Source organism: Uranotaenia lowii, chromosome 3, assembly GCF_029784155.1.
Source record: "Uranotaenia lowii strain MFRU-FL chromosome 3, ASM2978415v1, whole genome shotgun sequence".
In the NCBI taxonomy this organism is placed as follows: domain Eukaryota; kingdom Metazoa; phylum Arthropoda; class Insecta; order Diptera; family Culicidae; genus Uranotaenia; species Uranotaenia lowii.
The window spans coordinates 243,977,034-244,042,380 of record NC_073693.1 but is presented as its reverse complement, the minus strand read 5'-3'; the positions used below and the strand labels follow the sequence as shown (position 1 = coordinate 244,042,380).

Below are 65,347 nucleotides of genomic sequence, written 5' to 3'. Positions count from 1 at the left end.
GTATGTGAGCTTCTTAATTTACTGTCAAAATCATAAGTTAGAATAAATAAATCAGTTTGTTTTTTTTAACAACCCATCCTATTTAATTTTTATTTTATGATCGATTTATTTTTCGTCTGCTTTAAATATACCATCAGCCGATCGTAAACACCTGAAAATTTACCCAAACCCGGGATGGGTGAGTTTCCGTAAACATATATTTAACCATCTGCAAATTTTTATATTCTCATCCGCAGCCATCCCTCAAATGAGCTTGTTGTTACCGGATTTGTTTACCTTACCGATATTAATGTTTGCACACTTGTTTTACCGCTGCTTCCAGATTTTAAATCGATGAATTTTTGTATTTTTTTCAGCTTCTGTTTACACTCCAGCTGTTGCCGTTTGGTGCCTCTTCACTTGCGAAAATTTTTTCCATACACTCAGTGGAAATCTTATTATAAATTTCATAAGATACATCTTATGAACCACTTTTTTGCGTCCAAACTAATTTTTCATAAGAGTCTTATGGAATTCTTTCAATTTTCATACGATGTTCTTATGAAAAATAGAAGAAACGGCATTGTGAAAAAATGATGAACACATTCATTCATAGCATCAGTTTTTTTTTCATCATCTAACAGTACGAAGCAATCGCCAGTTCGTAGTTATTATAGTTTTCCTTCAATGTTAAATGTTATTGTTATCTCCGGAATGGTAAGTTCGATTTGATGTTTTTGGTGTGAACGTTGAATATATTAGTAAACTAAAATACATTATTTGTTTACTTTTCAGCAAGCTGATCGGCAAAAAACGAAAGGTCGAAGATTAAGATGCGGCAAAAAAACTTTGATGGAGCCGTCTGTTGATGCGCTGCTGATGGTGACCATGAAGGATTTAATTTGAAACAAATTTGGCAAACAATAAAGTGAATGTTTTCAGCATGAAATATCGAGAATTTTTCTTATTAGAAAGTGATTTACTTTTTCCTAAGAATCTCTTATGAAAAGCAACAACCTCTCATTGAAGTGGCGTTCATCTTCAGAATTCATTCGCGTCATAAGACAATCTTATGAATTTCATTAATTTTTCTTATGGCGCCACTTCATAAGAGAATCTTATGGCATACATAATAGTATTTTTCTGAGTGTATATATTCCCGTATTCGCATTGGTTGGAAATGTTGATATACTTGTAAATACAATGTTAACACATGGTGATATCGAGCTTTACGATATATTCAGAGGGGTAGATAACCTTTAACTTTTCGTTGGATATTTTTGCACAGTTCTTTTAAAGAAGATAATTACTGAAGTAAGGTTGTTTTGCTGCATTGAATAGAGTTAAAGCAGAAACAAATTTAACTTAAATGTCTAGAAATATTACAGATCACGTGTACATCGCCCTCCTTCTTCCTTCTCGAGTACAAAACCCTCTTCAATCGATGGCGGTTTGGAATGCGAAGTTCGCTCCAAAAATTACGACTTATTAAATGCTGGCATGAAAGATAATTAAATTTTATGGCTTTCGCGGCAAAAAGCGAAGATAGAGCAAAGAACGAACGATGCCACAGATCAGCAGTGCCAGGGAAAAAAATCCTCTGCCTTGAAGAAGGAAGCGCAGATACCGAAAAAGCAAAAATCTTGAAGGGAAATATTTGGAAAAACCGACAACGTAATTTCGTGTCGGGAATTTTCTCCTCTAACGGTGGCGATGGCCAAATGTCTCCGTGTTTTGTGGCAGCTTTGTGTATGGGTGTTGAGCACGTAGCACAAGGAAGAAAATGGAAGAAATCGAAACCAAAAGACGAGAGATGAGTTTTTACGAGCTGAGTAAGTTCAGAAAAAGCTCGGGTGGATGGAAAATATGTTAAAAGGCGGGAAATTCGTTTAAGCCATATGTAACGGCATTAAAGATGCAGTGATTTAACATTAGCCTCTTTCGTGTTACCTTCCTTAAGGATTGTTAGCTAAAACTCGATAGCGATGCTTTTTCCCACGGTTTCTAATTAAAGTTTGCTTCTAGAAAAGACAAACTCCCTTGTGATAGAATTTGAAGTGATTATTTGAAAGACTCTTAGAATAACATACCTGATTCTTGAATTAAACAATTTACAATAAATATTATTCTCATCATTTTTGTCATTTTAGCTTCTTTTGCTATTTTTGTAATTTTTGTAATTTTTGTCATTTTTTAAATTTTTGTCATTTTTGTAATTTTTGTAATTTTTGTAATTTTTGTCAGTTTTGTCATTTTTGTCATTTTTGTCATTTTTGTCATTTTTGTCATTTTTGTCATTTTTGTCATTTTTGCCATTTTTTTTTCATTTTTTTTATTTTTTTTCATTTTTGTCATTTTTGTAATTTTCGTCATTTTTGTCATTTTTGTAATTTTCGTCATTTTTGTCATTTTTGTCATTTTTGTCATTTTTGTCATTTTTGTCATTTTTGTCATTTTTGTCATTTTTGTCATTTTTGTCATTTTTGTCATTTTTGTCATTTTTGTCATTTTTGTCATTTTTGTCATTTTTGTCATTTTTGTCATTTTTGTCATTTTGGTCATTTTTGTCACTTTTGTCATTTTTGTCATTTTTATCAATTTTTTCATTTTTGTAATTTTTGTAATTTTTGTCATTTTTGTCATTTTTGTCATCTTTGTCATTTTTGTCATTTTTGTCATTTTTGTCACTATCGTTTGGCCTCTAGCCGTCGAGACTTTCCTGCGCCGGATCTTGTGATTCCGGTGCTGTCTGACTGTTGCGCGGCAGGAAGATTTCCCAGAAAATGAATGGTCTGACTGGTTGTCGGAAAAACTTCTCGCCGACCCGTTCACCAACAGTAGCTAAAAAAGATATGTGTCGACTGTTTGACGAAAAAATACTTTGATTCAAAAGAAAATTCATCTAAATCAATGAATTTTTACATTGATTCAGAGTCAAAACAAAAATTCCTTGAATTTAATTTAAATGTTTTGATTCAAAAACTTGGAACATTGGTTCAATGAAATAAAAATTCGGTACAATATAAAATTTACTTGAATTAAGAAAAATGGATTTTGTTTCAATGTACATGAGGTTTTTGAATCAAAGATGCATTTTTTTTATCTCAATGGTACTACTTTTCGCTGCGTGTAGAAAAAAGTTAAAAACAGTATAAAATACAAAATAAATAACTCACCATCAGAACCAGCAATTACACTTTCTCGTTCAATTCCTGGAAAAACCCGAAAAAATGTAACGAAATTGCGAATATAACTGGTTATTACAAAAAAATCCATCTACAATTTTAATCTGATACAATTTTTTTCTTAAAATAAATATCAACAAACATCTACACGCTGCGACATCGTTTGTTTAATTCTGCTCAAAACGGTAGAATTTTTTCAGTGCATGTTTGCTCTCGCCCCTTTCTAGTGAGCAAATTTGGTGATTTTGTCGGTCCCGACGGCATCGGCCCTATTTTGCTCACCTTCATACTAACCCCCGGTGCGGTATGGAAGTGATTAAACTCGTGAGCATTTTCACTTTGCTCGCGATTGCTGCGGATGCCCTAATGATAAACATGGGTCTTTACATTCATCAAATAACAAAATATTTCCTTGTTTAATAATTATTTATATTAATTAAGCAAATTACAATAAAAATGTCGAGGCGGGGCAAAGCGCGCCATGTCCGCTTATCTTTATGCATGTTTCATATTGGCTTAAATTTATGTATAATTTTTTTTTTTTTTTTAAATGTCCAAACTTGATTCCAATTACCATAAGATGAAATGATGGGAATAGGAATAGACCAAGAAAAATGATTATGATCACATGGGAGAACTATTCCCTTCATTCCGATAGACATCGACACTCAACCAGTATAATATTCATACGCCAGGTTGGTCTCCTGTAGTAGAATGTTAATACATGAGCCCCGGAGAGGCGCAAGATGTGGGTTCAAGTCTCACCGGGAGACAAGGCGAATTTTTTTTTTCGCATGTTTTTCAACATCGATTTTCTCTTATCTAGTCCCTGAAATTTCATCTAAGTTGGATTCATTTCTCTACAAAAAAAATTTATGTATAATTTTAAAAACATCCCTTTGAAAGAAATTTGTAAATTAAATTGGAAAACATAACTTTAATACAAACGGAAATATTTGAAATTCCTGAATTTCACAAAGATAAATTTAACTTTTCACAAGAATGTCAGTATATCTGGCAACAATGCGCGTAGCAATACATTTTTCAATCTGTGAAGTAAAATGCAAATGTTCAAAACTGTCATACACTTTTGGGAGCACTTTAATCAATATACACTTAATAAACGTTTAATGGCGCGATTGGGTACACAGATATGCGCATCATACCCCTACTGAATCTGAAATCCAATTTTCAACCTACTCTTCAAACTTCATTAAATTTGGGGCCTTTTTTGACCTTCCAGTTATTCTAATTATAAGATTTAGATAAGAAATAAACCAAACTTCCAAACACAATCTAAAATTAAAGTTAATCTTTTCAAATTTACTCTAAAACAAGGCTTTCCTCTTAACGTGGGCGTTATGCCCCCTCTTCTCCTATGCCATTGGTGTGAACTGACGATTAATCTAAATCATAATTCAGAATCTCGATTTAACACGTCCTTCACTGACAAGATAAGACCAATAACTGATTTATATTTTAGTTTACACTGCTTCTATTTCAGTGATGCCACATATTTATTTTATTTATTTTTATTCTGTACATTTTTCATCTTACACACCGCATTACTAGAAAACATTCGCTGAAATGTGAAAACTGTTAACCTTATTAGAAGGTCTCCTTATCCTAAATAATAAGGTCTTCTGCCTAATATAACTTTTAAACGATATTATTTATGTAAAGAGACTGCTTTCTAATTTCTGACTAATTTCTGCACAAATAGCAGATAGTATCATACTTTGAAAAAAAAAAAGCAAAGGCCAAGCACCCGGGATGGAATGTGTAGCCTTTTTTAATAAAATCCAAATTGGTTCTCAAGAGACAAAAAAATTAATTCTCAAACCAAGCAAATAAACTTTCATGTCCGATTTATCATTTTAATTTTAAATCTGCATACTGCAACATAATGTATACATTTTTCTTCAAGTTTTCCCTTATATTGACTTTTAAAACCCGGTTGTTACCGCTACTTTGACCGCGCCCCTACAGCAGCATAATAATTCCAATAAGATTGTTACGAACGTTAGGGATAGTGAGAGCAGTTAGGTGACAGCCAACGTCAAGTACATTGACGGAAGTAGAATCAACTTAACGTGATTTGGATAAGCAGAGAGTAAATAAACTGGTGTGATTTATCCCCTTACCAAATATATTATTATATTAGGAATCGTTAGATTACTTTGGACGATTGCGATCGTGAGTAAAAATATTTGAATACTATTTTCTTCAGCTATTATACTCAAGAATTTACACTGTTTGCGCAGATAGCATATCGTTTCACACGATTCCCTCCTAGATTGTTGAGGAAGAAAAGAACAACTTAGAGGTTAGCCAATGTAAGTAAAAGTTAAATGAATTCAACTTGCTATGTATTAATTGAAAAATATAGCTTTTAGCAGTGTTACTAATCCCCGGATTGCTCAAGAGAACCTCCGAAACTTCACCTCAACAAATCTAAAAAATTGGGCTACATTGCGATGTCAACAAATGTTCAAACTGAACCCGGTCACAGCTGCGGAGCCGGCTGCAATCTTCCGGATAACAACCGTATGGTTGCGTGCGACAAATGCGACTCGTGGTGGCACTTCGAGTGCGTGGGCGTAGGAGATAGTATCGCTGAGAAAGACTTTATTTGTCCCCGATGCGCGGCGACACCCCACGAAAAACAAAACACAATAGTGCCTTCACCGAAATCAATTAGCAGCGCAAAAAATTCTGCCAAATCAGGCGGAAAATTGATGAAACTACGGCTTCAAAAACTTGAGGAGATGAAAGCTCTCCAGGAAAAGCAACTTGATCTCGAACAGCGAAAGCTTGACTTAGAGAAGAAATTCATCCAAGAAAAATACCGTGTTCTTGAAGAAGAAGCAGATGACGACGAAGAAAGACAGAGCCGAAAATCAAATCAAAGTAATTCTAGCCAGATCATCCAGTGGAAGGTGAATCGACTTCTGGGCAGCGCTGTGAACTCAACTATGGTCCCGCAAGCCCAGGAAAAAGTTACCCCGGTGACGACCACTAACGAATGTGACGATTTACCAGTTGGTGCTTCAAATAATGCTGAACCTGCCGTCTCGAAGCAGTCGAACACCTTGGTAACTTTTGAGTGTGCTCAACAACTACCAGGTACGAATCTTCCTTACACTACAAACCGCCAGATGTGTCCATCAATGGGTGTACTAAACACTCATGCGAGTAACTCTCTTAGAGTTTCATTGATGTCGACTGGCGCTATTCCTAAAACAAATCCGATTACTACCACGGGTCGAGGGCCGTCGCATTCACTAACTGGGCCGATCGGTTTGCCCCAAATGACACAACCTATCGTGGCCCCCGCGACACTCCCCGTGTACATTCCATCAGTACCCCATCCCGCAACAATGAGTACTGCTAATAATTTGCAAACTCAGCATACGTTCGCTGACAGTTTCCCGGTTTCCGCGATGCTTGCGCCAGGTGCGACTCTGCCCAACCCGTCGTTGAATCCGTATGAGAATTACTCCACTCCTAGCCACAGTCAGATAGCCGCACGTCAGCTTATGGCCAAAGATTTACCGATGTTTTCCGGGGACCCCGAAGATTGGCCGCTGTTTTCGAGGATGTTCTATAACACGACGCAAGCCTGCGGATATTCAGATGCTGACAACTTAACTCGGTTGCAACGTTGTCTACGAGGTCCCGCTCTAGAGGCCGTTAGAAGTAAATTGTTACTCCCGAATTCTGTTCCATTGGTCATGGAGACCTTGGAAATTCTTTATGGCCGACCCGAAATCTTGATCTTCGCGTTGATAAACAAAGTGAAAAATACTCCGGGGCCGAAACCAGGGAGACTTGATACGTTAATTACTTTCGGAATGACCGTGCCAAATTTAGTGGATCATCTTGCGGCTGGGCAGCACTTTGCACATATGAACAACCCGACTTTAATCCACAAGCTTGTGGATAAATTGCCGGACCAAATAAAGCTTGATTGGGCATTGTATAAGGAACAATTTTTGGAAGATGATTTGCGAGTTTTCGCGACGTTTATGTCAGTTTTGGTCAAGGCAGCAACGGCAGTCACAATAAACGTTGGAGAAAAACCGGATAACCGTAATTCAAAATTCGATAAGCAAAAAGATAGAGGTTTTTTACATACGCACACTACTGACGAAGTAAATTATCCCTCTAATGAGTGGCGCCGGAACGAGTCGAGCTCTGACAGTACAAAATGGTGCAAGATTTGCTTCAAGTCCGAACACAGGGTTCAAGACTGTTCAGAATTTTTGAAAAAGAACTTAGAGGAGCGTTGGACCGTCGTACACTGTATTTCGCTTTGCCGAACCTGTTTGTTCCAACACGGTCGGAGACCGTGCAAGCTTAAAAAAGCTTGCGGAGTAGTTGGGTGCGACTATAAACATCATCCACTACTGCACGGATCGAAAGCTAACCAATCATCGGGAAGTTCATCCGGCATGGTGAACAATCATCGCCACGGAAGCCAATCTTCGCTATTCCGCATTCTTCCTGTGACATTATCCAGCAGAGGTCGTTCGGTGAAAGTCTATGCATTCTACGACGATGGGTCCTCTCTGACTCTGTTAGAAGAAAAAGTTGCAAATCAGTTGGGATTAGAAGGTGAAAGCGGAGTGTTATGCTTGACTTGGACGGCGGATGTTACTCGGGACGAGGTTGGTTCCAAGTGGGTAAATTTCGAAATAGCCGGAGAAGGACGATCGCAAAAGTATTCCCTTTCCAATGTTCGGACAGTACAGAATCTCTCACTTCCATCTCAATCTCTACACTACCAACGGTTAGCTGCCAGATACCCTCACCTTTCAGGACTTCCGGTAAGCGATTATGATGATGTAACTCCGCGTATCCTAATAGGAAACGACAACGCGCACTTGGCTGTAGCGCTCCGTAGAAGAGAAGGTAGAACAAATGATCCTATTGCTACAAAAACGCGACTCGGATGGTCAATCCACGGTCCGATTCCTGAGAAAACGATTATGGGCTCCGCGTTCAGCATGCACATCTGCGAATGCTCTTCGAAACTGGAAGAATTGCATGATATAATCAAACAATTGTTTGCTGTAGAAAATTTAGGCGTTTCTATTCGAGATGGGCCAGAATCTACCGAAAATCAACGAGCCCGCGAAATCCTCGAAGCTACAACGAAGCGAGTTGGTCGCAGATTCGAGACGGGTCTACTGTGGCGGTACGACGTATTCGAATTTCCCGATAGTTATGCCATGGCATTCAAACGCTTAATTTGTCTGGAGAAACGCATGTCAGCGGATGCTATGGTTGGAAGCAGCGTTAGACGTCAGATTTCGGAATATTTGGAGAAAGGATATTTGAGAGAAGCTACGGAAATGGAACTACAGAATACCGATCCCCGTCGGATCTGGTACCTGCCCTTGGGAGTCGTCATCAATCCCAAGAAACCTGGCAAAATTCGGATTTTCTGCGATGCGGCGGCCAAAGTTGACGGAGTGTGCTTGAATTCTATGCTGATCAAAGGCCCCGATCAATTGATGTCGTTACCAAAGGTTTTGACCGGATTCCGGGAACGGAAAGTGGCTGTTTCTGCCGATATACGTGAAATGTTTCACCGGGTGTTGATCCGCGAAGCTGATGTACAGGCGCAAAGGATCCTTTGGCGTAATGAACCGTCCGAACAACCAAAAACCTTCTTCATGACTGTAGCCACCTTTGGGTCAACTAGTTCGCCGTGCTCTGTGCAACACGTTAAAAACATCAACGCGAGTGAGTTTGCTACAGAATTTCCCGAGGCAGTCGATTCCATTTTACATCACCACTATATGGACGATTTCCTTCAAAGTTTTGATGACGAAGCCGAAGCAATTAAAAGATCGTTAGAAGTAAAATTCATCCATTCGCAAGCCGGGTTTGAGTTCCACTCTTGGTCGTCGAATTCCGATGTTGTGCTGCAGGCCGTCGGAGAAACGGATCCATCGGCTGTCAAATCTTTTGATGTGGTCGACCAAAACGCTTCTTCTAGCGAAGCTAAACGAGTTCTGGGAATGTTTTGGTTGCGAGAAGAAGATGCATTCACTTACTCTTCAGAATTTAAACGCATTCCGGAAAGGCCGACGAAGCGAGAAGTGTTAAGCATCGTTATGAGCTTGTACGATCCTTTGGGTTTACTTGCTCATTTTATCATCCACGGTAAGATCCTTGTCCAGGATATTTGGCGGAATCAGAAATCTTGGGATGAGCCTATTTCTGAGAATTTACAAATCCGATGGGCTCAATGGATTTCCTTCTTCCCAAAGCTGAAAGATGTTAGAATCCCAAGATCATATTTTGGTAAAAGTGCGATAGATGAACTTGGATCAATTACACGTTTTCGTGGATGCCAGTGAGTTGGCGTACGCTTGTGCATCATATTTAAGAGCTGAAGTTGATGGGGTAATAAAATGTGTTTTAATATCCGCAAAATCTAAAGTCGCTCCACTTAAGACTTTATCAATTCCTCGTCTCGAGCTACAGGCGGCAATAATTGGAAGTCGCCAATCAAAAAACTTACTTGAAACGCATTCCTTCAAAATTTCACGAAGGGTCATATGGACGGACTCGCGTACAGTACTGGCGTGGATCAACTCCGATTCACGAAAATACAACCAATTTGTTTCCTGTCGAATTGGAGAGATACTTGAAACTACCGACGTTTTCGAGTGGAAATGGGTTCCGAGCAAACTTAATGTCGCCGATGAGGCCACCAAGTGGTCTAATGGGCCCGATCTATCATCCGAGGGTCGATGGTTCAAAGGACCTTCTTTCTTGTACGAGCCAGAGGATCGTTGACCAATCCATCAAAATGAATGCTTCGAAACGGGAGAGGAATAAAGACTAGTGAAATGCAATGTTTTGAATATACATCGCGCCATTGACCGAGCTCCATTGCTGATAAAATGGGAGAATTTTTCCCAGTGGAATCGTTTGATTCGTACGATTGGATACGTGTATCGTTATTCGCATAACCGCCTTAACACCTGGAAAAAACTCGCTTGCCGAAATGGAAACCTGGAGCAAGCCGAACTGGAGTCCGCCGAAAAATTAATTTTCCGAACCATGCAACGTGAGGCATATGCTGAGGAAATTAGAAAACTCCAGCAAATTGATTTACCGACCGAGCAACGAAGGCTGAAGCGTACGAGTCCTTTATCGAAACTTTCTCCTTTTATTGATGAAGATGGAATGCTACGCGTGGAATCGAGAATAAGTGCTGCTGCTTTTGTGTCGTACGATACCAGAAATCCGATCATTCTTCCTAGGGAGCACTACACTACCAAATTGATTGTTTTGTGGTACCATAAAAAATACCTGCATTGCAATACAAACACCGTCGTGAACGAGATAAGGCAGAGATTTCACGTATCCCGAATTAAAACCTTGGTTCGAATCGTCGAAAAGCAATGTACGCATTGCCGAGTTTATAAAGCATTCCCAAAGGTGCCTCGCATGAGCCCCCTACCTGCCGCTCGCCTGAGAGCTTTCTATAGGCCATTTTCTTTCGTGGGGCTTGATTATTTTGGGCCAATGCAAGTGAGAGTAGGACGTAGTACGGTGAAGAGGTGGGTGGCGTTATTCACCTATTTAACCATCCGAGCTGTCCACCTGGAGGTAGTCCATTCCCTGACCACCACGTCATGCAAGATGGCTATGCGACGATTCGTGGCACGTCGAGGATCACCGGTTGAGATCTATTCCGATAACGGAACGAATTTCCTTGGCGCCAAGAACGATCTCGTAGAAGAATGCAAAACCATCAACACCGAATTGGCAACGACATTTACGAACACCGTAACCAAGTGGTACTTCAATCCGCCTTCCGCGCCGCACATGGGAGGTGCGTGGGAGCGCCTTGTTAGGTCTGTGAAAACAGCGTTCTTTGCGATGACCACATCTAGAACTCCAAATGAAGAGACCTTCTCCACCGTTCTCGTCGAAGCTGAAGCAGTTGTCAACTCTAGGCCCCTAACTTTCATCTCATTGGAAAATGACTCACAGGAAGCTTTGACGCCGAATCATTTCCTGCTTCTGAGTTCTACAGGCATCGGTCAGCCGCGTATGAAATTCGTTGAATCTGGACTGGCCCTTAGGGACGACTGGAATCACAACAGGCACTTGGTTGATATTTTCTGGCATCGCTGGGTGAAGGAGTATTTGCCCATCATCGCGAGGCGAACTAAATGGTTCGAAGAAACAAAGTCTCTGGAACCAGGAACTCTGGTTGTGATAATCGATGAATCTATCCGAAATGGCTGGACCCGCGGACGTGTTTTGGATGTTATGAAAGGAGCTGATGGACGAGTACGACGAGCAACGGTGCAAACTTCTAAAGGACTCATTACCAGGCCGGTAGCTAAGTTAGCGGTTTTGGATGTCGGTAAGACATCAGAAGATCATCTGTCTTACGAGGGGGGGGGGGGGATGTTACCGCTACTTTGACCGCGCCCCTACAGCAGCATAATAATTCCAATAAGATTGTTACGAACGTTAGGGATAGTGAGAGCAGTTAGGTGACAGCCAACGTCAAGTACATTGACGGAAGTAGAATCAACTTAACGTGATTTGGATAAGCAGAGAGTAAATAAACTGGTGTGATTTATCCCCTTACCAAATATATTATTATATTAGGAATCGTTAGATTACTTTGGACGATTGCGATCGTGAGTAAAAATATTTGAATACTATTTTCTTTAGCTATTATACTCAAGAATTTACACTGTTTGCGCAGATAGCATATCGTTTCACACGATTCCCTCCTAGATTGTTGAGGAAGAAAAGAACAACTTAGAGGTTAGCCAATGTAAGTAAAAGTTAAATGAATTCAACTTGCTATGTATTAATTGAAAAATATAGCTTTTAGCAGTGTTACTAATCCCCGGATTGCTCAAGAGAACCTCCGAAACTTCACCTCAACACCGGTTTTGACTTTAAACAATTGAAAAGGGGCAACATCTGCACCTCTAGGTGGGGCAAGTCGGGCACCCTTTTCCGGTAAGTCTTACTAGCTTATTCATCTCGGAGAGCCTGTCACTCTGTGTGTTGAAAAAAAAATGAAAAATATGCCTCAATAGTTGCTTCGGTGAGTTATATCAGCCACCGAAATAGTTATTTTTAGTATTTTAGTAATTTTTTCAGCACGAGTCGTACATTTATGCAACGAGGAAGCATTTATGCAACTTCTTGAGTGTCGGAGTACTTTCGTGCTTATATCAACTTTTGGGGGTTCGACCTCTAAATTTCCTACATTTGCGTCGAACTTTGGCTTTTTCATAGGTATCTCAACAACCTGCTTTCAATACAATAATTTGTTGAATTTGATTGAAACCGAAGGCCAGCGACACGTAACGACTAGTTAGCACGTTGGTTTATAATCTTTTATCCAAGTCTTTGTTTGTGTCCATCAACCGATTGTTAAATAAAATGCTCCCTGTGGTATCTTCTTCAATGCGAATAAAACTGGTCGATTAAACTTTTTGATCACTAACATCACGTACGACGAAGAAGCAGAACTTCCCAACAGAGGTAGTTTAAGTATCAGGTAGACAACCAGTCATCAGCATGGTTGTTTTTTTTTTGCTATTTACAGTAGCTACCACATACAAAAAACACACAGTTTCCCCACTTGAAAAGTGGAGGTTCTTTCGGAAGAAACCAAACCATGAGTTCGCAAATCGCTGCCGCTGGCCAGCATCAAAACAAACACTGACTGGCCATCGCAACCAGCAGCAGGACTTCTGTTCTGAGAAGCATGTGGCGTAGCACGTGGCTCTCTGTCTGGAATCAACCTACGATATTTCTGGTGCGTTTCAACTGCCAAACAAAGCATCTCTCATCTCATCATAGGATATCGGAATCGGCCCCAAACCCAAACAAACTTCCCCAAAAAGCACGCGCTCACACTCTTCCATAAACCAGGAAATGTTTCCTCTCTCCCGGAGTCGGCTTCTTTGTCTCCGTCCAAAGTTTATTCACGAACTTATTTGCCACAGGAAGAAGATGTGGAGCTTGGAGGGGTAAAATGTCACCTTGTCCTAAAAAAGTTAGTGCCTTGGTATAAGAACCTCCGTTTAGCTTTTTACCCCATCGTACCCCGAAACATGGAGTCGGAAAAAAGCTTCGACTTGCCCAGTTTGCACCAGAAGCACCACACGCACGTCTCGTAGAGTCGTTCGTTGATGCTATTTTTAGCCACAAACCACCGCAGCATCTGTTTCAGCCAAGCTAATGTAGCTGTCTGTTTGCTAGCTACTATATTTCATTAGAATATTTACCTTTTTGGGGGGCAACAAATAAATAGTTTGCAACCATCCCATATAAATACCTACGGGCTAAAAGTGTTTGGGAGAGTGTTGAACTTGAAGATTCACACGATATAACTTTTATTTTCCACTCCCCTAGCTAGTCGAACCGAGTTCGGGTTTTTCGTATTTATCGTGTGGTTTTTTATGAAACCAATTTACACGGATCTGTCAACGTGCGGCGAGCAGCACAACATTCTGCAATTACGTCAGCAAGCAAAGTTGCGAAAAAAACAAGCCCGATTCTAGCCTATAGGAGATCATCACTCGCATTAGCGTCAGTCCCAGATTGGAAGGGAATTTAACCGAAGTTTTTGTTTATTGTATGGAGCGCGCAGTTGTAAATTGTTAAGGATAAAAGCCATTGTCAACACCTGGAGTGAGCGTGACATAAGGCACGTGTTTTTTTTGCTTTGTCATCAATCTTACTTTGAAGCTATCGCTTCTTTCAAATAGAAGGCTTCATATGAATTATTCTCTTTGTTCACAACGATAGGTTAAAATTATTCACTCTCCCCTGCTTTTTTTAAACGTTTTCCAACTTGCCAATCAAAAATATTAAAAGCTAAAATTTCGAGAAAGATGAACTGTAAAATTGACCAATGGTAGTTAATTTGATATCAGGACCAAACCTCATACTTTTTCATAGTTTTCACATTTTACATTCTTTCCAGATATCCACAACCTGTAGAGCTTGATAAGAAATAATAACTTTAAAAATGTTGATAAAAAAGATTTTTTAATCTGAAGTTAAGGCAACAATGTTAAATTTTGGAAAAAAATGAAAATTAACAATTATCTAGAATAAGTGATAAAATAACTGGTAACACTGTCGCAAATTAACAAAGGCAAAGCAATGAAGGTGTATTCTTTATGATCATTTCTGTTGGTGACAGAATGTAGTTTTAAGTTGAGTGAAGAATGTTACAACGCAATTTTTCAACAATATCTGTCAGGCGTACTAGGTTCGATTCCCGGTATCGGGAAGAAAAAACTTTTGGGTTCGAATCCCATAAGTGGCCGACAGGTAAGATGTGTTTCCTCCTATATATGGTCAATTAAATGATAAGAATGTTCAATCAGTTGCAAGCTGGCCAGGTATATACACGGATGCCGGAATACCTGTAAGTAAACTAGCCCACCTGATTGACTCGTTCTTCCAAAATAAGCCTAAATCAACACAATACATTCACTTCATAACGGTTCATACAAAGCCATGGGGCCCGGGTATGGTGCACGCACTGCATTGGAGATTTGTCGAACCTCATAATCTAAGAATGAATGTGAGCACATACTTAGGCAAAAACTGCGGTGAATCCATGCACCCATGGTTGATAACCAACATACATATCTAACGATTCAGCTCCATAGGCAACTTGTATATTCGATAAATAAAGGGTGATACGGTCAAAATTTGGTCAAGGGAAAACGCGTGTAAATCGGTGAAATCGTTTATTTAAAAAATCAAATTAAATTTCTTTTTCAAGTTTAATAAGTATAAAATTCAGGAAAAATATTCAGTTAGGCTTCCGCTTTTCCAAATCCGAAATGCCGGGCCTTACGCTTAACCCCTGCCATCAGATTTTGTACAGCCACCTTGTCCACCTTCTTCGCCGCAGAAAGCCAGTTTGCCTTGAACTGCTGCTCGTCCTTAGCAGTTTTTTTGGTCTTCTTTAGGTTCCGCTTGGCAATAGCCCAGTATTTCTCAATTGGGCGGAGCTCTGGCGTGTTGGGAGGGTTCTTGTCCTTGGGAACCACCTGCACGTTGTTGGCGGCGTACCACTCCATGGCCTTTTTACCGTAATGGCAAGATGCCAAATCCGGCCAAAACAGTACGGAAAGGAAAGGCAGCAGACGTTTATTCAAGCACTCTTTCACGTAAATTTCTTGGTTGACAGTCCCGCTATGACAGCTATGAAAATGCTTGGCTTGCCGAACTAGAACTTTGACAGTTTCATGTGCTTGAAAATATCTGCTACCTTTTCCCTTCCTTTTGCCGTATAAAACTCCTGTCCCGGAAGCTGCTTGTAGTCGGCTTTGACGTAGGTTTCGTCGTCCATCACCACGCAGTCAAACTTCGTCTGCATCGTCGTGTACAGCCTCCGGGATCGCGCTTTGGCCGTCGTATTTAGTTTATCATCGCGATGTGGAGTCACTACTTTCTTGTAAGTCGATAGTCCGGCTCGTTTTTTGGCTCGATGCACGGTTGTAGACGATACACCCAGCTTATTTGCGGCATCTCGGAGAGAGAGGTTAGGGTTTCGCTTGAAACTACCGGCAGCTCTCTTTGTCGTTTCAGCGGCTTCCGATTTTCGATTTCCCCCCCGATCCAGACTTCCTGGCTGTCGACAAACGTTCCCCAAACACTTTAATTACATTTGTAACGGTTTATTTGGCAACTTTTAGCGGTTTTGCCAGCTTTGCGTACGAGTAGCTCCGATTTTCGCGATGCGCGAGCAAAATTTTGATACGCTGCTCTTCTTCCTTGGACGGCATTTTGACAACTGAAGAGTGAATTCCAAAATCAAAATAGGAGCAACATTCTACACACACACACACACACCTTCAAAATGAGAGGTGTTCAGGTTTTTTAAATGCAAAATTGACAAATGTTCGAAAACTGATCATGCAAATAAACCAAATTTGGCATGGGAGAATATTTGAAGTCAAGGAATGTTTTCAAGAATATTTGGAGCCTTTACCAGTGGGGATATAGGAAAGGAGGACGGGGGCTTCCATACCTTATTATTGGCTTAACTTGAGAACTAATCGAGCAAATGGAATCAAATTTGGCTTTGAATGGTATTTGATACGCGAAATGGTTATATGAACATTTGGTACCCTCCTTCCTTCCAGTGAGAAAAAAAAGTGGGGAAGGGGCTCCTTAAAATTTTTCAGCTGGAAAACTACTCAATCAAATGGAACAAAATATAGCGTGGGAAGGTATTTGAATACTAGAAATGTTTTTATGATCTCTTGAAACCCCTCCGTTCTTCCAGAGGAAAACTTTAAAGGGAGAACCGTGCTTCCATACAATTTTTCACATTTCTCGAGAACTGGTCCAGCAAATGGAACTAAATTTGGCATGGGAGGGTATTTGAGTACGACGAATGTTTCGATACCATGATATCTTTCCAGTGGGATAATAGGAACGAGAGAGGGGTGCTCCTTTACAAATTTTCGCATAACTCGAAAACTAATCGAACAAATGGAAACAAATTTGGCATGGGAGGGCATTTGGACACATAAAATGGTTATATGCTTATTTGAGACTTCTTTTTCCTTCAATTGGGGGAAAAGTTAAGGGGATACCCATACCATTGTTTTGCATAAACCAAAAACTTATCTATAAAATGAAGCCAAATATGATATGGGAACAATCATGCAATCGAGCAAATTGAACAGAGTTTTTCTTGAGTACATACATATATCTTATTGATTTGTTTTCACAAATTTCCATTCCTCCTGGACTGTACTACTACAGAACTCGCACTCAGTCACTCGCAGTTTTTTCTGTTAATAAGTTAATTTTCCAACCTACGCACAATGTAGGTCCTAAATGGCGTAGGAAAAAAAATTAAAGTACATTGCATTTGTTAATTTTTCAGATTTCGTATTCTGACAATAAAATTAAGTTTAAGATTGTGAATATTTTTTATTGTTTCGATTATAGACGATTAAACAACTTGCCATTCGCGACTCTACCTCGTTTTCTAAGCGGTATTCATGAGTGATATTGCATATTTTCCGAGAAAATTTTATCACGTCGCCTTCTGGGGAAACGCTTTTCAGCCCGAATCTTTTGCAACACTCTGTGAACCTGTGTAAGAGCAAGTTCACTGGTGTTGGGAAAAAGTGGTAGAAATTTTGACATTTTGAAAATCTTACCATGCAAAAATGTTTTCAAGATCTTGGGGCGTTGTATTTTTTTACAACACTGTTTCTATTTCAGCCGTATGTGATAGAAATATTGCTATTTTTGCATCACAGCATGCGAAAATACAACACGTGTTGTAAAAAAACTAGAAGGCCACAGATCTTGAAAATGTTTTTGCATGGCAAAATTTTCAAAATGTGCCGTAAGTGTCGAAATTTCTACCACTTTTTCCCAACACCATTGAACGTGCTCTAAGGCATTTTGCAGAGTAACTCATCGATGCAGTTGGCGGATAGTAGTCATTGAAAATTTCATACGGTATATCTGTGTTCGGTTTTTACTCTCGGGTTCGAACTCATGGACATCGGCTCAGTAGGGATGTGTTCTGCCTACTTAGCCTCATCACAAGCCTCACTAATAAAGGTTGAAACGATAAAAAATTGCTTGACTTCAATGTAGCAATCGTTGACAAGAATTTTTCTTTAGTCAGAAATGTATGACGAAATATACGTCAAAACAGACTATTCTGCGTTGTGAGCCTACTTGATTGAATAATGCTACTGAATCAAAGCAAACGAAAGATTCCCTTTACTTCAACCACGATATAAGAAAAGTTCAGATACCGGTATTTCGATAGCAACTTACTATCTTCTTCAGTGAGCGTTTTCGATTGAATCAATCGGATTTAAAATCGCCTCTCAAAATCACAAATCAAATTCCGACCTGCGCGAGCTGCGCCAGCAGATCGAATATCATCGATTAGATTTTTGCATCGCCCTCATTGAATTAATCAAATCTGATTTCGCTTTTTTTCCTTCTTTAAACTTTCAGACTCTGCTGTAGGTAGTATACTATCTATCTCCAGTCTCAGTTCCATCCCCATCAGCATCATCCGGAGCAGAGCACAGACAATATCGACGACAAACCAGTTTCGCCCTAGCTTCAATCAATCGAATCGGCTGGGTCCTCACTAGCTCTTTTTAGCTAGGCTGATACTAGATACTAGGACGGATATTTGCTTTCAAAGGGGCGCGTACGGTTGATAGATCTTTCACGATCTGATGAAGCAGCCTGCATCGAGCAAAGAGGGACGACTTCAAAGAGAACAGCTGAAACACTGTCATCAGCCGGCATCAGCAGGGCCCTGAAGTCAACAGAAGCTCGGTTGAATGGTCAGCAGCAGCAGCAGCTCAAAATAGCAATCAACCACCCGGCAGCAGCTCTCTCATTCGATAGTCGGTAATTGAAATTATTATTTTTTTCGCTCTCCGTTTGGCTAAGCTCAGCGCCAAGTTTGCACAGTGAAGTCGCGAAGGGAACGCGGAGGCAAAAAAAAGCTGACGAATGTCGCTTGGGTGTGAAGAAACTTTTTTCTTCTGAATATTCTTCAATGTTGAGCTGAACAATTCCACGCGACAGGTGAGGGGGGATGATTGATTCAGCTCTAGAGTGGGGAAACCGTGGAAGGCAGAGAAAGAGAGAGGGCAGCGACTGGTAATGGGATGAAGTGTCAAGTTTTTAATTGAAGAAGTCATCCTGGGTGACGAAAACAAGAGACGCTGTTTGATGAGAAGAGGAGCCTACGACGAGAATACTGCACAGGAAAATTGAGGCAACAACCAATAAAGGAGGCTAGGCGAAAATTCAAAACAAAGCAGTCCATTTAGGAAATCACTTTGAACATCACATTTGTTGTTGTGCTAAATTTTCATTCCAAAAAGAGTGCCGAAAGTTTTGAGTGTGGGTGGGGCGGAAAATCGCATGTAGATACCTACTGATAGCGCGCAGTGAGATAACAGAAGAGTTCGCGAGTGGGGGTGTTGAAGGTGTTTTTCTATATTTTGGTGTGAGGAAGCCCCCGAAAAGGTTCCACTGGGTGCGGGAGGCAGTTGTCTCCATCGGCCGGCGTCGTTGGTGCTGGGCGTCGCATTGAAGCGCCGCCGCGTGTCCGGGAACGAACCACCAGTAAAGGTGTCGTCCGAGACCGAAACCGAGCCCGAGATTGGTGAAGCGGATCAGCAACCGGCCGACCGATGTAGTGCTCAGATTCAGGAACCGCTGCTTCAGGAGCCGTCGTCGCCGTCCTCATCACCGTTGCCGTCGTCGTCTCCGTCGATGGCCGCTATTGATTCAGGTGAGTGAGTTACACAAATCTAGATCGACTTGGACATGAGCTTATATGCAGGTTGACACATTTCTCTTCCTTTCAGTTTCAGCAGACGTGCTAAGATACCATTCATTCTGCTCATTTATCAGTGGGTCAGCTTTTCCCGTCTGTTCTAATATAATTGTTATGTTCAGCTTCATCAATTTACTTTAGAATCTGAACGGTTGTCTATCAAGTTTACATATTTAAATATTTCTTGAATGCCTATATTCATGCAAAATCTGTGATGGTGGATGCCAAGGATTGTCATGATAAAAAAGCTAGGCCGGAAATTCACAAGCTGAAGCATGGATTACGCTGAATCTGGACGCCTTATAACGGGTCTATCTCGAAGCTATGTTAACGAACTAAAAATGTTTAGTACTTAAAATGTAGGGTTTTTATTGCACTTTAGAGGAAAAATAATAAAAAAATTATACCGATAGTGTTTTGATGAACTTTCGAACTTTTCGTCGAGTACCACTAATCATAGTTTGGACATCCTATTCGCTGAACTCAGCGACCATTTTGTTCCACGATCTCTTCACCTCTGTTGCATCCCGAGTCGTCCTACCATTCTTCTTCATCTTCTGCTCTACAATTGCCCAAAATTTTTCGATAGGGCGGAATTGAGGGCAGTTGGGTGAGTTGATGTCCTTTTCGACAAAATCCACCCGTTGGCTACCACTGTATCGGGTGGACTCTTTGCTGTAGTGGCAGCTTGCCAAATCTGGCGAAAACTTTACTGGTCCTTTGTAAGATCTAATGTACGAAAAAAAAAAACGTTTTTCAGGCACTCCTCCTTGTACATTTCGGAGTCGATGGTCCCGTTTTTCACAAAAACCGGGGGTTTTTCGTCCGCAGCTGCAAATACTTTGCCAGATTAAACACTTTCTTGCAAACTTATCGGCAAAAATGAATTCGAACTTGCCGGGGACATCACCCCGACCAGTTCAGTGCACCGCTACTGCAGTGGCTTTATAAAATTTTTGGCCAGGAAGCTGCCCAAAACCCATCTTCACGTACGTTTCGTCATCCATGAGGATGCATCCGTCGTACTTCGTTGGAATCTTGTTGTATAACTTCCGGGCACGTCCTTTGGCTTCTAAATTCTGCTTCAATGTCCGGTTTGGATGCTTACTGGCCCGATGGGATCGTATTCCTTCGCGCAGACGAATCCTTCTGACGGTGCATCAGTCAGCATTGGATTTCTTGGCGATGTCATAGTCCGACTGCCCTGGGTTCGCCTTGATTGTTCTCAACACCTTCAAATGCAGTTTCCGATCCTTAGTCCCACTATGACGCTTGGTATGAACCTGCCGATCGATAGTTTGCATCTCACGGAAACGTTTGGGAACGCTGCACACGGTTGATTTGACAATTTTTAAAGATTTCGCGATTTATGAACCCGATCACGTCGGGTTTTTGACGTGGGTGTCCCAAATTTATTTTCGTCTCGCGGCTTCCATCACGTGTAACTTTTTTGGAACAAAACGAATCGCAATGAAATTTTCAGCACTGATAGAGGAAACATTTCCAAACAAAGTGCTGTCGAAATATTCCAGATCCAACAACTAGGAGCGCTATGGTATAATAAACAGTGCGTCCAGATACATCGTGATTCATGCTTTAGCTCAGGGGTTTTCAGATCATTTGCTCGGCGGAGCACTTTTTAAAATCAATAATTTTGGCGGAGCACCTGCATTTTTGAACGAATGAAAAACCCTATCTAGTTTTGAAAACTTGATAGTTTCGTTAAAATAAGATGAGTCTTATCATCGTAGTTAATAAATAGTCTTGTTTTTCTTTACAAAATATGTGTCATCAAAATTAATTGATCAAATTTCAATAGAACAAATACGCTATCTTCAATTTTGCAAGCTGCAACATGTTTGGTTCAATTTGTGTCAGTTGTAGCCTAACGTCTGGTTCCGCGTTTAGTTAGGATTGGTATTTTGCCTTCGTTGCGAGATAAGCATGGAAAATTCAGAATTCAGATAAGTTGTGGAAAACGGCAGAAGAATAAGTTTTGCTTTATCGGACCAAATTTGAAATTAATTTTTTAGTTGACACCAAAACTCCTCCAACGACTTCTTGGAAGCGAATCATTCCTGTATCTTTGAATCCGATGCCATATCTATTAAGCGTTTATATTCTTGCGATGTTAATGATTCTGGTTTCTTTGAAAAAGAAAAAAGCCTGTTCCACTCATTTTCAGTCTTCAATCTTTTTATGATATTCTTCGGGAAAATATTGCTAAAAGCTGTTCAACAAATCCTGCGGAAAAACATTGTAATTATATGTATAAATGACTTTATTAGATACGTGGGCCTGTTAGTTCAACTTAACATCAAGGAATACAAAAAAAATGTTTTCATGCTGCAAATGCTCGTTGAATTATTGAAAATTGTCGGATGATAACTTCGAGTTTATTTCTGATTGAATGCTTCTTAAATTTGGAAAGCTGTCCAGGTTGCGCTTTTTGAGCGAAACTGCCCAAAATTTGATTTTTCTCTGAAGGCCATGATTTTGCCGTTTGAATCGAAAATTATCATTCATTTTATGAAAAATGCCAGCCAAATAAGCCAACCTGAAGGGCCACTGATCATCATTTAATTTGACCCCCAATGCAAAATTAATGCCGCTAAACGTTTTTCCTTGAGATAACCAGCGAACTTCGGTATGTAGTAGTAGCGTGGAATGTTGGCTACCCATCACTTCGCACAACGCTTTGAAAAACCTTAAATTTTTCGGTCGAACCTCAATAAAGTTGATTGTTTTTACGCTTTCGTCCAAGACTTCTTTCAAAGATAGTGATAGTTCTTCATAGCGAGTGCATGTCAATGAAAGATGCAACGACTACTACCGCAACGTCTTTGATCTTGGCAACGGCTTCAGCAGTTTTTCCAACCATAGCTTTCAATATTGTTGTCTGAAACATAATCATCAATTGGCTTGAAAGTTTCAGCCCCCGTTGTGAAAGTTGCAACGGTTTGCAAAGGAACAAATCTTCTTCGAAACTTTAATAACCTTGATAGCGGACAAATACCATTAGAATTGCTAGTCCTGTTACATCTGTGGATTCGTCAAGCTGCATGGCGTATTTTGAAGTTCTCAATTGAGAAATTAAAATGCTTTCAGATACTGCCATGTCTCAAATTTGCCGAGAAACCGATGTCAGACATAGGAATCGGATTTACCAATTCCACTGTTTTATCATCAACCATGACACGGACGATTTCTTGAATACAAGGTTTGATTAAGTTTTCAGCAATAGTACCTATGTGCTTCTCTAGCTTTTGCAACTCGGTAACTCACTAAGTAGGACGCAAGAACAGCCTTTTCATAGAGTGTTTTGCAGCAATTATTATTTTCTTGACGTAGATTACCACTACATCTTCCGGCTGAGGTTCTTCGATTTCCTCCAGGTCCAGCTCAACGACCATCGATGAAGGTTCTGCATTTGATGCATCACCAGTTGCAGGTGTGTTGTCATCCTTTCACTGAAGATTGAACGAACCAAAAACAAGTCTCATCAACCGAATTCGTAGTTCAAGTTGCCAAGTGTGAATTCTAGGCTATAGCCGCCAGTAAAGACAAAGTAAACAAAATTTATTCGCTAGTACTATATGCCCTGTAAATATTTTTTTTTCTTATGCTTCGATAAAAACTAATCGATAAAAAAATCAGAGTTCTTCAAGGTTGGTTTAAGATTTTCGTTACGTATGTCACGGAGCACTTTCAAAAGCTTCGGGGAGCACCAAGTGCTCCGCGGAGCACGATCTGAAAACCCCTGCTTTAGCTTGTTGACCGATTCTGTCTTACAATCCAAGCTGAAGGGAACTGACCTCTGTACGAATGTTTCAATCCAATCCACTTTTGTTGTTGGCGACCACTTCACATTGGAACTCTCCGATCCTCTTGATTGGTTTGTTTGACACGACCGACGGCTTGAATGGATGTTCCAACTGGACCTTGGCTACGATACAGTCATATGGAAGCGCCACTGTATCCTTCGTATTGTTTGCATGCAGGCGGCGGCAACGCTATTCAAACCGTATGGAGCACATCTCTCAGATTTCCCCTTTTTTGACCGATTTAAGCTTTTTTCTTCAGATTTGAGCTTTCATCTCCTATGCTCTCAAGGCCAAAAAAGCTTAAATCTGAGGAAAAAAAGCTTAAAATCGAGATTCACCAACACTTAGTTAATAGATGTTGGTCACACGATACATAGACAAATCCTGTATCGTTGCCGGGACCTGTTTGCATGTATGGTTCGCAGCGAAAAAGTTTTTTTGGACAAAGGAATTTTCCTTCGTTTAGTGGCCAAACAACGGAAAATTACTTTGATTCTGGGACAAATAAAAAATCCTTTGTTTCTAATCTGTTTTCCTTAATTTCAAAGAATTTTTCACCTTTGAAATAAAACAAATTCTTTGATTCAAAGTATTTTTTAAATCCAAAGAATAAATCCTTCGTTTCAAATTTTTACTTTAGAATCAAACTCATAATACATTGTGTCAAATAAAAAAGAGTTTGTTTCAATAGAATATTTTTTTGAGTCAAAGTCAATTGTTTTTTGATTCGAACACCAAGATTTCTCTGAAGATACATAGTCTGTTATCTTCTAGCTTGCTATTGCGTATTTAAAGAAAAATACGATTTACGCAACGGTAGTTAGACCCGAAATTTGACAATCGTAATTTGACAGCTCTGCTGATCAAGGCGGGTAAAGCTTCAGGTGTGTTCTTATACCAATGCACGGAATCGTCCATCTTGTGACAGGCAATTGTAATCGTAGGCATGGTAGGCGAACAATTCGCTGTCAAAAAGCGCACCGTCTCCACCCCCCACCAATGAGAAACTTTTGGTACCCCTTGCCTACTTTTCCTCAATATGCACCCACCCTACTGGAGGCACTCTGCTGCTGATAGGTTGCATTTTCGTCAGTGTAGCCGATAAACACTAAAGCAAATCATCTTATGATATGTATATCGTTTTTTTTTAAAAGATGCATTAAATTATTATTTAAATGAATGAATCGACTTTTCGGCGAGTTTTGTAAATTATTAGGTATCGATAAGAGTCGGTTACTTTAAAACATCTATGACTTATTTGAAATACTGTTTCTACTGTATATTATGTGATAATGTTGAATGTTTGTGTTAACTCAATTAATTCAATTTTAGAATTTCAAGTTTAGTTTCTATTTCATATTTCTATCGCGTCAGCGCACTAAATTCACTTCTTCTTCACTTCCGACGAAGAAAAAAATAACGCACTAAATTAACTTCTTCTTCACTTCCGACGAAGAAAAAATATGTTTGTACTAACTAGATTGTCGAAAGTGTGTTGTCAGTTCTCAAACGATGAACAAAATTTGTTTGATTGCGTCGAATGGCGATTTGCAACGAAGCTGTTTAACACGTTGTTAGTTTTTACTTAATATTTAAATAAATCAACCACGGTTTCAGGATTTTTTTGATAAAACAATTTTTGTATTTTCTAAGAAACATGTAAAAAAAACTACGTACTCTTTAAGGTTGCATGCCAGCATCATTTGTCAGTCTTTTTCTTGGGATTTCCATTCGCAAGGATAATTCATCATCGCTCATGATTTTCAGTCGATATTTAAATCGTTATTCAAATAACGATTGAAAAATATTGAGAAATGAATTTCTTTGCGGATGAAAATCACAAAAAAATCAGCAATTTAGAGAAAGCTGGCAAAAGTAATTTGACTACTTTTTGGCACTTTTTAAGTGCTTTTACCGAAACTAAACTCTGGAACCAGTTTTTGACAATTTGTTCCTAACACGAAAATTTGCCAAAAAGAGTCAAAGTTTGAAAGAAAAATACATTAAGGTTATTTTAAAGCGGGTTTTTTACGCGGAATTTTTTACGCGACTTTTTTTAACGTGGATTTTCGAACTAACGCGGTTTTTTTACGCGGATTTTCGAATTTACGCGGGTTTTTGACGCGGATTTTTGGGCGAAAAAAAAATTAAGCGTTTTTTGTGTGTGATTTTTGTTCCTTCCGAAAATAAACGTTACCATAGAGAATACAGTAAAAGAGGGACTGGAGCTTGGTGAAAACTAGCTGATTTTTTTTGTCCCACGATCCATGCATTGAGCGAGCAATCTCATTTCGCAATGATTTGAAATATTGTTAGGGGAAAGTCGGGTAAGACGGACACCCTAAGGTAGAATCGCAATAGAAAATCAGATATTGCTTTTTTCATCGCAGTTTTCGTGCAGATGGGCAGTTAAGGTTGTTTACTATCGCATTAACCACTGGAATTAGTAAATTTCCTTCATCAATACTGTTTTTATAGCCATCTAAAAAATGCTTGCAAATTAGACTTTTCAAAAATGATCGGGTAAAATAAACACTGTTCAGAAAAGGTACATTTTGTCGCAAAAATTGCTGTAAATGTAGATATTTTTGTGCGTTAAGTATAAGAAAACGTTTATAAACCAAAATGGAACCAACTCCTGAACTGGTCCGAGTCCAGAAGCGAAACAGTGTGGTTTCGGAATTCCGTATTTTATAGGCGCTTTCTTCACCGGAGATCCTGTTTTTACAGTTTTTATGGCCTGTTCGAGATGTTGAGTGCATTTCGACTGGCAATTGCTCTTGCCAAGGTCTTCTGAAGGCATATGGAGGGTCAAACCGATGATAAATTTAAAATACCTGGAGAAACTTATGTGTCCGTCTTACCCGTCTTACCAATTTTTTTTTTGTAAACGATTGATGTTCAAGCCCTTTGACCGAAACTCGCTGATTTTCCTCCATATGTTTAAAAAGAAGCCTAATACACACTCTTCCTTTGAAAACGGTTGAAATTTTCGAAAATTTTGCGAGTTAATGGATTCTCAAAGTTTTTGTTTGTTTTGTTTACTATTATGGGACCTTGCTTGCTCCCATCATTAGATTAGTGCCAAACATTGTAATTCTCGAAATATGGAAAGTGTCCGTTTTACCCGCTGTGTCCGTCTTACTCGACTTTCCCCTAGTACGGTAGTATGATTTGTTGCTGAACTGATAAAAAAGATTAAAAAGCTGAAATTATTTCAATCCGCATAATGCGTATTATTTAATTGGTCTAAATTCCAAACGGTCAAATAAGCCTCACTATATTCAACTATTCTGTTTAGCTAATTGATTTTGTTTTTTTATCTTAAAAATAAACGATCATTGTACGCAAATTTTTAAATAATCATGGTTCTTACACGTTTTTTTTAGAAACGTGCTTTTTTGCGCGGATTTTTTAATTAAAGTGGATTTTTTACGGGGATTTTTGAATTACGGCGGTTTTTTTTACGCAAATTTGAGAATTAACGAGGTTTATTTTTACGCGGACTTCCGTATTAACATGGTTTTTTATGCGGATTTTCGAATTAACGTGGTTTTTTTACGCGGTACGAAACCCCGCGTAAAAAACCTCAGTGTACCTTTTATTGTATGTTAATCCTTCGATTTTATGTATAAAATGCGGAAAAAACAATTCGAAATTAGCACTGCATTCTTTTTTCTTCTTCTTTCTGATTGAAGTTTTATATCAGGTTTACCAAGGTTCTTTAGGTAAACAATATTGCAATCAGCACGTTACCATGTGCAGTAATCATTTTAAATGGTTTGAAATGTTGCTGAAATATCATGATACATTCTGAAACAGGATGTTTGTCTTAGTAAAAAACGCATGAAAGTGTTCTGAATATTTATTTCAGTTTCCATGTTTGACATTTGCGGTAGTGCTTCTTCTTCTTCAGGAAGAGTTGAGAAAATCAAAAATAAGTCTGAACGAGCAATACATAAGACAAGATGAGATTTTTTCAAAGTAATATTGGAGGCAAGAGCTGAGTATGTGGTGATGCTCAGTTGGACATTATTGTAATTTTTTTTAAAATTGTTTTAGCGGCCTGTAGCTACAATGAAGAGAATCGCCAACGTTCATTAGCTGTGTCCAATGTTAAACTGCAAGCGTAGAGTGCGTATGTTGCAGTTAGGATGCTAACTGAGTCAGAGAATATGGAATGGGATGGAATACAGCATAAGAATGCTTGGTTTGAAGTTGCTGAACTACACTCGAGACGACCGAACTTTACACCGCGGAGATTGATCCGGACTGACGAACCGCGTGCCAAAGTGCCAATTATAAAGCCGCAAGTGAGTCGCATTGTTCACTGGAATTGTTACCAGTTGAACAGATTGGTGGAGTGTTGCCAATATGCCGGATGGATAATCCAAGCGTATATCAATCACTATTTTAGCCTGATCTTTAAACATGACTTGACGAGAATAAATGTGATTGTATTTTTTTTTATCAGTTTCCGATACAAATAGTAGGTACTTTGTTTTATTTGATATCACAACAGGAGTAATAATCACTAAATCACGATGAGTGCAATAGCGATTTTCTTCTACAAGAGCGGTTATTCCAATGAGCTCATATTTGAGTGGAGGAAAGTAGCAATAGAGTCATATGATTGCCCACCGGGATAGAAAGATTGGAGAGAAATAGCACTTCAGAAGGTCATTATTTTTATTGAATAAATTTCTAACCTTTACCATGGTTTAAAAGCGTAAATATTTGATCGCATTCCTTTATATGGTCCGAAACGTTTCAATTTCCTCCCACCTTTGCTCAGAGTTCTTCTCAATTCTGTCTCTCGTTCCCACACCTCCCTGATTGCATGCATCACACCTGCTGAAGGTTCCAGCCGAATCACTCGAAATGCGCCCGCGGCAATTAGAAACCAATCCCTGGAAATAATTGATCCCGGAAAGCCTTCAATAATCAACAAGTGAACCCATATAATGACAGAATCACAATTAACACTCCTGAGGAGAACACACAGACGAGGACCGGACCGGTCGGTAATTACGACGACGACGACGACGGCGAAGAGCCAGGCGGGTCCAATCATTTTGGACGCACTCGCTATATGTAGGTATGAGACAGTCAAGTCGAGTCACTTACTTAATGACCTGTCATAAATCCCCACAACAATTCCCAACGGGAGAAGAGGATCTCGGGATCCTACTAGATAGGTAGGTACTTGCGGTAATAATATGTAGCAGTAGCGGGTAAGGTGTCGTGTGGCGAACTGCAGTGTGTATTTCTCCAACCAAGTATACACGTGTCGATATGTGCAGCGAGAAATAATAAAGCGAGAGAGAGAAAAAAACAGTCATCTCCCAGCAGCGCCAAGCACCCGTGAAGGAAAAACTAATTTCACCTAGAAAAGATAATATCTGGAGTGCAACAGCGACTGAGTGGGATGGCTGCTAGTTGCCCTCCTGTAAGTGCAAAAAGATAGAAACTTGATGATACCGATCTCCGAGCGGCATGACGGTGTCGATGTCTTCATAACTCGTAAACTACCCTAGGGTGTTACGCTGAACTTTCCGGCTACTGTGTAATAACATCTATCTAGAGAACTGGAAAAATGCAATTCGAAAAATCGATCAAAGTTTTCTCATTTTACTCAAATGTCTTTATCAACTGGCTTCTCATAATCAAATAGCCACAACGTCCTATATACGATTTTTTTTCTTCACATTATTCTGAATTATCAAATATGTATTAATTTATTTATGGAACAACACTGAGTCGTAGGTACATAGATGTTTTATGCTGCGTGAAGATCAATGATAATATCTAATCAAGTTGAAATACTGATGAAACCGATAGCGTAGCCTTTCTTTTCTTATGGTTACCTCGTATAGATATCAATATTTTTGCAATAACGTGAAATTTGAAAAATTTCCTGAAAAAGCACACACAAATAAAATCTAGTTTAATACAAACGGAAAGAAAAGTGGAAAATTGATTATGTTGGATTTGCATGGTACAATAGTACAATTTTTATCATTTTTGTCTTTTTTATCGTCTTTTTTTGTAATTTAATCGCTTTTGTATGTTTTGTTTTTTCAGCTTCTACCATTTATGTAATTTTTATTCGTGTTTTGATTTTTTCACTTTTGTAAAAAAAAGGAAGCCGCAAAATCATTTTCAAAACATTGTTCTAAACCCTCTGGATGGTTTCTTCCTAGTTGCGCAGCAGCTAGAATTTAGTGTATTTTTTACATTTGGATTGAATATCTTCAATGTGATTTTTAAAAGTAAGATTCCGATCAAATGTTAGTCCCAAGAATTTCGCGTGATCAGACCCTTCTAATGAAACCCCATTAAAAGTTATGGAATGATTTTCATTAGGTTTTAAAAATTCAGCTCTTAGCTTCTAAGAGGAATTTAATTTTTTTGCAATCTACTGCGTACCACCCGTAAATTTCGACTTTTGGCTGAAAGCAAAGTATCATCAGCAAATAATCTTCTACCTTTTCCTTTTGGTACATCAGGAAGATCAGAAGTAAAACTATTGTATAAAATTGGCCCAAGTATACTGCCCTGAGGGAGACCAGCTCTAATGAGTGTCCTTTCAGAGCATGAATTTTGATAGCTTACTTGTAAGGTTCGGCTCGTCGAGTAATTTTGAATAATGTTGGTGAGATATACAGGAAAATCAAATCGAGCTAATTTAGCTTTTAAACCTTTGTGCCAAACACTGTCAAAAGCTTTTCCAAAAATCCAGAAGAGCAACGCCAGTTGAATAACCTTCAGATTTGCTATCGTTAATCATATTAGTTACACTCAAATATTGATGTGTAGTTGAATATCCATGACGAAAACCAAGTTGTTCATCAGGGAAAATAGAATTATGGTTAATGTGAATCATCATTCTATTCAAAATAACTCTCTCAAATAGTTTACTTAAAAAAGGATGCAAACTAATTGGTTGATAACTTGAAGGCTGTGAAGCACTTTTTCCAGGTTTCAAAATTGAAGTTACTTTGACATTTTTCTATTTATTGGGAAAAGAAGCCAAGTAAAAACATTTATTGAAGATCTTAATTTAAAAATTTAAATTGCTTTAAGGAAACTTTTTAATAAGAATGTAAAAAAATCCCATCTTCCCCTGGAATTTTCATGTTTCCAATTTTTTTGAAAATCAATCAAAGTTCATCAATATTTTTCTCGCAAGAACTTTTAAATAAATTTTGCTGAGAAAGAATATCATCAAATTGTAGGGAAATTCGATCGTCAATTGGACTTATAACGTTTAAATCAGTGGTTTTCCAACTTTTTTCCTTGATCGCTCCTTTTCGTCAAATTTTTGAACTCAACGCCTCCCTGAGTGAATTTTGGAAAAATCTTTAGAAAGAATGCTAATTGGCATCGTTGCAAAAAAAGATTTTTTTTAAAAATTTTATTGTAGTATAATTTGAAACGTTAAATAAAACATATTCAAAAATTGTTATAATTGACTTAAGAAGACCAATAAGCCAACGCATAACTATCAATAACTAACAAGAGTGAAACGGATAAAATTAAAAAATTTAATTAAGAACAATGGAAGAACTTGGAAACGAAAAGATTATCTAACCGCTTATCTAAATTTTGGTTAAGAGAATTCTTTACTAATTAAATTTATTTTATTGTTTGTATGTATGTATGTATGGTTCCCCCATCGGTAGCAAGGTCCTGCCTATGTCTGTGTGGCTGGCCCGAAGGCTTCCACGGCCGATGGTTCATCGAGAGAAGGCATCCAACCTTCAGAAACCTGCAATGGTTGGCTACCACTCCGCTTGCAATAGTTTCTTTAGGCTATCCCCAGTTGTATTCCCTCTAAAAAATATAATAATGCAATATAATGAAAAAAAGCAATAGAATAACAAAAATAATATTATGTCAATACAATAAGAATAATAATAAGTCAATAGAACAATAACAATTATATGTAAATATAACAATGAAACAATAAAGATAATAATGTGATGGCGAATATATATGGAAAAATACTATACATATCAATATTTTATTCAATTTCCATTTGATAAGTTGTAGTAGATATGCACGTTATAAAGGCAGGAAATACCTATATTATTTATTTGTTTCGAAAATATCAAGAAAAATATTAGCAAAACTGTCTTTATAAATTGACTTTATTTAAAAAAAAAATAACCAAAACGATTTCCATGTTGAGTTTTGTCCATTTCTCGGATTTTGATTAAAAAAATTAAATGTAAGCTCTATATTCTCAATTCTATCCTTCTGCAAGGAATTGTTTCACATAGAAATATTTCTCGTTTTGAAATAACATCCCATGCCCAATTTGGTTTTATTTGCGTAGTAAATTCTTGATTTATGCATAAACTTGAAAGGAAGTACCATCCCTCCTTCCGTCCTCCCCATTGAATGGAGGGGTGAGAGCTTAATATTCATAGAACTATTTTTCGTATTCAAATACTTTTTGATGGCAAATTTGGTTTTATTTGCTCGAATAATTCTCGAGTTATGCAAAAATGCATTTGTATGGAAACCCCGCTTTGCCCTTTATGATTATCTTTCTGATGAAAAAAAGGTGGGGCTTCAATTTATAATAGAAACCTTTACATGCCAAATATGGTTCCATTGGCTCCATCAGCTCCCATTTATACTGAAAACTGTAAGGGAGACCCCTTTTCCCCCTTTTCATTCGCCTAGTGAGGTATACCAAATATTCATAGAAGCATTTCGCGTACCCAAATATCGTTCCATGCCAAATTTCGTTCCATTTGCTGTTGTAGTTCTCGAGTTATGCAGTAAAAATTGTATGAAACTCCCCTCCCTCTTTATTTTTTCCACACTGGAAGAAGGAAGACCTACCTACCTACCTAAGGGTCCAGCGCCGATTGACCGGCGCATAGGGCTGAGATAAAAGATCTCCACTGCTGGCGATCCGGAGCCAGCGTCTTCACTTGCTGCCAGCCAAGGTTCTCGTCAACTGTGCGGATTTCAGCGGCTAGACTTCGCCGCCACGAGCTTTTGGGCCTGCCTCTTCTTCGATGCCCATCTGAATTCCAGTCAAGCACCGCTCTGCAAATCTCATCTCTTCGCAGCGTGTGCCCAATCCATCTCCACTTACGTTCCCGAATCTCGATTTCTAGCGCCTTTTGATGACACCGGCGATGAAGTTCAACGTTTGAGATCCAGTTGCCAGGCCACCAAGCGCGGATGATGTTCCGCAGGCAGCGATTCACAAAAACTTGCAGTTTTCGCGTCGTTACCGCATATGTGCACCAAGTTTCACACCCGTACGGCAATACGGATTTGACGTTTGAGTTGAAGATTTGGATCTTAGTTCGTAGAGAGATCTGGCGTGAGCGCCAGATGTTTCGGAGACTCGCAAACGCAAATCGGGCTTTTCGGATCCGGGTTTCGATGTCCTTCTTGGTACCACCATCAGGCGTAATCTGGCTACCAAGATACTGGAAGCACTCCACTGTCTCAACCTGTTGTCCAGCTACCACGAAATTGGAACGATTTTCTGTATTGATTTCCATCGACTTGGTCTTTCCGACATTGATATTGAGACCTGCTGCCTTGGAGCTTTCGGTGAGGTCGTCGAGTTTGCTCTGCATGTCTTGTTGTGTTTGGGCGAGCAAAACAATATCGTCTGCCAGGTCAAGGTCGTTCAGTTGCTCCATGGTTGAAGGATTCCACGGCAATCCTCGGTTTGGTCTACAGTCAATCGATCCAGTCAAGATCTCATCCATTACGATGAGAAAAAGCAGCGGTGACAAAATACATCCTTGTCTCACTCCAGCAGTTACCGGGATTGGTTCGGACAAGACACCATCGTGCAAGACCTTGCACGAAAATGCCTCGTACTGTGCTTCGATGAGATGGACTACTTTCTCTGGGACCCCTCGTCGTCTAAGAGCAGCCCAGATGTTTTCGTGGAATTCGTTGATTTGTTCCGGTATTATTCGTAGCGTTGTGATGTGGTCCACACATGATCGTCCGGATCGGAATCCAGCTTGTTGCCGTCGGAGTGTAGCGTCGATTTTCTCCTGGATCCTGCTCAGGATCACTTTGCAGAGTACTTTAAGGGTTGTACAGATCAAAGTTATGCCACGCCAGTTACCGCACTCTGTTAGGTCTCCTTTCTTTGGGATCTTTACGAGGATACCCTGCATCCAGTCGGCCGGGAATGTTGCAGTATCCCAAATGTCAGAGAAAAGACGGTGCAACATTTGTGCTGACAAGGCAGGGTCGGCTTTGAGCATTTCAGCAGGAATGCAATCGATTCCAGGTGCTTTGTTGGATTTCATGTCCTTGATTGACGCTTCTATTTCAGCCAGCGAGGGCGCTTCCGAGTTGACGCCATTAATGTGACTTACTTTGGGCGCCTCGAGCTGCGGGTTCTGTTGGCCATTGCTATTTGCAACTCGGAAAAGTTGATCAAAATGCTCAGTCCAACGCTTGAGCTGATCGGTTCGATCTGTCAGCAGCTGACCTGCTCGGTTTTTCAGCGACATTCTTGCATTAGTCCTTGCACCACTAAGGCGGCGAGAAATATCATATAATCATCGGATATCTCCAATGGCGGCGGCTCTTTCTCCCTCTTCGGCTAGGGAGTTTGTCCAGGCTCTCTTGTCTCGTCTACAAGCTCGTTTAACTGCCTTTTCCAGCTCCGCATATCGTAAGCGGGCGGCTGCTTTGGCTGACCCAGTACATGCCTGCTCAATTCCGACTTTCGCCTTTCTCCGATCATCGATCATCCTCCAGGTTTCATCCGACATCCATTCACTTCTTCTTCCACAAACTTTACCGAGAGTACCATGGCTCGTCGTGATAAAGGCATTCTTGATTCCACACCACTGTTCTTCGACTGTTCCGTCTGTCGGCAGCTCCGAGGCTCGGGATTCTAACTGTTCAACGTATGCCCTTTTCACCTCTCGATTCTCCAACCGACAGACGTCGTATCGACACCCGACTTTCCCCTCGCGCCGTTGGACACGCGCAACTCTCAGTCGTATCTCGCCAAGGACGAGGTGATGGTCAGATGCAATGTCTGCGCTTCGCTTGTTGCGGACATCAAGAAGGCTCCTTCTCCATTTTCGGCTGATGCAGATGTGGTCAATTTGATTTTCTGTTCGGCCATCTCGGGATACCCAAGTGACCTTATGTGCTGGTCGATGGGGGAAGAGCAATCCACCGATCACCATGTTGTGGTTGCCATAAAATTCTACAAACAGCTCTCTGCTTTCGCTCAACTGTCCTAGACCATGGCGCCCCATGATGCGCTCAAAGTCCTGATTATCGGAGCCAATCTTTGCGTTGAAGTCGCCTAAGTGGATTTGAATGTCACCCTTCGGAATTCTCTCAACGACGCTGTTCAATTTACTGTAAAACTGCTCTTTCTCCTGCAAATCGGCAACGTCAGTTGGCGCATAAAACTGGACCATTGTAAGGTTTCTAACCCGTGTTCTGAATCTGGCTACGATTATTCTTTCGTTTATCGGTTCCCATCTTATGAGGGCCGCATGGTCCTGCGGGCTTAACAGGAAACCAACTCCTCGTTCCCGAGTAGCATGTTCTCCTCGTATGCCAGAGTAAAGCAGTACTTGCCCGGACTGTGTCTTGTGTTCTCCAGTGTTAGGCCAACGGACTTCGCTCAGTCCCAATATCGCTAGCTTGAGGCGGCTAGCTTCTCTAGCAAGTTGAGCCAGCTTTCCTGGCTGGACAAGGGTCAAAACATTCTAAGTTCCAATTCTAGTCCGTGTTTTCATGCTAAAAGTCGTTGCCAAAGTTCCAATTCGGTTATTTCTTCTCTCAATTTCTGTAACAATACAAGATATCAGGAGCAGTAGGTTGTTAGCCTAAAGCCCCTATCCCGCGATGGGGCTGCTATCTTGGACTTAGCTGGCGGGAGCCGCATTTCATAAATTCAGTCGCTTGTTGCAAGACAGACGCTGTTTGAGCCGCCCCTGACCTGGAGAACAGACGCTCGATTGTTGTTGCACGCCGCCCCTGACCTGGGAAACTACTTTTTTACTACTGACTGTTGGATATTTTGTTCGTTCATTCTTTGATTACGTTTGATTGATTGATTGATTGATTGATTTTAATATGTTTTTAACTGTCTTTATAGTTTTTTCCCCTATAAGGGTATTAACATCATAAGCAGATTCATATTGTTGGAATAATGTTTGAGCTCAATACTGATGTTATGAAATCGCTTGGTACATCTTTGTACCTGAAAATAGTCATATTTTCGTAGGTGATGGAAAGCATTAGAGATACATATCAAAGAACGAAAGAACAAAAGCCGTAAATATCATGAATTTTTCGAACAAAAAAAACAACGGCTCACCGGCAGGACTTAAACCTGCAATCTCCGCTTCAGTACAACGGCGCGTTAGCCAATTTCACCACGGTGAGCGTGATGAAATCGGCGAACACGAGCAATCGAGCTCTGCCAACCAACTGCCGTTGGTTGCCGTTAGAAGAACAGGTATTTGAATTTCGGGGGTTTTTCTCAAGCCTTCGCATGTACGTTGAGACCTAGTTTTTTCCCATTAGGAATACCCGAATTTTCAACCACCTCTGAGAACGTTAAACAACGAGTATGTGGCACTGAATCAGCACAGGTAACATTAAAATCACTTCGAGCATTATCAAGACGTGATTCTAAAGTAGGTCGAGGCTGACCACGAACAGGTAGATTGTTTGCCGGCCTGACGTGTGAAGACGAAAAATAGGAAGAAGGAGAAGAAACTTTTCTGACAGCTTTGGAATTTTTCCTTGAAGCAATAATTTTTGCCCTAACGGGACAGTTTATGGAATTGGAGGAATGCGCAATTCGCACACTTGAAAAATTCTGTTTGTTGTTTATCACCAACAAAAAGGCATTTAGATTTTTCATGATTGAATGAGCCGCAAAGCATGCATCTGGCATTAATTCTACAATTTTTAGTGCCATGACAAAAAGCTTGACAACGACGACATTGCGTAATATTTTGAAGAAAATTGATAGAAGATTTCCGAAAAGGTTAAAATTTGACTCGACAATGAAACATAAGATGAGCCTTTTCAAGAATTTGCAAATTATAAACCTGATCCTGGATCAAATAAAGTTCAGGAGCAAAACCAACACTACTGATATTATTCATGTTGGTTCTTTTCCTTATTTGAAATATACGAATTTCAACTTTTTTGGCAGCTGGGCCTGGATTAGGTTCGGCAATCCGTTTTCTTTCTACTTTGACGCCGGCCGATGACTTCCCCATGCTGGAAAGAAAAGAGGAAAATATGAATAAAAGAAAATTAAAAGAATTTTAGCACTTAAAAGTGCTGATGGAAAAACAGATGAGAATACGGTGCTCCGGCGTACGTGTTGAAGGCTCAACGGTACAGATGGAAGTGAAACCTATTTGGTTGATATTTTGTTCGGCTTGCCATTACTTTTTTCTTGATGAATTGTTTTGAAAACTAACGATGGCCTTCAAAGTCATCTTTGTATTTTATTAATTCTAACGAGTCATCGATTTTTTTCTGTATAAAGATTATTCGAAAGCATTTCAATTTTTGGTTTTATATAGAAGTATTGTGATTGCTTTACAGTGCTATAGATAACTTTTTTAAAATATCTAAAGATATCCTAAATTGAAAGTTTTATTAAAAAAGTGTATGTGTAACTGTCTCGAGGGTAGTTCATAAAAGTTATTCGAAACAGGGAAATTAGTAAAAACAAAATGTTCATAATGGAGAAAATTCATAAATTCCTCATAATTAGTTGCTTGAAAATCAGACATAATATTCGCATCCGAGCTGCATCTTCTTTCCTCGTAACTTTGTTGCCTCCCGCTGGCATTTGGCAAGGAAATGGCACTCCGACCCGACAAGAGGAAAGGGAACAGATTTAGGTCGAGGTCAAGCTCCACAAATATGAAAGTAGCTAGCTAGACAAGTACCGGGTGCTATCGAAGGAAGGATCCATACGGTCATCTGCACTTTGTTTCATTTTTATGCCCGGTACTTATCCATCCTCGTTTTTGCAGACTGCAGCTGACGATTGAATTTCATCCTTCTCCCAGAGTGCTCCACTTTGTGGGCCAGTATTTGTTTTATATTCATCAATCGAATGCTGCTGGCAGTGGCTGTTTTTGCTTCCGAGTTTTATACCGGTCACAGTAAAAATATTGATTTTTTCCGACTCGGGGTTGATTGAATTTATTCCGTCGCTTAAAGCTGTACTTTGTAGGGGGTAAGTCATCTATTTTTTTTCCTTTTGAAAGGCATTTAGTTCAATCAAAATAATTTTTTTTGTATTGAAAAAAGCAAATTTAAAACGACAATTTTTATAAAGTATTTTGATACATTGTACTGTGATGCCTGTTTCGTTTTTCGAAGCCATTTCATTTTTGTTGAGCATATAATCAACATCTTTAACCGGTGTCATTAATCACTAATCAACCTATGTACATATCCCTACTAATTCCAAATTAAAGTTCCCAGTAAACAGAGTGGTTTTTGCCCTGCTAGCCTAGGTGGTTGTAAATTTTACACCCAATCACACAATTTGCTCCATTTTTCATGACCCTCTCTAGTCTCCCTGTTAGCTTTTTCAGCGACTGGTGTAAAGTGCTTCTGGGTTCAGGGGAAAGTACAGCAAGTACAGCTTTATATCTACTCGTCATCCCTTAAGCTATTATTCTCTCATCCAGCTGTGCAGTTTTATCACCAATTCTTCTCAACTTCATCACCACGCGAATGGTGGTGATGATGATGATGATGGCGATGAATGAGATCGTATCCTCATCAACGGCGAAGCTCCAGAGTCATTATTCGAAAACAGCTGGAAACAGATAAATATATGGGGGTGATTTTCCGACGCAAAACTGTGCTAAATTGTAGCTTCCAGACTAATAGCAGAACCAGCAGCTTGGTTGCTCAATTGATGCCAAACGCAAATAAACGCTATTGTGATATTTGACTGTAAATTTAAATTGTTTCAGCCATTCGAAGCCTTTTTAATTTGGAATTCTGAGGACTGTTCACGAAAGAAAATGGACACGGGTTATTTAATGTTATTAAGTAAGTAACCCGATCAGAAGAGCATATCAAAATAATAACTCAAACGTATCTCACCTAGATATTTACATCTGATTCTGTTATAATTAAGTACTCCAGATTTTCGATTTTAAGTTTCTCTAATCTGAATTATATCTTATTCTGATTGACAAACTTGAATGGGGTTGAGCTCATATTCAATGATCAAGATTTTTTTCGGATTGTCCTAAAATAAAATGATTATATCTTATTTTGATATACGTACAACTTTTTCTGAAACACGGACATCGAAGTCAACGGCTCCAACCTTACATTAACAAGTTTCGCTCAACAGATTCATAAAATTGAATCAAACTTTTGGGAAACCAAAAATTGGGCATGGTTTTATCAAATAATGTGGTTTATTGACCTTCCACTAGAAAAATTTCTCGAAGCACTCATATCTTGATAAGTTATAATTTTGATATAATTTGTTCTGTCCAATATCAAACTATGCTATCTGAACCAGATATAATCTTGATAGGAGCATACCAAAAACTGATATAATTTAGCTATGATCGTATAGATTTTTTGATATAATTTGAGATATTTTAACATCCTACGAGTACTAAATTATAACACATTTAGATAGAAAAAAATAAGTATCAAAATATCTCATTTTGATATAATTTTGTTTTTCCCTCCTGATCGGGAAACCATCTAGACTTGGAAAAAAATATATTGAATTGTTTATGAAGCTCTGTTTTAAGTAACACACGTGAATAATATTGAAAAAGTTGGCAGAGGTGGAGTTAACCCATCGTTGGACAAATGAATTCTACGCAAATGATGGGTTAACATTTCGAAGGAAGCGAAATTTTCGGTATTTAAATGAATTAAGTTGTTTGCTGTAATTTATTTTCTTGAAGATCCAAATCTGGGTTCAGAAAGAGACCAGGAAACCGGAATAAAAAGGAAGCTGCCACTCGTTTCTTAAATTCTAGATACGCGTGTTTTTTTCCAAACAAATTACCAAAATGTCTCAAACCGCGACCCATCGAAAGACACTGACCTATAAACGATGATATATTTATGCCTTAAGAAACATAGTAAAGAAACCAAAACCATGGAAAACTCGAGTAAATTCAGTCAAAAAATGGCACTGAATGTCGCAATCAAAGTTGTGCAAAATTTTACAATATCTAGGTATTTAAAAAAATCATGAAAGCTCTTCAAACAAGACGTAAGGATCTGAATTCTCATACATCTGTTGAAATGTTTACTTTTTTACGATACTTTAAATTGAGTTTTTGTTTAAATACGAAATTCGAATTTAAAAATCTTTCGGCAGGCAGCACTGAATATGTCACTTACTTACTAACAATTTGTAAAGCTTCATGTTATAGAGAAATATTAAAATTAAACGTCATTCTTTTATCATTACAATTTTTTTTTACAAATAACGAACTCGTGTATTATTTATTTTAAATTTTTGGGGACCGTTTTTTTCCTTCGATTTTTGCTCAACAATGCTCGAATAAAAAAAAGTTAAAACAAATTATGTTTGTAACTATATGATTACTCATTTTTAAGTTTTCATTACTAGTTTTCGTATTAAATCGTTACTTTAGAAAAGTGGTCTTTAACCTAAACGGTGGCTTAAATTTTTATAATGAAATCTTAAGAAATAAAATATGGAATTTGTTTTCATCGATGGTTAAAATCTTTGAATTTGTTTAAGATTCTGGTAGATCAAACTAGCTTAAAATAAGTTCTTTTTAGGGTAGCCTTCAATTTCTAAAAAAAATTATTCTATACTCAAATCAAACAAGCCCAATCTTTCTAACTCCTTTGCAAATTCTAAGAAAAGAACCTTCCATGAAAAAAATAAAATTTTCCAAAAAGAAGTTAGCGATTCAAATTTGCTTGATGCAAACTTGAACCAAATTTATGATTATAGTTTAAAATTTGGTTTTAAAAAAACCTACAATATTAATAATTAATTTTGTGCAGATTTTTTTGGTGAAGATCAGGTACATGATTCTTTAACAGCAAATATTCTTCCAATTCCATCCCAGAATCAATTCCATAATAAAAATTGAAGTTAATTAAAAAAATGAATTGTCATGCAAATTTTTAAGTTCATGGTCTCTTGAATTCCTCAACAATTTTATGTAGATTGAAAAACTCAGCTAAATCTTTTTCTAAATTTTGAATCTGCATTCCAAATTCAGATCTGCAATCTGCAATCTGCAAATCTGCAATCTGCAAATCTGCAATCTGCAAATCTGCAATCTGCAAATCTGCAATCTGAATTCTGAACCTGATTTCAAAAATTGAATTTTGAATCTGTTTCCCGATTTCTATACTCTTTCTGGAATGTAAAAAAATACGATTATTCCAGATAAAAATTTTATGAGCCATATTTTAGAGCCTTCAATCATGAATGTATTATTAAAATTCTGTAGTTCTGCTTTAATCTTATTTCATTTTTTCAGTTATTTATTTTTAATCTGTATTGTGAATCTGAATTAAAATGTGATTTTCAAATGATGAATCTGAATAGGAATCTGAATTTTGGATCGTAATTTAAAAGCTTTAAATGTATAAACTTTGTGTAAGAATTAAATTTAACAACTTCGAATTTGAATATAAAACAAAATTCTTCTTTTTTATGTTCGGAAAACTATTATTAAAATATTGAAAATGCATATGATTTGCGAAAAACATGATTAAAATTTGATATAAAATTCAAAAATAAATTTGAACCAGGATTTCAAAGCAGCGTTTCATTTCTAATTTCTCATTATTATTTGAATAAGAAAATCAAAAATCTTAACCTGGGTACAGAATCTGAAATACGAAAATAGAATTACAATTTTGGTTATGGGAAAATGGAACCAGAACCTCAGGAATGGGTTTTATTTAAAATTTAATATTAAGAAATTAAAAAAAAAACTGTAGCAGAATTTCGAACTTGGGATGAGTTTTTTAAGGTTTTGCCATTAGTTTTTAGTCTAGATTGTTACTCTTGCATAACTTCACTCTATTATCATAATTTGATGATGAATTTAAAATTTTGAGTGTAGAGTAGATGTTACTGCAACGCCGCTAAGGTGATGCATAAGTTGTTCCCAGCTCCCCCCCATATGGGGAGCTACCGGGGGATTGAAACACCAGATGGTGGTCGCCAAAACAAGCCTTTGAGCCATCTCGTACTGGTTTACAGCTTGCAACCCTTGCTTCAACTCTCGCTCGATGCTAACGAAGTTCTTTTCCCTAGTGCTGACGCTGCGTAGGTTTGATGTTAGAGAGCTAGCGAATTTTAAGTAGATCCCAAGGATAAACAGACAAATCAGACGACCCCCCTTACTCTTCTCAACTCTACTCCCTATAGCCACTTCCTTTTCGATTTGTGCGAATGGTCGAGCCAGTGCGGCTGGTTGACAGATCGAAGCGTCATCTATAGCGGAAGTACGCGGACCGGCGGCTGGCATCGATTCATCGTTCGACAGTTGCACGTCACGTTCGAGTTCATCTTCAGGGTATTCTTCTGCCTTGTGGTCGAAGGAGGCAATGTGATACGTGTAGTGTACCATGCTAAGCGACTCTCCCGTCGGCGCTCCACCGTAGATGGTCCACCCTAATGCAGTCTTAACGGCTATCGGCTGACCAGGCTTGCCTTCTCGACTCTCCCTTACAAGTGTCATGTTTGCATGTTGCACACCGATCAGTAAACGAGGCTGAATATTATTATATGACTCCAGGGGGATCCCTCGCAGATATGAGTTCTCGGCCTGAAGTTGTTGCGCGTCGAGTGTCTGAGACGGTAGTTGCAGTCCGCTCACTGTCCGTACGTCCCCTAGACGAAAGCGCTCTCCTTTTAGGCCAGACACTTCGAAGCTGACACTCTGGCTGTTATCTTCGGTGCGGTGTGTGCCTCCAGTCCATTTGAGACTCAAACGATGAGGTTCTCCAGTCAGGTTCAGTTCATCCGCGAGTTCTTGGTCCATGAGCGTCACCGAAGACCCGTCATCTAAGAAGGCGTAGCACTGAATTACAATGCCTTTACCATACACGACGACTGGAACGTATCGGAAAAGACAAGTGCTGGACCCCGACAGATGAGTGTTGCAGGACCGCTCTTCCCGTGGCGCGGGGACAGGCGTCTGGATCGCCGTCGACTCTGCGTTCAGCTCTTTGTGCAGCAATGGATGGTGTAGGAAGGTGCACCCGTTGATTCCACAGTTCCGGAATTGACATCCTCCTCTATGCGACTTAAGGCACATCTGGCATACTATAGCTTCATGTATGGCGGCCCAACGTCCGTCATACGAGAGCTCCTGGAATCGCTTGCATTTCGACAGATTTGTGCAAGATCCCTTGCAGACAAGGCATCCTGCGATGTTAGGGCGCCTTGCGGCAGCTGTCGATGCGCTGTCACATTCCTGTTGAACGTGATACTCCTCTCCGCTAGGGCAAAAGTGTTCAGCGTGAGCATTCACAAAAGCTTTGGCTCTCTTGCGCGGCTCCTGAATCTGACGCGGTTCGTCAAGACCACGTGGCTTGGAGACCAAGCAAGCATCTTCTCCGATGCTGTAAATCCATTCGCTGAAGGTCACCAAGTTGACCTTGCGAAGATTTCTGGTATGTCTCGCCCACTGTAGTTGCATTGGTCCAGGGAGTTTGCCAACTAAATCGTTTAGCAACGAAGAATCTCGCTTGAGCTCCTTCCGCCCACAAGCGTCGATGGTCACTGTTAGGTTCTGCACCTCTAGCGCGAAGTCTACGATCTTATTCATAGATTCAGAGTTGAGTGCAGGTAAGGAGAGAACACGTTCCTTTAGAGATTCTATTATAAACCGCGGCTGTCCAAATTTCAGCTTTAGCGCGTCGATTGCCCTATCCACTGTCCTTGGGTGTAAAAGGAAACTTCGAACTGAGGCAAACGCAGCTCCCTTCAAGCAACTCCTCAATCGCAGCATATTCTCGTCCTCTGTGTAACCGCACATCCGAGTTGTGCTTTCGTACGTGGAGAGAAACATCGGCCATTCTTCGGGATTCCCTGAGAAGATGGGCAGGTCCTTTGCGACGACGTGGCGGGCAGCGAGTTGATTGCGCGTCAGGCTTCGGTCTGGCCGATTGCTGCTGGCATTTCTCAGTTTGCTTCCACCTTTCTTTGCTGGTGTAGAACGACCCTTGGGATTGAAGGTAGAATTATTAGTTCGTTCCTTTTCGTCCTCACTAGAGTCGTCACTGCTGTCTGTCCCCGTTTCCTCGTCGGAATCATCGCTGGAACCCATTTCTCCACCTTCTTCCTCTTCTTCGTCGTCGGAGCACTCTTCTTCTTCATCGGCACTAGGAGATTCCACTTCTTCTTCTTCTTGGCGCCTTCCACCAGTAGCGCCTAACCAGTTCTGCACCTTGGTATTAGCGAGCACTTCTTTTTCATCGGCGTCTTCTTCGTCCTCCAGGTCGACCAACTCCTCCAGAATGCTGAAGTGTTTCTCCATCATCTTCTTTTTCTCTTCTAACAGCTTCTGTTCTGCTTCGAGTTTCTGCAATTGCAGCTCCAGATGCGCTTTCGCCGACCTTCTCGATCCCGCTGACTTAACAGATGCTGCTTTGGGTGGTTTCGTGGTTCCCAAGGGTTTCCTCGGCAAAGAATCTTCCATCTCTTTCATCGCAGATGAAGTCTTGTTCTTCTTGCCGTCGCTGGTTTTCTCCGGCTTCGACTTTTCGACCTTCTTCGCTGCAGCGGTGTTCCTGGCAACCTTCGTAGCACCCGTCTTCTTCTTCTTCGCATGGCACTGTGCACAATTCCACTTTTTATTCTCCACACTTTGGTTCACTCCCACACAACTAAAATGGTTCCATCCATCACAATCATCGCACTGAACCATCCGGCTATTACCGACCGACTTACAGGTTCCACAACTGTGACCGACATTAACGACCGTGTTCGCGGAGGAAGTATGGCTAGTATTGGTATTGGCTATAGGGTAGTGTTTTTCGGAAGAGGTTTTCTTTTTGGTTTTTGTCGTGCCTGGTTTCGATTTGCCGTTCTCAGTGTTAGGGTCAAGAGCAACGGACTTGAATTGAGGGGGGGTATCACTTTTCGCCTTAGGGGAACTACTCGCTAAGCTCTTACCTTTTTGGGCAGCAGTGGCTGCTGTGCTGGCTGAATCGGACATTTTCGTAAACGTTTTTAAAATGTAAGTTTTGTTACTTGCGGTTCATGGGTAACAAAGAAAAGTTGTTTCCGAATTTTTAACACTCCTTTATTCGTTCGAAGTTCGGCGAGTTTTAAAAACCTACGATAGAAACAGTAGAATACCACGCATTCTTTTTTGGACCCTCATGGGGGGGGGTGGGGTTTAACCCCCAAAGCCCGCCCGTTCCTACGGCCATGGTACAAGCTGAAATTGATAAGGTCAATCACACTTTATTTTATTTGGTTTTTATGAACATTAGTTGATTATTTTTAACTTTTTTGCAACTTTTTTTTTAATCAAAAACAAAAATTTGTCGAGTCCTTTGTAATGCTCTAAAAAGTAGGTACTAATTCTCATCAATTCAAAGTTTTCTGGAAATCACACTCTTTTAAGCGTTCGTCGTTGAATCTTTATCGAAATGGTTTTTTGAGCAACGGACTTAGAAATGCCTGTAATAATCTCTAGCTTTCCGATTTTTGGTTCGTTTACCTGGTCCGCTTTCATTTTTTTTTAATGTAAAGTTTAATGTAAATGTAAACTGCAAACACATAGTTGAACTAGGTATATCAAAAATATAAAAAAATTTGACTTGATATGGTCTGGAAATGTAGATTTTTTTTTCTACTACATGAATTTAACTATTTTACAATTATTGCTGAACGATAATACGATCACCCAACTTCTTTGTTTTTTTAATGTGCTTAACACGAACTATCAAAACAAAATACTACAGGATCATTTTGAGCTAAGTTCAATGCATCTTCCTGATATTTAATTAAAAATTTTTCTTCTAAATACTTTTTTGTTTACGAGGAAGCTTTAAAACGAACAGAATTGAAACATTTTGCATAAATAACTGTAATTTTCATCTTGGTTTGGTCGATTGTGCTTGCAAATAGGAAAAAAAATATAGCCAATTGAGAAGGCATATATTCTACATTCAACTTGTTATGAAAATTAATTAAAGCTTGACTTTTTTTATGATCATATTGCTCCCTTTTATTTACTCAATAATTCAGTGATTTCTTTATCAATGTGACTTTCAGTAGTTTTAGAATGTATTTATAAACTTTTTAGTTCCTTTGAAATGAATTGACTACTTATGTTTAAAAAGTGAAACATGGGCATTAATCAAAAACAAGACAATATGTATCATGATCATTTTTTTAAACAAACGAGAATGTTGAGACTATGAAGAAGCCGAACGGTTACATACACCACAATTGAACTGCATCGTAACTTGCTTTATTGTTTTTCAAATTCATTGATAAATTAAATAATTTGAGAAGCGAATAATTGCCTGTCAGTTGTTGTCTGTTTCATCTTCAAAACATACAAATATAAATTGATTTCAGCACACACAAACAATAAATATATTCATTTTTTAAATAGCTGGATTGTAATAATTTTTAATTCGATGCTTTTTTGTTTGAGATAAAATGTTTTTTTAATGTTACTTTTATGATACTATGATATTATCCTATTAACATTTTTTTGTGGTTTTACTAAACTAATAAAAAACAACTATTTAGTCCATTACTACAAAGCGTAAGATTCATGTTTTAGATGTGCCACTTAGACGTTGAATACTGTCGAACAGACCATGCATGTGAGAAAAACTATCATGACATTAATTTGATGACTTTGCCCTTCATTAATTTTTTAAAATAAGAATTCAAGAAAAGCCCTTTTCTAAATTTTTACTTTTGTGATATGTAAATTCATCTTTATTGACTTTTCCACTAAGTGACAGATTCCCGAAAACAAACCTAAAATTAACTTTTCCTTTTCGAAAACTGTTACTTCAATGCAATAATGACTACACAATCAGGTACTGTTTCGAAATTCCATTTCCTAATTCAAATATTCAGAACCGTTTAACAATTGCTATTAACGTGATGATTATTATGCTAAATACTTCTCTAGGTCTTTAGATAATTTGTTAAAATTTATATGATACGGACTTCAGGTTAGAGAGGTTAAAATTATTGACTTGTTGATGATTGAAATTATTTTACAGTCAAGCATTCAGATCTGCAGTTCTTCTACAAGCAAGTTCAATCAGAAAAAAAACATTAGCGACTAATTAGGGAATTATTAATCATTTGTTGAAAATCTTTAGGGTGGAGGAATCAAGTTAAAAATCGTTAAAAAAGCAATTTTTTTACCAAAAAATTTGACAAGTCGCTTATTTTTCAATTTTTTTTATATTATTATAAATTTATGAATAAAATAATCTCAATAGTGTAAATTAAATTCATTCATGTGGTATAAATTATGTCTAATTATGTCGCATCATTGCGTCATCTGAAGACCAACTTTCGGCGAAATAACTGAATATTTTCACTGAACAAACTGTCGTACTTGAAGTGGAATTTCAGAATTTTCACACAATTTTATTCACACACAACTTAGTCACGCAAAATTCGTCAAATGAATGACCGTTTTTTTTTTCTATCAACACGCTAAACTTGTTTCAAGTACAAAACCTGTGGATTTTATTCATTTGACAGCATTACGCTTATTCATTTTTAACCATCATCATATATTCACCACATTCACTTAGAACACTATCTCGAACACTTTATTCACTTAATTCACAGCAAGAAATGAATTTTAAACCGTTTTAATAAGAACATATTGACTTTAAAATTTACGCGAAAAGAATCGCGTTTGCAAGAAGCCAGTGCTCCCAGAGTCCTCTCAATTCTGAAACATCTCTGGTTCTGACAATGAGAAAAAGTTCTTATTTGCTGATTGTTTTAGGAAAAATGATTTGGCAAGACTCTGCTCCTATAAAAAAAATTTCATGACGAAAAATTTGGATTCTGATGGTTTCAAAAGCCTTGTTTGAAAACTGCACGATTTACGATCTCAACTAATCGATTTTACTTTTAATTGAGGCGCGCTATGATTCTTCTTCGTTTTTGTTGATTTTGAAAGCTGACGTTTCAGTTAAAACGTGTGTAAGTGGCACAAAAATAATATAATCAAGGTTTAGTAAATTCTAAACAGCTGAATCCACCAAATTGTCTCCAGTGTCTGTCACATAAGAAGTATTGGTCAAAATAGTAGCGGAAATTAAAGAAGAAGGATACAGTCATTTTATTCAACAATTAAAACAAAACAATAAATACATTTCCTTCTTAGAAATTTTTTTGGTCAAACGAATGGTTTTCAAGATACGCGCGTTTATAACTGTCATTCTAACTTGTCTTTTGAGCTTTAAATTACATGATTGATTGCTGGGCAACACTTCTAGCATCTCAGGGACAAATTTTCTGGAAATTTCAGAGATTTACACTGAATTTTTACCTATTCATAAGAGCAAACTCACTGTTGTTGGAAAAAAGTGGTACAAATTCTGACACTTGTTGCACATTTTGAAAATTTTACTATTTAAAAATGTTTTCAAGATCTTTGGGCGTTGTATTTTTTCAGCGCTGTTCCTCTTTCAGTCGTATGTGACAGAAATATTGCTATTTTTGCATCACAGCATGCGAAAATAGAACAAGTATTGTAAAAAAAAACTTGAATGCCGCAGATCTTGAAAATGTTTTTGTTTCAAAATGCGCCACAAGTGTCAAAATTTCTACCACTTTTTCCCAACACCAGTGAACTTGCTCTTATGAAAAGGAAAAAATTGGTGTAGATCTCTATAATTTCCAGAAAATTTGTCCCTGAGAGGCTAGACGTGTTGCCCAGCAATCAATCATGTAATTTGAACCTCAAAAAACAATAAACAATGTTTCACAAGTTATGACTGTTCAATTCTGTAACATCTCTGGTTCTGACAATGAGAAAAAGTTCTTATTTGCTGGTTGTTTTAGGAAAAACGATTTGGTAAGGCTCTGCTCCTATTAAAAAAAACTAAATTTTCTTGACCAAAAATTTATATTCCGGTGTTTTTAAAAGCTAAAAAAGAGTAGCCTTGATTTAAAATTGCGCCATTTACGATCTCAACTAATCAATTTTCCTTTCAATTGAGTCTTGTGATGATTCTTCTACGTTTTTGTGTATTTAGCTAGCTGACGTTTCAGTAAAACGTGTCTAAGTGGCACAAAAATAATCAAGTTCTAGTAAACAACTGAATCCATCTAATTATTTCCACTGTCTGTCAAAAAAGAAGTATTGGTCAAAAGCGAATGCCATAAAGATGGTAAAACGACTTTAATCGAAACAAAAAAAAAGATTACCTTCATTTCAGTCTTAGAAAGTTTTTGATTAAACGAATGGTTTTCAAGATACGGGCATTTGCTATTTTCCCACACCCATAGAAGAGGTTGCAAAAATCCAATGCCTATTTAGCATATCTCTGTGCCGATAATGCGCTGAAATGTGCACTGTGCCGAAAACGGTATGTTTGAAAAACCGTAACTGGCATAAGGACTCGGCTCCCAACCTAAATGATGACCACTACATTCAAGCGAAACAAGAAAAACATTTTATGGGATTTCCTTCCTATTGGATAATTCATCCCAGAAACAAGAAAATAAAAATTAAATCACAGCGCTGTGGTGAGAATCGAACTCAAATCACCAATTGTATCGTCTTGCCAGTCCGACATCCTAACCAGTGTACTATTCGAGCTTCATGCAGGACGAGGTATATTTGTCATAGGCTTTCTGTTACCGATCAATCACAAAAAAACGTACAACGGCGGCTTCCCGGCGTTTGGCCTCCTTTCAATGCATTCCTTTGTCTTGCGATGGAAACGGGAAAGGGAACGGGAGTGAAGGAACGGGAAACCCATTGAATGAGAACTGTGCTTTGCTTACTGCCTGCTATAACATACACACGCTACATATACACAGCTGCCAAAGCCGGGCAGCTTGTTTTGTTATGGAAACGGGAAAGGGAACGGGAGTGAAGGAAACGGGAAACCCATTGAATGAGAACTGTGTTTGCTTACCGCCTGCTATTACATACACACGCTACATATACACAGCTGCTAAAGCCGGGCAGCTTGGCCGGTGTTGTTTGCCGGTGAATTGAAGGAATGTGTTTGTTGTTGCTTTTGCTACATACACACGCACAGCTTAGCCGTGTTTGCCGGTCGATTGAATTAGAAGGATGTTTTTGTTGTTGCTTTTGCTACATTCACACGCACAGTGCTCGGTTCGCTGGCTGCCTGGTGTTGGCCGGTATTTATTTCCATCCTTCTTCGGCTTGTGATGCGATGGGGAGGGACGCGAAAACGTTTTTATTTTGTTTCATTCAGACATACGCAATTCGGTTGCGCTGGGAGTTTAATGCCGGTGGGCGCAAATCGAATCAGTGCCGGTCGCGTTATCTTCTTGTACCAATGATGCTATGAAATTGACTACACGCCATTGGCACAGAGGCTGAATTTTGGGTGCATAAGTTCTACTAAATGAACTAAGCCTTATATTGATCAATCGCTAGCCCATAAAAAAAAAGAAAAATTTATGAGTTTTTCTGATCGACTGGATGACCTCATGTCGTTTCTGTGAATGTTTTGAAAATTGTACGATTTTAAAATCATTTGTTAGAACTCTGATCGACACCAAAGGCCAGTTGCTGGGCTTCCTCATGCTCAATTGAAAGGCTGCTCTTTTGTGCAACCAAAATTAAATCGAGGATAAAATTACTGATATTTAATACACCTGTCAAAATTCCAGCTCGTTGTGTTGCCAGAAAAAAAGCGAAACGTTGTACTAACTATACCCCTTTCCGGGAAAAATCAATAGCCAGAGCTGCTGATATTCGTCTCGAATGTGTTGTGTTTCATGGGCGCCTATCTCGCTTTCAATAATCTACATAACCCGCTGCTATCGTCGTGTCATGACCGAAATCGTTCCGGTTCAATTTTCCTTTTCATTCAAAACGGGAGGAGGACTTTAACCGCGTTCTCTCGCTGCTTATTAAGCGCGCGGCTGTTGTTATACGAATTTTTACTACACTTATAAGTATGTAGGCATTTGCCGATAGTGATGCCCACTTTTGCTTGCTGCTGGTTCTGCGTTTCGTCGTTTTGAAAACAATCTCCCATCACGAAACCGCACGTGATCGATAAGAAACGGTACAGTTTTCTAGTATGTACAATATTTTAGTTCCAGTCGGCACGCAAATTACGGGTGACCTTCTCAGGGTGCCCTCTCACTCATCTGCTCGAATCTGGACTGGCGAAATGAATGGCCCGGATTAATGATGATACGAAAATCTAGCCTGGCTGAAATGGAGCTGATTATTATTGCTGCTGTTTGCCCGACATCAGCGACGTTCGGGCGAAAACAGTTGATTTGAATTTTTATTGGTTTTCAGAAATGCTGGCTTTTCTATTTGTGGGAACAAAGGCTATTTTTTGCACTCAGTCTCTCAGGTCAAGCACTTCTTGCATGACTTAGCTCTTCGTAACGATTAGGACACAGCCACAAAAGAGAACGTCATTTAATAACTTATTAATCAAAAATATTTTTAAAAACTATGTTTGCGACATATTTCAATCAAATGTTTGTATAATTTTCTCTGTTGTTGTAAATGAACATTTAAATAAAATAATCACTAAAACATAGCAAAATAACTAACAGATAAAAACTATTCACAACTCGTTACATTCATAGGCAATAACCATCATAGCTTTGCCATAAAGCTAAGAAACGATGTGCATCCTTAACGCACAAGTTGGTATAGGTCATACTTTCTCAAAGACAAGCCGCCCGCTTTGTCGTATGTCAATTGATGAAATTCAATTGGTATAATTGAATAGAGGCTTGCGTTTTTACAATAGTAGGTAATAGTATAGCACTATGAAATAGTGTACGGGCACGAGCCCATATTGTTCCGTTTGCTTGTCGATAAATCGTCTCCACTGTAATTGGTCTCGAGAGCATCGAGTGAGCAGTTGGTTTATCACAGAGAACAGACTTGAAAATCGGTAAAGAAAGTTACTAAGCGCATAAAACTTAACAAGTAAAGGTAATAAGGCCTCCACGAAAAATTACAGGTACATACATACTATTTCCCCTTGAATAGCTGAAAATTTTCGATTTTATAATCAGCAATTTTAGCTCGTTTGGTTAATTCAACAAAATTTGGCATAGGAGGGTATTTGGATATGGGAAAAGGTTCTATGATTGTTTGTGACCCCTCCCTTGGGAGGATAGGAAGAAGGAACAGCACAAGGGGATATTTTCTTGCATAATTCGATAATTATTTGTTCAAGCGAAAGGAATCAAATTTGTCATGTGAAAGTATTTTGATGATCGAAATGAGTCCAAGGTGGTTTGAGGCCCATTCTACCTTCCATTGGGGGAACAGAAAGAAAGGAGATGGCTCCAATATAATTTTTGCAAAACTGGAGAAATATCTTAGCCAGAGCTATAAGAATTCATATTCGTCGACCGCAGTAGGGCATGAATGAGAGAAAAAAAATTTCTCCTCCACGTGTTTCGAAAGACGGTGAAATAAAACGAAGTTAGCCTAGACGAACTTCATAATGACAGTGAAAACATTTTTTGGTTTCGTCATTCACTGCACACTCACTCAATCCACAAAGTCGTGACAGTGAACAAATCGATGACATGTTTAGATGTAGTTTCTTTTCATTCAGACAGTTGAAGAACTTTTCTATCGGAATCCTAGCAATAGAGTCTGGACATTTGCGAAATCAACTTAACATGACTACCATCTCCCTGTATCGTTAGGTGTTGTTCGAATTATAAAATGCCTCTTAAAACGATTATTTATTTGACAGTACTTAATAGTTTCTTAATAGACTATGATCTGAAAGAAAAATAATGGGAATCCCGCCATGCATTGTTTGTAGGGGTTAGATAACGCCAGGCATTAACAACCCTAAAAAAATGCATTTCAACTCTGTCATGATCTCCAAGTTTAGATGACTGAGTTTGTAAAAAGTTCATATTCACAGGTACGAAATTGGAATGACTTTTTTTCGACAGTCAGTCACAGATTGCTATTTTGACTGATCGGGGGCAATGATGGAAACGTGAAATGCAGACCTTGAATGGAAAAGTATTTCACATTCATCCAAGCATGTCAACAGTTTTGAGCACTGACTTAGCAAATGGAATCAAATTTGGCATGGGAGAATATTTTAATACGGGAAAAGACTCTGCGGTTGAGACTTCTTCTTGAAGATAGGATTTTTTTAGGGATTTTCATCCTATTGGATGACTCATCCCATAGACTTTGAAGGTAGGAAGAAGAGCCCCAATACAATTTTTTTTAAAATCTCCACAAATCAGTCGAAAGGCGTCGAATTTTGTATATGTTTGTATTTTGATACGAGTCACGGCTCTCATACAAATTTTTGCATAACTATAACTTTTTCAGTAAACTTTTTACTTTATTTTACTCTAGCTATCACACTATTATATCACAAATTTTAAGCTTCCTAAAGTTTGTGAGACTTGAGATACAGTAATTCTACGAAAATGAGACTTTTTGGACTTTTACCATTCAAACAGCAATATCTCAGAAACTACGCTAAGTTTTTCATTGAAATGTTTTCATAAATCGTCAAAAATTCTATAGAAATCACATTTTTGGATCATGCCTGGAATATTTGACTTCACGTAATTTTTGATCCAATCGAAAGAAATTTTCAAAAACTTCAGACATGTTTACTTTATACTCCAACAATCACTCTGCAAAATATCTATGAAAAACGTAGCGTAGTTTCTGAGATATTGCGTTTTGAATGGTAAAAGTCCAAAAAGTCCGATTTTCGTAGAATTACTGTATCTCAAGTCACACAAACTTTAGAAAGATCAAATTGTTTGATACAATAGTGTGGTAGTGGATCTATCTTACGCAGTAAATTTTATCAAAATTTATCATCAGAGTAAAAAAGTTATGGAAGTTCAAAGTCGAAGTGACAGTGCGCGTGCTTCGAATTTCTATACAATTATTAGAGGCGAATCTACCAAGCAAGCCTCTCTTATAAAATAAACTAAATCAAAATACAATTATGAACGGTACTGTATATGGAACATGAAATGATTTTTTGAGACGTCTCTTCTTTTCAGTGGGGGGATAGAAAAGGGACGGGTGGTCACCCATATTTTTTTGAATAGCTAGATAAATGATCGAGCAAATTTGGCATTGTTTTTCTTAATTATTCAACAGGGGTACTCTCATTTTTTTCATTACTTGGAAACTTGGATTATAATGAAACCAAATTTGGTATGGTAGAAGATTTCTATACAAGTAAAACAATTATTTTGGCAAAATTTGGGAACTTATGAAGTAACTGATACCGACGTAAATTAAAGAAACATGTAATGAAAATGAATTCGGACGGCAGCCCTGATCAACACAGCGATTGTTCAACAGAAGTGCCAGGTTGTTTTGTCAAAAATCAGGACACCGCGAAGAAATAAAGCAGAATTTTTCAGGACACCACTCGAGATTCCATAAACAAAGGCGAAATAAAAGTGCTATCAATGCCTCAATATATGCAACAAAAGTGAGCATCTTCTTGGCTGGAGTGCAGTACATACCGAAGAATACCTTTTTTTTGTTTTTATTATAGTGGTTTTAAAATAGATATCACTGATGAACTGATGTACAAGCTAAGCCTTGAAAAGTGTGTAAAGTCCCAACGACTGTTTTGAATCAATTTATGTTTTTTGGTTGAGCCACCAGATGTCTCCAAGGACACCAGAGAGAACTGTCAAGAAGAAAATTAAATGTAAACAAAACAAAATAACAAATTTTTAGTCAATTATGAAAAGGTCGTATCTATTTAACGAGTTTCGAGCAAATTGATTTTGAAGATTTATTACACATTTATGATTTGCGTTATCAAAGTTTTACGCTTAAAGCTGTTTTCCGAATTGCTTCAAACTAGCATGAAGCACTTAATATAAACAGATATGATTATGATGCGTGAAAATGCCCGCTCAGAGTAACTTAGAATCTGCATTTCTTCGTTGGATTGGTAATTTTAAGCTCAACTTAATAAAATATCTGATTCGTCTGGCATGTTCAAAGTTGTAAGTTAGTCCTTTTTAGTAAAAAGAATCAAAGTAAAATTTGTTTACGACGTTAGTTTATAAATTTTTGAGATCATATACAGTTGCGCGCTTCCAAGAATCAGGTACTTCGAAAGTTGGTTCGGCTTGTTTGAATGATAGCATTTGAAATTAAGAATACGTATCTGGAATTTAATAATTACAGCTTGTATATTTGTCATTTCGTCAGTCTCTCTAGTAACAACATTATAATGATGCTATTTTTCTAAGCTGAAATTGATTCGTAGTTCATCTAATTATGTAGAGCAATTCATGTATTCAAATTTATTTATTAATGAGTTTAAATACCATTGCGCCCTTTCGAAAAATTCTTACTTTCAAAAGAGCTATCTAGAAACAGTGCCATCTATTGCGCCGTTCAAAAGTTACAAATCAAGCAATAGATGGCACTGTTTTTCGTCACTTTTTAACGGCTTCTTTAAAAGAGAGCACTGGAAATTTTACACACGTTTCTGAAGATTTTTTGTTCGAGCTTGTACATCAGTTATCAGTGTAGATATGTCATTCGGCGGCTTATATCAACGATGCAGTTGGCGCACAGTCATTGAAAAACTTATCCGGTACAACTCTTTACTCTTGGGTTTGCAGTCACGAACATCGGCTCAGGAAGCAACTGACTTGCCAACTGAGCTATATCACAAGCCCTATCCTCGAAAAATACCATGTAGATATAATCTGAACCGAAAACTACCATTCGTGAGTTAACCTGTTTTATTGCAGTTCTCATATAATTAAACTTCATTTTGATCCTTATTGAGATGTATTTTTTTTAATTTAGGACGATTCTGAACATTTTAAAGAACATTTTTTCAAAAATCAGGACTGTTGTTTGTATGGGACTGTGTGGTTGGGACGAATAAACCCAAGAAGCTTTAAATCTTAAATAAAATAAAAAAAAATAGAAAACCAGGACAAATCTTGAATAATAATCATAACATCTGGCACCTCTGACAAAGCTCAGAAAAGAATCACAGTGTGATAATTCGATTTTTGTCGCCAGATAGCGCTGTTCGTGTCTCCCGTTTCCTCGTTAAGTGGTGTATTAACATCGTTTGATCGTAAGCCACTCTTGAGTGTCAGAGAAGTTTGGCGGCTTGTAATTTGTACCAGGGACCCTCAATGAATTTTTGAAATCTTTAATTTGGCATGATTACTTTTTTTATGGACCCAGAAAAAAAGCTCCCTTATCAAACCTTGAGTGTCAATTTGACATTCCTCTTCAAAACCGCTATATCTCTCTTGTTTCTCACTAGATTTTTTAACAAAATTTATAGTTTTGGAAACCTTTTAATGTTACTCAAATATGTTTTTTTTTAGACATTATTCACATACAACACTTCAGTTTTCCGTTTTTCAAAGTCGAAGCAAAAAAAAATCCGAAAAAACATGCTTCAAACAAGACTGTAGATCAGGTACGTAATGCTGAAAAAAGCTTAATTAGTGTCCAAGAAAGATGAAGCTGCACATAAGTATATATTTTTTTTTGACTTTTTTAAAGATCATGACCATAAACAATGTAACAAAGTGGTGTAAAAACGATTCTTTTCAATCGACCAAAATTGTTTACGTCACACCAGATAAATTTTGAAAAGTGGTTTGAAAAGTCTGCCAATTTGGCACATTTTTGCATTTTTCGAAGGTTTAATACGAAATACAGAATTTTTGACAAATTTTCAAAAGTAGCTGATTTTCGAACTTTTTTATCAATTTGAATTTTTTTTTCAGGAGTGTCAAATTGACAATCCAGGGACTGTAACGAGTAAACATTTCAGGGACGGATGAAGGTTAAAGGGGCTTGGACACAGGCCGAAAGATGTTAGGCAGAAGGTAGCTAAGTCGACTGGGTTAACAGGCCGAAGGATGTCCGGCCGAATAGGACTATAGGCCGAATGGGACATTTCGCCGAAAGTTATTTGGCCGAATGGTTGGTCAAATGGATGTTAGGCCGAATGGTCATCAAGCCAAATAGATACTAGGCCGTATGGGTAGTAGGCCGAATGGTCGTTAGGCTAAATAGATATGAGACCGAACTGATCCTAGGCCAAATGGTCATTCTGCCGAACGGTCGCTAGGCCGAATGGATGTTAGGCCGATAAGGCATACTAACGCTTGTCTGTATGTTAGGCCGAATATAAGGTATAAGGTCGAATGCATACTAGGCCAAATGAATGATAGGCCGAATAACCGTTAGGCCGAATGGATGCTTATTCTGAAGGGTTGTTAGGTTGAATGAATGATACACCGAATGGATGCTAGGTCAAATTGTCGTTAGACCGAACGGTCATAAGACCGAATGTAGAATAGGCGGAATGCCGAGTGGGCCAAACAATTATTAGGCAGAACGGATGTTAGGTCAAACGGTCGTTCTTGGAAGTTTGGTCCAAGCTCCAGTTTACAGCAACCTAAATGTCATTTGTATCTAACCAATCAACGTTGGCTGGTGGATAGGGTGCTTGCCTTGGGTGAGATAGCTATCAACTGGTTGCCTCACCGAAGGGCGGAGGGCCTAATGGCCATTCGGACTAACGTACATTCGACCAAACGACCCTTCAGCCTGAAGACCATTCGGCCTAATGACCATTCCGCCTAGTGACCATTCGGCATAACATCCTTTCAGCCTAACAGCCTGCGGCTGGATAACCGTTCGGCTCGATAATCCATTCGGCCTAATGTCCATCGGCCAAATGGCTTTCGGTTTCATGAATTTCGGTTTCATGACTTTCGGCCGAATGACCCAGCCTCCGGTTGAAGTCAGGGGAATGGCAACCTGGTTCTCCTTGCTGGCAAGAATCTTTCTTCTTTCCTATCCATCGAGAGAGACGAGAAATCTGATTTTCCACAAATGAAATTCGAAAAAGAAGTATTTTTTTGTAGGCGTAGCTCTAGCACTTTCAGAATCCTTCAAAAGCTGGTTGGTTTATGGAAAGTGATATTGAAAAAAAGAATGCTGTTGCAGTTTATCGGTTTTTTCTCCATTGCAGCAAGATCAGATTTTTCGCAGCGGCAGTGATTTTCCGGAAATGTTTTCGTCAGGCACAGGTGACGCTGACTGAAAAATAATGATGCTCTTGGACGAATCAAGGATCCTGGTGACGCTTATCTGTACAACACCATCGTGCTGGGAATCATCGGATGAAACTAAAATTCCAGGCAGACGCTTTCTGTGATGGTGGGTGATATCTTTTTAGGTTAATTTTGGAAATACATCTATGCGGCGTTTTGATTCATAGACAACAGACAACACTTGAATATATAGCAAAGATTTCTAATATTGACAATAATAGAATCTTAAAATGTACATTCCTGTGCATCTTAACATGATGGCTTTCGTCATCCGATATCGTGCATTGTTTTCGATCTAAATTCACACGCCTCAAAAATTACATTCTTGAGAAAAACATCGTGATAGAATTTTATATCAAAATCGGTGTTCCGTTTTCGTGCATCGTTTTCGGTCTAGAATTTTTCTTGCTGTGTTGACATTTAGTTCAAGTCCTTGACAGTCAACTGTCAGGTTTGTTTTGGAACCCAAAAAATCGTGTACCCAAATATTGATGGTTGTCAAATTCAATGACAAAGAATAAGAATGCCATCCCCCTGGTCAAAGTATATCGGCTTATACCCCAAGTTCGATTAAAGGGTGATACGGTCAAAATTTGGTCAAGGGAAAACGCGTGTAAATCGGTGAAATCGTTTATTTAAAAAATCAAATTAAATTTCTTGTCAGTTTAATTAGTATAAAATTCAGGTAAAATATTTAGTTAGGCTTCCGCTTTTCAAATCTTATGAAGAGATTAACCACCGTAATTTTTGTTTGTTACTTTGATTTATCGGCCTAGCGGTGAAAAGTGATGTCCTTTTTAGTAGGGACATCTAAAGATTATGAATTTTTTTTTTTTTTTTTTTTTTTTTTTTTTTTTTTTTTTTTTTATATATAGATGGATAGAAGGTTAGAAGAAATGAAAGGTGGTGAAGATGAGCGAGTAGAATTTTTCTAGAAGCATTACCATCACATACCAAATTTTTGTTCCTCACGAGCCTACTACTATGAAGTGGTAGATACAGATAGAGTTGCATCTACCACCACACATTAGTAGGCTTAGCGTGATCCGCCCACGTGGGGCGGACCACGCTAAGCCTACTAATGTGTGGTGGTAGATGCAACTCTATCTGTATCTACCACTTCATAGTAGTAGGCTCGTGAGGAACAAAAATTTGGTATGTGATGGTAATGCTTCTAGAAAAATTCTACCCGCTCATCTTCACCACCTTTCATTTCTTCTAACCTTCTATCCATCTATATAAAAAAAAAAAAAAAAAAAAATTTCATAATCTTTAGATGTCCCTACTAAAAAGGACATCACTTTTCACCGCTAGGCCGATAAATCAAAGTAACAAGCTTTTCAAATCCGAATTGCCGGGCCTTACGCTTAACCCCTGCCATCAGATTTTGTACAGCCACCTTGTCCACCCTCTTCGCCGCAGAAAGCCAGTTTGTCTTGAGCTACTGCTTGCCCTTAGCAGTTTTTTTGGTCTTCTTTAGGTTCCGCTTGACAATAGCCCAGTATTTCTCAATTGGGCGGAGCTCTGACGTGTTGGGAGGGTTCTTGTCCTTGGGAACCACCTGCACGTTGTTGGCGGCGTACCACTCCATGGCCTTTTTACCGTAATGGCAAGATGCCAAATCCGGCCAAGACAGTACGGAACAACCGTGTTTCTTCAGGAAAGGCAGCAGACGTTTATTCAAATACTTTTTCACGTAAATGTCTTGGTTGACAGTCCCGGAAGCTATGAAAATGCTGCTTTTCAAGCTGTGGAGAATAAGGTAAAAGAAATGAATGAAGTTTATAAGGATGCAAATACACTAATTTTTAATAGAAGAAATAGTATGTAATTTACTTCAGTGTTTCTTGCGAAAGTTGTCGACATCTCGAAACCTGAATACCTGTGAGATACAACACTCGATGATATAGGAGATGTAGATTAGTAAAAGGGAAAGCAATACCCCTATGAGCGTGGTAAGCGATTGATAAAAAAAACGTTCTTCCTTCTATTCGCGACTGTAACTGAAGACAGACGTATTTCAAAAGTGCTGTCCGAAAAATCATCATCAAAAAGACACGACACAAGCCACAGGTACAGATGGCTTGCCAAACCAGATATTTCTTCGCGAACTTTGACAGTTTCATATGCTACCTTTCCCCTTCCTTTTGCCGAATAAAACTCCTGTCCTGGAAGCTGCTTGTAGCCGGCTTTGACGTAGGTTTCGTCATCCATTACCACGCAGTCAAACTTCGTCAGCATCGTCGTGCACAGCCTCCGGGATCGCGCTTTGGCCGTCGTATTTTGTTTATCCTCGCGATTTGGAGTCACTACCTTCTCGGAAGTCGATAGTCCGGCTCGTTTTTTTGGCTCGATGCACGGTTGTAGACGATACACCCAGCTTATTTGCGGCATCTCGGAGAGAGAGGTTAGGCTTTCGCTTGAAACTACCGGCAACTCTCTTTGTCGTGTCAGCGGCTTCCGGTTTTCGATTTCCACCCGATCCAGACTTCCTGGCTGTTGACAAGTGTTCCCCAAACACTTTAATTACATTTGCTCGGATTTTCGCGATGCGCGAGCAAAATATACGCAATTGATACGCTGCTCTTCTGCTTTGGACGGTATTTTGACAACTGAAGAATGAATTCCAAAATCAAAGTAAGAGCAACATTCTACACACACAAACCTTCAAAATGAGGGGTAATCAAGTTGTTTAAATGCAAAATTGAAAGAAATACGTCAAGTTGATATTGACCAAATTTTGGCCGTATCACCAAAGATAGTAGATATAAAGATACCCAGCTCTTGACATTTTTCATATAAATTCCAACAGACATTCTTTCTACAAACATCAGCACCACCTGTTGACGGAAAAGGTCAACATTTCTCACAAATTGTGTTTAAAGATACGAGCGTACAGATCATGATGCACTCTGATATGTTTTCAATAAATTTAAAATTATTCAAAATGCACTCTGAAGTAATTTGATTAAATTTTGCAGACCAGAGGTGAACCAGAGACAAAAAAAAAAAAAAAAAAAATTTTGCAGAAACAAATGCTACTGACTCAGTAAAATTGAGCTAACCGCATTCAGATTCATCGATTGTGAAAAAACTCAAACTTAAACAGTTAAAATAATAATGAAAACATTAACGTTCACAATGTTTTTAATTAGATTATTTATATTAGCAATGAATAAAAAAAGTGTATAAAGAAAATGATAATTTAAGAATACTTTACAATTTATAATTTAAGAACATAGTGAAAAGTTGAATTTCAAGCCAGTCTCAGTGTTTAAAACTTCTTAAGATTTTATTTTTTGATTCCCTCAATGTGATAACATTCCTACGGTTAAATCAGAGGAATCGAAATTAAAACATCTTAGGAGGTTTTAAGACCAGTTCAAAATTCATCTTTCAACTATTTTTAGTTACTGGCTAGAGAAGATTTTTCATTTTCACCTGAGGTGTACCGCTACCTTTATTTACTCTGTTAAATTTGTACATAGAACTAAATTTAGCTAAATGGCCTGCAAGAAAAAAGTTAGAAAAAACACAATACTGAAAGTGCTGCATGATAGAAACAGCTGGATCAACTTATAAAACTGTGGCATTTTACTTTATCTGAAGTGTCGTGTTAAATTTTGAAGAATATTATTTTATTATTAATTTTGTTAATTTTGCAAATTTTGAGTCTTCTTCAAAGTGAAACAATCATGCTGATATTTTTTTTTTTTTTGGAAATTTGAATATTGTGCAATCTTTTGCTGTCACAAAAAGCGGTTAGCGAGTAGAAAAATTAAAAAAAAAACTAATTTCAATAGGTACTGATTTGAAATATAGCACAAATGTCACAATCCACAGATCTAAAGTGTGCAGTCCCATTTTGTGGCTGCGCATAAAATAATCCACACCCTCATTTCTGACACTGGAGATTTGTGAGTGCACAAATTAGTTATTGTTAATGGGACTTTTGATTGCTGTGCTTAATAACTCTCAATTGAGTACATGTGTCCCACCGTGTGATAAAAACTGATTAACATGAGTTTTTTCTGCTAACAGTGTTCACTGTGTTTTAGTTGCATTTCTGCCGTCATATTTGATGGTGGCGCTTATTTTTTTTGTCTCCCGGTTTTAATAAGAGTTGGGAATCTTTATATAAACTATTTTTGGTATCACCCTCTACTTCAAGTGGAATGACCCCTACCCTTTACCACATTACGGTATGGCAATTTGTGTTTTCAACACACGGACGCATCAGTAGGGTCATAAATTATTCATCCTTCCATGTGTCTTTCTTTCATATTTACATGTACAGCAGACAGTAAGTTTCGGTGAATTCCATTATTGTTAGTACTCTGTCGTTGATAATCCAATTACCAGTACATTGATATATCATGTATTGTGTAATTAATTTGTTTTATCTTTTGATGAGAGCTTTTCATCAACGCTTCCAATGTTTTAATAATCGATGGTTAGAATACCTACATTCCTTCTCAAGATGCCAGTTCATTGCCAGGAAAACTACAATTCTATACCTCAAATTCTCAAACATTTTACGATCAAAAAACAAGTTGAACAGCAAATTATACGTTTTTCGACCCATTTGCTTCTGTATTCATTTTCTGCAAAATTCATCTAAACGATATAGCATAGTAATTGGTTGGGGGAGAACGAATTAAAGTCCCTTTTATTGGGGTGCTGAATTGCGAGAAATATTATGCTTTTATATTCCACTCGTAGTATGATTTACATTTGCCTGATTTTTTATGCATATTTTATCCTTCTGGTTGGTTCGTTGAATGTTCGTTTCCTGATTTCAAGGCTCCTCTTACACAACCCACCACTACCCGGGGGAGTCATGTTTCTCGCTGATTCCATTTCAGCACACTGTTCCTTCCCAACCCAACTGAACATAGCAATGCATAGCCCAGAAATAATGTACCGAATATGAGAAAACTTTCCTCGCCTCATGTTAACCGGATGAATAACCAGACACCCAGTGATAGTCCCACTGCTCTGGAGAGAACAACTTCTAGTATAGTAGGAAGTATGTAGAAGCTCCTTTCCTGATCAGCATCCAGAAGTCCGGGTGTTGCCCACCACTATACTATATCGTAATCATCTGGATTCCTTATCGTCCAGCGAAACTGCATACCTACTACAACTTATCTCAGAAACTGGATGAACGAACACACGCCGAGCATATCCAGATAAACTGTGCTGAAGCTGAAAGGTTGCGTGGGTTTGTACTATAGTACGTATACGGTACTTGAACTTTATGATTCTCACCCGTCGTGGTCCGTGTTGCATTGCTTCGAAAAATGGATGGTGCAAAATTCAAACCACTCTCCTCTTCATCACCATAAAACGGGGCTCTTATTACAATGACGTAGGAGGTGTTTAGCTGCTGCTGCTAGATATGAATGAAGGAATGGTTTTGACTGAAGCAGCGATCTTATGAGCTGCAATTTCCGGTGTGTATAATGCAAAACTGCTGAAAAGCGTGTCATTGTCTGTTCAGGAAGAAAAAAAACCTTCAACAACCTTTTACGAGTGATTCAAGCGATGCTCAAGTAATGCTAAAGTTTTGCAGAAATTGTTAGCTTCATTGGGTATTTTAGTATTGTTGTAGAGAAGGCTCCTATTCCATAAATTTTCATATAGCCAATATTTAAGGCCTGTCCTGACTCAAATTGCACCACGGGGAAAACTCCGTAGGTAATCAACCAGTCGACCGATCCTTTCCAAATTTTTAGATAATGAAATATAACGCATTAGACACATTTCAAAACAACCACATTGATATAAAAAAATTCTTTTTTCTACAAAATGAAGCAGTTTTTCTTGGCTTCAAAACGTTTTAAAAAAAAATACAAAGAAATAAATCCATAATTTTTAATAAATTATTTTGGATAAGTTGTAAAAATTACCCACGGTGTGTTTCGTAGAAGGACTTAAAGAAAAGAATACAGTAACGCTAATTTTTGCATGGATAGAAAGTAGAGCATTTTCCGGTTCATTATCACCGAAAATTAAAATATTTTGTCGGTGACCCCCCAAACATTTTTTTTTGAAAATTTTCTATTTAAGTTCTTCAAAAAATAAATAAATTTTTTGTGTTTTATAATTCCAGAGGTGCTAACTTTTAATACCATTAAATTGTACTCAACAATGTCATCAAAAACTTTGAAATATTTTCAATTTTTTTAAAACTAATTACAGAGCTGTTTAACATAAAAATGCTTAAAAAGTATCTTCTAATCGTAAAATTAAAAAATTGGCTAGCAAATCTTGTCAGCAGTCTGAGAGGGTCAAATTATCTGAAATTATTAGAACTATTTTAAATAATATGAATCCATCTATGAATCCATTTCAATCCATTATCTTTAGATTTTCTGATTGTGGCAACACTGAAGGTAATTTTATTGAAAAAAAGCTCAATGATTAAGAAAATTAGTAAACACAAGGAAACGGTATAAGGTACACCGGGGTAAGTGGGGACGGTTTTTCGTATAGTTCAACTTTGAAAAATCATTAAAAAATTAGCAGTGGATCATTTTTGATAAAATCGCATTCAATGTGATGCAGAACATGTTTTTTACCAATGCTGAAGAGATGAGCTTGATAGACGAAAAGCGAAAAAAAGTTATCACGTGAATTGTTATGGACTGCTGGTGTCTTCACTTACCCCGCTTTATGGGGTAAGTGGGGACGGTAGATTTTCCCTTTGATTTCTCAGAAAATTTTCAACAAATTTATGTTTTCTTGGTTGAATACGTTACTTTATCGCTCGAACCGTCCAAAATTTTGAAAAAAGTTCATGGTAGTGATAATTGTGTGTAATTTATGTTGCAACACACGAGATCCTATTTTATCAAAAATATATGCTTATTCCAGAAAACACCAGTACTTTTCCCAACTTTTCATGATCCGAATGCTAGATAAAGCTAAAATGTATTGAATGAAGGAGAGAAAATTGAAAATATATCAAAGTATCAAGTATGTACAAAGCCGTCCTCACTTACCCCAGATAGGGTTTGGAGTCTTGCAACTGGGTATATTCCTAAAATGTGGAGAAAAATAACTGTTAAATTTATTCCCAAAGGTGGAAGAGATTCATACGATGAAGCAAAGAGTTTTCGTCCTATAAGTCTCAGCTCATTCTTTTTAAAAACTCTAGAAAGAATAATCGATCATTACATTCGAGAGGAATGTCTTATATATCACCCACTTCATGATACGCAGCATGCGTATCAAACTGGTAAATCATCAATAACTCTTTTGCACAATATCGTGTACAATATTGAAAAAGCATTTTCCTACAAACAATCTTGTCTAGGAGTCTTTCTAGACATAGAAGGAGCATTTGACAATGTTTCATTCATTTCAATTGTAGAAGCAGCGCATCGACACGGTATTCCTGAAATCATCATAAATTGGATATACTCTATGTTATGCAACAGGTATCTTAACTCTCAGTTAAGACTGGCTGAAATAGAAAAAATAAGCACCCGGGGATGTCCTCAGGGAGGTGTTTTATCACCACTCCTATGGAATTTAGTGGCGGACAGTTTGTTAGAAAATCTAAACGATCAAGGAATACCTACTTATGGATTTGCCGACGATTATCTACTTTTGATCAAGGGTATGTGTACAAACACACTTTTTGACATTA

General features: G+C 38.4%; 1 protein-coding gene across 1 annotated transcript; it reads left to right on the top strand.

Annotated features, from left to right (window-relative positions):
- Nucleotides 1–10,829: 10,829 nt before the first annotated feature.
- On the top strand, nucleotides 10,830–27,496 carry LOC129753247 (uncharacterized). The gene is made up of 3 exons (XM_055749041.1): nucleotides 10,830–11,562; nucleotides 19,216–19,494; nucleotides 27,426–27,496. Exons 1-3 carry the CDS (start codon nucleotides 10,830–10,832, stop codon nucleotides 27,494–27,496), a joined length of 1,083 nt encoding a protein of 360 aa, XP_055605016.1.
- Nucleotides 27,497–65,347: the final 37,851 nt, after the last annotated feature.

Coding starts and splice junctions, on each gene's coding strand:
- LOC129753247 (XM_055749041.1), top strand. CDS start 10,830: ATGGCTATGCGACGATTCGTGGCACGTCGAGGATCACCGGTTGAGATC. Junction 11,563..19,215: donor GTTAGCGGTTTTGGATGTCG/GTAAGACATCAG, acceptor GGTGTGAGGAAG/CCCCCGAAAAGGTTCCACTG. Junction 19,495..27,425: donor GATGGCCGCTATTGATTCAG/GTGAGTGAGTTA, acceptor AAATTGTTTTAG/CGGCCTGTAGCTACAATGAA.